We start from the raw sequence: 58471 nt of genomic DNA, 5'->3' as shown, positions 1-58471 counted from the left end.
TACTTTAGCATAATCAACCTAAGCCTTAAAACATTCAATAATTTTGACACTTGTCATAGGACTATATTTTTATTTAAAAGTAGTTGATTTATTTGATGTTTATTAAACTCATGTTTTATGATTTGATTCTATTGTGAACCTGTAAAAGGCAATACTTTACAAAATTCTTTCATTCTTTGATAAAGGAATGAGAAAAACATTTTCAAACAGGACAGTCTCAATGAGGAAAGTCCTTGAAGCAAGTTGTTGTCTACCTCTATTGAAGAAAAAATGAGCAAGGCCAGAATGATGAACCATTCTTGAAAGCAAGGTCCAAGAAGCCAGAAAGTCTGGAGAATTGAACTTGTAATGTCCTCTCTGACATTATCAGCAACTCATCAAGAATGATTACCTTGTTCTAAAGGGACATACTGAAAGCCCATTTCAACTAAACCTTTCCATGGTTCGGGAAGAGTGGGATATGGAGGTGCCTATCTTGAAGCAGCAGAAGAGCCAGTCACTGTAGCAGTCATTGCAAGAAAATGCACCAAAAAAAATCTCCTAGTTCATCCCGATGATGTTTATTTCTTTCGGTAAGGTTGTTACACAGGATGCCACTGACAACAAAGTTGAATTCGCCAAATCTACTCATCACTTGCTCAAACCGATCACCATTCAGTTCTTGCACATTTGTTTTCAAAGGTATGCCAAGAAAGTAGAAGGCAACCTCTGCATCACTGATCTCAGAGAAAAGAGATAGGACATTGGTACCACCAGGGAACTCTAGCAGATCCTCCTCCTCGTGTATGGTTTTTAGGGAAACCTAGAAGCATTTCTACCTCATCAGGTTCAAGTGGAACAACTTTATTCCTTCCAACCCATACCATATTCCATTTTTGGCACTCATCGAGAACATACTTCTAGACACTTGAAGGTGGCTCATCGTCATAAGCTTCAAGAGCCTTACGGATCATTTCTGTCAATTCGGCACTTCTTGCACATATTTGTAAACAGTTCAACTTTGTTCGTGGATTCCAGGAAGGCCACCATTTTTTCAATGGAAAAGCATCATGTATGGTGCGTGGAGGAAGCATAAAAAGGAAATGTTCTCAATTGGCAAATTATGAATATAGCCCTTTTTTGTGCAGTAGCACAAAAATATTTCGAATCTACAAATTCTGGCTCTACATCGTATAAGTACCGTGACATTTCAGTCTAAACACCAACTGGAGCGAATGTCACGTTCTCGTAGTAGAAATAAGGAGGCCCAATAGCATCTTCTGGAAGTTTTCTTTGAGTTATCTGATCTGGTTCGGTAGGAACCCCAAAACCAATCATTGGATTTAGAATATGAACTGCATCCTCTTCATTAAAAGCTTCTTCTCAAGCTTCCTCTGCTTCTTCCTTTTCAAAACAAATCATAGCCTGAGTTTTGCCTTTTCTTGTAATTAGGGTCATTGCATAATGACTTCCTATCTTCTACCGGAAAAAGTGCATCAACAGCCTTAGCCATTTGAGCAGCACATATAAAATCTGTCAACTCTGCAATTAATGATTCCGAACCATACCTCTTCATGTCTATTGAAGCCTCAGCCTCTAAGTACCCTATTTTCATCAAGTATAACAGTTTTCTCCTCATCAGATCAGAATTTGGGATTTCCTCGATATCAGAAGAACTATCAATATCTGTGAAATCATCCTGAAGAATCACTTCATAATTAGATGAGTAGTTATCAGAATCAACATGTTGCATGGGTGCGGACTTTTCAAGAGCTTGTACCACTGTATATGTAGTCTTGCTATTGCATCAAAATAAGATTACTGTTCACATAAATGGTTTCTCTCCCACATAAAAGTATATTCCAGAACTAGCCTTCACTGAAAACAAGGTTCACTGTGTCAGCCTGGAATGAATTACCAAGCGATTTATATCACTCTGTCCGACTAGATCCCTCCATATCCAGAAGATCATAACCTCATTCAACAGAGGCACATATCTCAAACATTTCTGTTAGAATGATTGATTACTTCCTAAGTTTGTGACAACATAAAGAGAATTTCTCAAATTACTTGACAACATTATTGTTTTGTAACACCAAAATAAGCATTCAAGATTAACAAATTGGGGCACGAATAAAGTCAAAGTACCCAACAATACATTGTCAAAATTGGACCTCGTGGGGATCATGATATTGAAATCAAACAAATATTGAAAGTAAACCTTACAGTTTAAAAGGTTGGGGGCATTTTGAAGGCCCAATTCAGATAGATCTATGCGGGACATCTTGAAAGCCCATTTCAACTAGAAATAGAATGGTGGAGTATTTGAAGGCTCATAGTAATATGAATATTTGGGCATTCTTGGAGGCTCATCTCAACAAGAAGTAATGTTGAGCACACTTTTAACATCTGTATCAGCAAATGTTGGGGCATTTTAAAGGTTACTTCAGACAGATCCATGTGGGGCATTTTGAAGGCTCAGATTAACAAGAAGCAAATGATGGGGCATGTTGAAAGCCCATTTCAATCATAATCAGGAATATTGACACATTTTGAACATTTGTATTAGCCAATGCTGGGGCATGCTGAAAGCCCCTTTCAATAAGAATCAGAAATGTTGATGTATTTTGAACTTGTATCAGCATATGTTGGGGCATACGAAACCATATCTTATGAAAAGATCATTGACTTGAGCAAATATTTCCAATGAACAGAAAGAATGAAGAATGAAAATGGTAAAGCATGACAGTCGAGCTGGCTATAATAATTGCTTCGTCATCAGGCTTGCATTAAGATCATGTTGTTGAACAAATATTTACTCAGCAAGTATGGTTTCAAATACCCAATCTTCTTAACCATGTGTCACATGACAACGTGTTCTTTGTTAAGCTACATCATGATTGCATGAATCAAGATGGTACCCAGGCAGACTACTCGATCCAGGGTTCAGTTCCTCAAAATCTCGGCTTTGAATTTTGTATTCTGTGTGTTGGTGATGATTGGAAATATTTCTTTGAGATTCCTGGCAATTAGTTTCAATCATGTTGAGGCTACAAAATCGTTTTTCACATCAGTTTTGCTTACTTGATGACATTGAAGAGGGAGGCTTGACTTATGTATATTACCCTTATTCTCGTTGTTATTGGGGTTATCATTGCCAGTCAGGGTGAACTGAGCTTTCATCTATTTTGGTTTATCAGCAAAATTCCATGAACTCCCTTTAGTACATGGCTCTATAGCTGATGTGTTTATACTTCTTACAACATCATTATGGAAGAAAACGTGTTTGATATCACACTTATTCTTGCCAGAGTTGGTATCTCTTATTCAATTCAGCATTAACATCTCGTGAATTTGACAAACGTTTTGGTCATACCAGCATCTCACTCATATTCCCATTGAGTTTGTTCTCAAGCGGTCTTGTGACATCATACAAAGTTCTGAATACTATGAAAGAGCTTCCCTGACCAGAAATCTGTGCAAAAGCTACAGGAAATGATAAATGTGTTGTCAAATGTTTTACGAACATCTGAGAAAAACCACAGGAAAAGATGAATTTGTCAAATGTTTTACGAACAGTTATTCTGGTACTGAACCAAGATTGCAACCATATGGTATTTCCATTATGGATGCAAGATAAAGCTATCTTCTTCAACCCCAAGGTTAAGTGAGATATGATGAAGATTTCTTTCCATAGAGGGGAGCTAGAATTTTAGCAACAAGAACTAGTGAAGCCAACTATGGTTGAACGACAGGTTGTTGTTAAGCATCTCGACATGATATGGTCCAAGTGCCTTATTCGAGATTTGATTAGATATGGAGACATGAAAAGAATTAGAAATCTCCTTATGATGTGTTTCAAGAGTCAAATCAGAACAAACATGTTCTCCTATAATCTACTGAGTTTGACATATCTACATCTACATTCTTCAAAGATGATAGATTCTCTTTTCAAAGATGAAAACTTTATTGGATTTCTGCACAAGTCCAAGCAAAGAAAGTTGGTTTTATCCAAAACAAAATGGGGCATCAAGGTCATAATTCTAATTACGGCAAGATTTCCATAAATGAAACATTTCTTCTGAGACTTTCATGAAACAAAAGACATAAAGATACAAGTGATCATATGGTTCTTCAGAAATATAGCATAAGTTGCATGATATCCGAAGGTAACCTAGAAATAAATGATCAAGGAAGGAAGAGAGTTCGGCACTTTGAAGTCAATGAAAGGCTCAACATTGTATTCATAAGAACCTCATTTGCACAATAGACAATTCATTACATCGCTACATTGATTGCATTCAAATATGAAGTTTTACAGATCTTCGTATGAAAAAGAAGATTCATGATGCAAATACCTTACAAGAAGAAGGTAGAATTCAAAATCTAGAATGCAGAAATCACGCAAACATCTGAGGAATAGATGAACGCAATCCACAAGAAACATTATTTTAAAATGGGCTGTACCCAATCAACAAGTTATTTCAATGAGAAAACAATTTCCAAAGTTTCTCATTTAATCTTTTCTAAAAATGAAATTGTTGAATAGTAAGAAAACGATTTCCATAGTTTCTTACTTAGTAAACTATTTCCCACATCTGTAAGACCTACAGTGCATGATGTTTTCAAAAAGCCTTCGGAGCTTTTTGATATTTCAAAGCCTCCGTGTCATCCATAAGACCTACAGTGTAGGATGTTTTCTAAAAGCCTTCGGGAGCTTTTTGATATTTAAAGCCTCAGGGTCACTGTAAGACCTACAGTGCAAGATGATAAGACCTCGGGGCCATCCATAAGACCTACAGTGCCATTCATAAGACCTACAGTGCATGATGTTTTCTAAACGCCTTCGGAAGTTTTTTTATATTTAAGCCTCAGGGTTATCTGTAAGACTACAGTGCAAGATGATAAGACCTCAGGGCCATCCATAAAACCTACAGTGCAGGATGTTTTCAAAAGCCTTTGGGAGCTTTTTGATATTTTAAAGCCCCAGGGTCGTCTGTAAGACCTACAGTGCAAGATGATAGACCTCAGGGCCATCCTTAAGACCTACAGTACATGATGTTTTCAAATGAGATTTAAGAAATGATTTTCACAGGTTTCTTGATCTTAAATCCTCTGGGTCATCTATAAACCTACAGTGCAAGATGATAAGACCTCAGGGCATTCATAAGACCTCTGGCAGAATGTTTTCAACATTTCCATCATACTCAAAAGAAGCCAAATAAAAAATTATTTTTTTTTTCGTCTTGCTTTTCTTGTTAACACAAAAATGAGCAAAGAGGGGCAGCTATAAATTAATTTTTTCATATTTTTTATTAAAATTATTATTATTATTATTATTATTATACTATTATTATTATTATTAAAAAAAATACAAGCCCAAAATCATAGCCCATTTACAACTAGACCAGGAGGCCCGTTTTACAAATCCTGAGGCCCAATCCAGTCCAGGCCAGCAGAACCTTCTAGGGTTTTCATCATCTCAGCAACCGCCTCAGCTCACAGCCATTGGATCTGGCTTGATCCAACGGCCAGATGGTTTCAGGTGAACCCTAGGGTTATGATACCCTAGGGACCACGCGGCGTCGTACGTCCACACTCCACTGCCGACGCCTCGCCAGAATGCTCCAGAAACGCCACGACGCCCTCCACACGTCAAGTTCTATGGTGAGTCACCATCACAGCTATGGTGACTCACCGAACGATCTTCTTTTAACCGATCCGCCGGCAGCTTTGTGGTGGCCTATAAATATGGCCACCAAACCTACAAAAGAAAAGAGAGCAAGAACCCGAGAGCAAAACAACACCAACAACCAAGAAAACATAAACGGGGAAACAGAGAGCAACCAATAAGCACCCACATCAAGCAGTAAGCCAAAACAGAAAATAAAGAGAGAAAAGCTGAGCGACTTACCTCATCGGAGCCTCCCTACGCCGTTGAAGCCGAAACGTCGGATGTAACCACTTCAGATATACGCATTTTGGTAGTGATCTAGGCTAAAATACCTTCGGATTTGGCTTTAGGGAAACCCGGGCTTTAATTTGGGGTAGATATGTAATTTTTCGGCCACCATTGACGTTGGCAGTGGTCAGTGTCGGAGTACGGCGGCCAGCCGGAGTCTGGTTTCCCACCGGCGAGGGAAACTTAGAGAGAGGAGAGAGCATTTTGAATCTCTCTCTTTTAGAGATAGAAGAGGAAAAGGAAAATGAGGGCTTAGGCATTGTTAGGGCCAGATTAAAGGGTATTTAAACCCCTCCCTGAACGACGTCGTTTTGGGGAGGGGGTATTTATGTAATTTCTCACAAAGGTCAAACCCTACGCGCAGGCCCTCTATGTTTGTATGTTTGCAATTTGGTCATTAAAATCAATTTTCATATATAATTATATTTTTATTTTATTTATATAATTTAGTCATTGTACCATAGTTATATATATTTAGGGTAAATACAATATTTAATCCCTAAAATTTTAATTATTATTATTATAACCCCGAATATTTTATTATGGTTAATTTACACTCTTAATGACTATATTACATGATAATTCTAATTATGTACATTAATTATTTATATTTTATAATTTAATCCTTAATTTTTATATATTTTTCATAAGGTTTATTATTTTTATATTTTAAATTTATATATTTATGAAAATGATCCTATAGTTTTTAATTTCTTTTATTTATTTGCAATATTATTTTATTATTACTTTTGATATATTTTAAATTATTACTTTCATTATTATTTTAGTATTATTTTAGTCATATAAATATATATATATAATTAAATATTAATGTTTATTTATTTTTAATATCAAAGAAAAGAGCAGTCTTAAAGCAACTAGATGTCCTATTCTTATATTTTAAAAATAAATAAATATCCTACTTATAAAAACCAGAAAATACATATTGTTTTATTTAAATTATTTTCTTATAAAAATAATCATATTTTAATATTTATTTATTTTTTAATATTAAGAAATGGGCTGTCTTAAAGCGCCTAGAAGTCATTTTCTGATTTTCTTAAATAAATAAATATCTTATTTTTATAAATTATATATATTAATTTATTTTAATTATTTTTAGAGAATGTTTTATTATATTATTTATTTTTTAATAATAAAAATGGGTTGTCTTAAAGCACCTAGAAGTTCTTTTATGATATTTATAAGTAAATAAATATCTTATTTATAAAAAAATAAATATATATAATATATATAATATATTTTCTTAAAATTATATTAATAAATTTGAAATAACATGATTATAAATTAAATATATTTTTGAATTTTTAAATTTCCAATAATAGAGATAATTTATAATTAATGAGTATCAATTTTGGACATTATAGGGGTGCTAATCATTCCCTAAACGTAATCGACCGCGAATCTTTTTTTATTTCTAAAAAGAATAAATTTTTGGTTAAACGCATATCAGTTTATCTTTTAAATGATGTTTTCTTAAAAACTCTTTTAAAAGATAATTTTTAGGTATTCGACCTACCTAACCCAAAAAGGTCGATGACGACTCTCAAAACATTTTTTAAATCAAAATCATTTATTTATTCATTTTAGTTTTCCCGTCAAGTAAAAGTTTCTTGCCCGGGCGAAAACCGGTTACGACATACGCGGCTCCAGGTATGTTTACTATTCTTTTATTCTTCTACATTTCAAGCTACGATTGTTGAACACAAGCTAAAGCAATGATCAAGCACTTGAGATTGCATATTCTTTGTCAGAGCTTTCTTACACCATGCAAGTAGATGAAAAATGCGATGTGTTTAGCTTTGGAGTGGTGACATTGGAAATACTTGTGGGAAGGCATCCTGGGGATCTGGTATCTTTCATGTCATCAGCATCATGCTTATCAGCAGAAGCAAACTCAAGTCATTTACTACTGAAAGATCTGTTAGACGAGCGTCTTCCATCTCCAAGGAGCCGAACAGCAACGGAAGTCATATCCATTATAAAACTAGCATCTCAATGCTAACACGCCGATCCACAATCCCGGCCAAGTATGCAACAGGTTTCTCAGGTGCTGTCAACTCGGAATCGACCCTTACTGATGCAGTTTAGCACAGTAACATTAAATCAACTGCTTGATTCCAACAGTTAATACATCCTGAAGGCTACCATTGAAATACTTTATTTTTTTTTCTTCCGATTTTACTGTTCTGATTCCGCATTTCCTTGATTTCCCATGTTTCTATCACTTGTTCCTGATCTCTGAAACTCAACATTATATACAAAAGAAAATTATCTTCTCCGTCCACATTGTATTTCACTAGAGAACTAGTTTATTTGTTCACGACGTTGCACTGGAAACAATCCGGAAGCAATTTGTTATTGCACCGATGGAGGAAATACTTGCACCAGTTTAAAAGTATTTTATACTTTTTTTTATAAAAATATTAAATATAAAACCGTTACTATTTTTTTAGAAAAAATATTAGCACCACGTCAAAAATATTTGAAAACATAATCTGAATTTTCTCCTTCCACCACTTTAATAACTCACAATTTCATTTATCAATATTTTATATTCTATGGCTTCTGAGGAAGAGAAAAAAAATATTTAGAAGTTAAATGAAAACAATCATAAACACGAGTTAAAATGGTACAAGATTTAAGCACAAAGGGCTCAGTGTTTATATCAAAGAGATTTCATGCACCTCAGCTCTTTTTCTTTCAAATATCAACCCCCCCCCCCCCCACCCTCTTCTCTCTCTCCCTCTCTCTTGGAGTAGGGGTTAAAATCCCCATTTGTCCCAAATCAAGTAACATTGTCATTGCCATTAGTTGTAGGGGTAAATCATATCATATTTTCTTCCACGTAAACAAAATCGGAGATGCAAATAGCACCGTCTCTATCCCTATATCGGATATTAAATAAACGGGCATGAACTGATCGATTTACCTCGACCACAAACCAACACCAGCGAGGTTGAACTCCAGTGTTGGAGATTGAAAGACATTAGAGATGTTAATAAACTAGCACAAGTATAAAAAAGGGATCACTAAAACCAAATTATTATTATTCAAGCCCACACCCTTTTATTGCAATGGTTAAATTTTCATACATCTATTATTCAAAACGATGTTTGATTGATTGTAATAAACTGATATGGGGCTTGGATAATTATTTAATTTTAGTCGAAGGGTGTTTTTCTATACTTAGGCCTAGAAACTTTCAATAACTCACCAAGGTAAGATAAACTACTGCAGCTTCGGCATCGTTAATTAGGGACGAAGGCCAAGTGATCTCTTGAGACGCAACAAGAACTCTGCCCTGAAAAAAAAAAAGCCATCTCGAGCTTCATTGATCATTGTCATGCATAATACATGTATAGACTGTTTGATGCGGCGCATGCGAGAGAGTTTTCGGTTGGATGCCATGCTAGATGTAGCAGCTTTGTAGCGAAATCAAAAGTATTTCCATTGAGTCGAGTGCTGCATTATCTGCTCCTTTCCCTAAAAAGGAGAGGAGATGCATAGAATAGATAAAAAAAGATGTAAACAAATCTCGAGCATACATACAAGTAAACAACAATTGTTTGCAAAAAAAAGTTATATAATCTTATGCACTAAGAATCGAGCGAAATCACAGATAGATGATAAAAATGGTTTATTATGCAGACATAAGGTATAATTAAACTAATGGAATATAGACAAAGACATCTCAACTTTTCGAACTCGATAAGAACCATGTGAAACACATACCTCGTCTAACAACACCCGATGGACTACCAAGGGATCTTAAAGGCCTTGATGATGTCAGACCTTGTCTCCTGTAAAATTCATTACATAATTAAAAAGGGAATTTCTGACAATCAGATTTCTTTGGACTTTCCAAACCAAGAAAGGTTAACAGTTCCCTTCAACAGCAAGTCATCATTATATTTACAATTGCCAAGTAGCCAAGAAATCGAACATACCGCATCGGGCTCTTGCTAGCTAGCTTCCAGTGTGGTTGCTTCCTTACTACCTTCAGAACAACCAAACACTCGAAACAGATTGCTGGAATAATAGAAACCACAAGGTTATATCATCCAGGTTCTGGCATATTTGGACGTTAATCTAAGATGACACCAAGAACCATTAAAATAAAACCTGCACCTGTAAGAACCAGTAGCCACTCGAAGTCCATCTCCACTTAGACAACACTCAAATTTGTCAAAGATGGAATCATTTTCATACAAATCACAAAGCTGCTCAAGGTCCCCAAGAAACAAAAGAAAAAACATCCATCGTATAGGGTAAATACGACATTTTTTTAAATTGAATCCAAACAAAACAGAAGAATCTCAGAAGAACACATTACCTTAGGTCTAAGGTATTCATGAACCTGGAAAGTTTTAACTGAACCAGCGTCCATATTTATGTCCCACAACTGACGGCCAAGAAATGAAAACCTTGTTACAGAACAATAGGAGGAAGGCGTAAACAAATATTGGAACTTAGCTATTATAATAGCATCAGATGCCATAGGTACACGAGGGCGATGTGTCGTTCAAAAGGAGAATTAATTCCATAAAAACATATCAACCTTAAGGGTCAGGTAATCACGACTTAGCATATGTCTTCCATCCTTGGAAAACTTGACGTCTGAGATCGATCCTATATCTGTGAAAAAAGACCTAGAGCCTGGAGCTTCTTGTTCCACAAACCTGTGCCATCAAGAAACTTCAAAAACCAGAAAAGAGAACATCTACAGCTAGAGATGACTTCTCAACAACCATAATGAATCAACCAAGATAAAACAAAAATACCACAAGTCACTTACAATTTACTGTGTCTATCACACAAGGCAGATTGTCGCATATCAATAAGACGAATTGAACCCTTTGAACTACTGTAAGCTAACATATTGCAGTGTGTAGGATGAAATTCTGCTGAAGTTATCACCTCTGCAAGTATATACTCAAAGAAAATGAATCATGCCAACATGAAAAGCATATAGAATTGTATTTTACAGAGAAACGTCATAAATTGATAATAGTGATGTTTGCAGAACCAGAGATGATATGAAGAAGACAAATAAGAAAAGAGGGTGTAGAAAAAAGGAAAAAATATTTGCAGCTACATAACCAAAAACTGAAGGGAAAGAAAGAGGGGTGAGATTCGGGGCACCAGAAAGAACACAATCTTTTACCTATTGAACCATAAGCAATAAAATATATATAAAAAAAAAAGCAAAAAAGCAAATAGATCCCATATGTCCATGTCAAAATGGTTTCGCACCAGTCAAGTCCTCCATGTTTGCAGGTTTCACATCAACGATGTTAAAACTTTGGCTGCTAATTTCCAGGTTCCAAAGATTAATTCGCAGATCATCAGCCGAAATAAAAGTTTCACCGTCACTACAAACCAATAAGAAAGGAAAAATAAGTATTTCATCAAATCATGAGCAAGCTTTGAAGAACATATATTTCAGGTCATAAGTGAAGCAACAACTCTCTCAATGCATGATCTTCTAAATGCACTCCCAATCCCCACCACCCCAACCAACAGACAGAAAATGTAAACAATTCAACCCAGGAAAATGAGATGTGCATCATAGTCCATATATGAGGGGAGGGGGGAGAGATTGGGGCTAAAACCAATGAAATAAAAACACAAACCTGTTATTGGATATGGAATTAATATGATAGTCATGCGCATGACCATATATTCTTCGACATTTGGCCATAAGGTTTGTCTCATGACTAGTTACCTAATTATAACAAAACTATTATGCATTAGTTCAACAGACTGCATAGACAACAATTTTGACATATCAAACACAGCCTAAAAATAGAAAGATGACAAAAATATCATAAAAGATTCTGAAGTATCTCATAAAGTAAGCATTCTGGATAAACAACTACCACAGGTAAACGCAAAGATGGGAAGCCGCCTGTTGGGAATGAAAAGTTATTGCTTGTGCATCCTCCATTTGCAATGTATTGTTTGGAGCTCGTTGATATACTTGAACCAACAATAGGACCATTTCCCCTGGCTTTGGTGGAGTCCACATTCATGTTACATACTTTTTTGACCTTCTTCTCTTGTACCTGTCCAAGTTGAAATGACATTAGAAAGACCAACCAGATAACAAGGTTAGATTTGTAGATTAGTCATACTGCCACTTTTGGAAAATTGATGTTCCTTAGAAATCTAAATAAATAATAATCTGTGTGTAACTTCATAATTATAAAATCTCAGACATAAAGATGCCTTTGCCTACCTTCCAAAACTTAATTGTCTTATCATTAGTCGACAAAAGAGAAAGATTGCCATTAGCTGACTGGCACCACCTGATTTTGTTAATTTTCTCCTCAATTTCCAAGCTTGAGATAGTCAAACTGTATTAAACCAATACAGTAGACATTTCAATGAAAGTCAAGTCTAGAAATGTTTTAGTATGTCAATCCAAATATCATTTTTTTGTGTCTGACAATATCAAAACATAAATACCTCAGGTTCATGACTTTGAAACTCTGTTTTATAGCGAAACATGGGGTGCCTATTGATTAGATAATCCATCTTCTCTAGATCTCTCCGATGCCCAGCATGCTACATTATACAGTTTTTTGAAAGAATGTATCACAAACAAGAGAACAACTGAGGTGAGTGAAACAACACAGCTTCAGAAATATAAACAAGGAAGCAGTAAGCAACATACATCTCGAGTGTCTGTCCTTTCAAATAAAACCACTCGACCTCCTCGGTCCCCGGTAGCAAGGTGATCGCCAGTTCTATTAAAATCAATGGCGGATATGATATCAACTGAAAAGAAAAAAAATGTCACGTAAATGAAGTTAGCAGAGGAATCAGAAATGTATGAAAGAACAAGTACCAACTACAACACACTCATAACTGTTTACTTCACACAAGCAGAATCATCAATAAAAGAGCATCATGGAGAACAGTATCTCCAAAATTTCAATTTAATCCCTCTTAACATTGAGGAGGATGAAAGGAAGGCATCCAAAAGAGCAATCTTACTGACGGCACAGCTTAAAATGTTTCACTTAAAGAACTTAAATGGTTCCCACAGGCCAGCAACAACATTAACTAATAGGCCTGGTCACTCACGTGACTAGATTCTAAGTCGGACAATTGATTAAGTCATTTGGACCTTTTCCATTTTCTACAACTCCAATGTGAAATATCAAGCTGCAAGAAACGCACACATGAAGCTAGTGCACTTAGACATTGAACATGTTAGTCCAGAAATCACAGCCTAAGTCAAGTGCATCAATCACACATACAAACTCAGTCACTTACCAGCTAAGGCTTGTTTGATACCATTTTCTTTGTGGTGCAACAGTCTCCAAGAACAAGACCCTACTAAGTAGAACAACTTGCGGCAAACAATGGGCAACCATGTATGAAATCATATTTTGTTGATTAATTATTTCAATCTTTTAGTGAATAACAACTAATCTCAGCTGAAAGTCAAGCGATAATTATGTAACAGAAAGAAATTGATAAACAACAATTCACACACCATTGTTTCACATCACACCTTGAAAAGCTACACTGATTAAGCTAGACCTGCATCTTAAAATTACAAAGAAATCCAACCGAATGTATATCAAACCGAACTAATGTAAACAATCGAGAAAAGATATAGAAATGATGAAAATGATTTTAAAATAAAAGGTTGAGCTATTAAGAAAAATAAAATTCAATAATTCATAGCCCTAGGACAAACTGGACGAATAGTGAATAGATTCAATAATTGCACCTTCCTGTATTTCCTCTCCAGCAGTTCGCTCTCCGAACACCTGCGAGAATTTCCACTCCAACGGTTGTGGTCCTCCCACCGGAGCCACTTCTTCTTCTGCACCGCCGTTATTCATTGCCTCTTAGCTCGGAAAAACAATATTCCACCTCACGAAATAAAATAAAATCAAGCTCAATACATCAACGATCCGATCTGCCACTCAGATTCAAAAAGAAAAAGATTGAAATATTTCATTGATTCGAAGCAATCTCAATTTCAAAAATGCAAGCTTCTCGATCGATCATCTATATATTCTACACAGTGAAAAAATCATCGGTGATCATTTATCACTCTTTTTTCTCTCATAGACAATGGACACCGATTTGATATATTTGTTAACAAAAATAAACCAAAAATTAACATCGTAGAGATTTTTCACTCTGTCCCTTTCAATTGAAACTTTCACAGTTACTCTCTTATTTTTCTCTTTTAATGTGGGAGAAATTAGAAAAGGGATAAAAAAAAATTGGAAATGCGACGAAGCTTTTTGGCTGATTATTGGATCCTCTCTCCGAGGGATGGAAAACGGACGGGTCGGGTGTGAATACTATCTCCTCATCTTTATATTTTTTTAATATTTTTCAATCCATCACCTGTTCGTCATTTATGATGGGTATAAATTTTTAAATCTACACTGCCTACGCGGGTACATTTTCAAATCCATCCCTACACTCACTACTCACTAGCGACATACCCATCTAGTCCCGCCTGACAGCAAACTAATGGGATGTTGGAGTTGATTCTCAGACAGTTTGTGATGGGGTAACAGCGCATGTTTCAATTTATCAGAGGAGTAGCTCTACGAATGTTATGAAGACAGATTGTAGGAAGCATGTAGTCACAGAGCTAGATTATTGTGTTGTTTTCGATGTTAATGCTCATAGTGCGCCTAATATGAGTTTTGAGGGACTAAAGAACATGGAAACTGCTGCTTTTGATGTTAATGCTTATAGTACGGCTAATTTGTGTTTGGATGGCAGCATGGACTAAAAAACATGGAAATTGACGTGGTTAGTGAGATTATGGGTTTAATCAAAGAACCAAATATTTCTCTAATTAAAGACCAGATTAAAGATTAAATATCCTTAATATTTGGATAAATTATATGTTATATATTATACAATATTAAAATTTATAAATTAATCTCTAAAATTATACATAAATTCATAATGGTCCAAAATTTAATAGATATTTAGCTGGGTGGGCGGGCGGATGCAGGGCGGGTAATGTCTCAAACCCATTACCCGCCCACCACCCACGACGGGTATCACTTTAAAAATCCACACCGCCCACTACCCGCTAAAATTATACCCATCCCCGCTCGAATTGGAGCGGATGCGAACGAAATCCACGAAACTGTACCGTTTGCCATCCCTACAATCTCTCCTCTCCCTCTTTCTCTTTCTATCTCTTCAGTTTTTTCTTTTGGTCAAATGTTTTTAGTTGCTCCCTTTACTATGCATTTAGCAAAATTAGTCCCTGGCTATAAATTTTATCATTTCAATGTCCCTAATTTTTCGAAATGCGTATAACCAACTGAGTCTTAAATGCTATTTTTTTGTTAATTCGATTAAATATTTTGACGAGATACATTTTAATATATATATATATAATATTTAAGATAAATTAGGTATTTAGTATCAAATTAGTCTTTTTTTAGTACTTAGTTTTCAATTTTGTTAAGATCATATTTAAAGTTTAATTTTTGTTTCATTTTAGTATCTCAGTAATTTAGTTTTTGTTTTATTTAGTATCTCAATTCAAAATTTAACATTAAGTTTTGAATTTTTTTAATATTTATGTATTAAAATAGACTGAAATTGAGAATTTATGTACTAAATACATTAAATATTTAATGACAGATATTAAAATGAAATAAAAATTAAATATTAGACATTTTTTTAAAAAAATGGTAAAGTATATAAATAGTCTATGAACTCTTAGGATGCTTGCATTTTGATTATTTAACTTTTTAAACTTACAATTCAATCATTGAACTTTAAATTTATTTTCAGCAAAATCCTACAATTACTTATCATTAGTTTTTACTTACTGACACTTAACTCTCATTAACCTCCTCCTACTCTTCAATCTCTCTAAACTAAAACCATACTATGCAGTCCACAATCCAATTGAAATCTCAATTTCTTTAATCCAGAACGGATTTTTTTCTTAAACCCATATCTCGAATCAATTGAAATCTCCCGTTTTCGTTGTTTCTCCTTTGTTTTCAAGCAAAACCCAGGTCCAAAAATCGATTCTTTGTGCAAGAAAAAGCAAAAGAATATATGGGCCCAAAAGATCAACAGATTTAGCGTTTTGAATTGATCTCAATTATGCTTCAAATCTCAAGGTTTTACCTCCACCGTTGGATATGGTCGTTCAACATTTAGTTGCTGCATATGGTGAAGGCCTCGGATTCTTGAATGGCTTCAATGGAGGAAGATTTTATCATTAGGAAAGACGAAGAGTGAGAAAAAGAAATGGAGATACAAGTGATTTTTCGTGTCCTATAAATGGGATTGAACGTTTTGTTTAACCCAAGCTTGTGCATTATCCGGATCTCGCATCTTCACGAAATCCTCGTTGCCTAAACCGATGATGAATTCGACGGCGGTGTTCGCGAACGAGCACAGTACTCTGAGATTGGCATAGCAGAGTTTAATTTTGGTGGCTTCAATAGATCTCACGAGCGGCACTACGTTTTCCGACGATGGAAGATTATCTGCTATTTGTCCATAATTGATCCCAATCGAATCAACCATGACATCAAACAAATAAACTGCAAAATTAAAAAAAAAAAAAAACCAATAATCAGTTAATTGCCATATCCATGCAATTTAATTGAAAACCCAAGTAAATAAAACAACCCAATACCTGAAAACGAAAGAATAACTGAAACAAAATTGAAGAATTTAGAAATGGGGAAAATTTTAGGGTTCTTAATGATTTTAAGGTTCTTAGAAATGGGGGAAAACGAAAGAAAAATTGAAGTAAATAAAATCCAAGTAAAAATTTTAGGGTTCTTAGTGATTTTAGGGTATTGTATGGTTTGTTTGCTGATTAGATTTAGTTTAGAGAGGAGAAGAAAAAGAAAATGTAATTGCATCGATCTTACTGAAAATGAACTAAAAATTTGATGATTGTATCACAAGTTTCAAAAGTTGGGTGACCAAATTGTAAACACCCCAAAAATTTGGGTACTAGTTTTTTACTTTATCCTTAAAAAATTTAAAAGTTTATGAACTAAAATAAATCAAAATAAACAAAAACTGATAATTTATACAATAAATACATAATTTTGTATAACAATATCAATATATATAATCACATATTTATAGTAGTAATTCGTATATATTATATTTTCTATGATGACTTTCGAAAGTTATTCCATCCAATAGAATTGTTTAGGCTTAAATATACAACAGGTGTCTAATGTATGTCTATTTTTTCAGTTCAATGCCTAATTTTTTTTCGTTTCAATTTGGTGCCTAACGTTTCATTCCATAACTCAAAATGGGTCATGCCATGAAGGACCGTTAATTTTGGCCGTTAATCCATTAAAAATACCACGTGACATATTTTTTAATATTAAAAAATAATTTTTGCAAATAAAAAATAAATTAAAATGAAACAAAATAATCTATTGGAAACGACACGTCGGGCAAGGTTCTCTTCAAAACTTTAATTGCTCAGTCTCGGTGAATGACGCAACCAATCGGCGAGTGATCGGTTGGGTTGCGATCGGAGCGAGGTTGGGTTACAATCGGAGCGAGGTTGCGGTCTGACTAGGGTGGGCGGTGTACTTCAATGGTGATCGAATGGGTGGATCGACGATTGGCAGCCGAAAGCACTCCTTGTGATTAAGACTAGACGATGGCCAAATCAAGCGATTGAAGTGTCGGGGTTAGGTCGCCAGTCGTTGCTGAGGCTGTTAGCGGCTACAAGGCACCACCACGGCGGTCAAAGATGCCTGATCGGAGGGTGAAGAGCTTGGGGGAGGGGGTTATGGTTCCTTCGACTAGCCTGGGTAATTGGTTTTCCCCTAAATTCCCCAAAGAAACTTCCATTGCCAGCAAGGCACACCCTCTTCAACACCTCAGCAATGACAACACATACAAGGAATATGGAGATAGGATTATTATATGATTTTGTAACAAAATACAGAAGAAAAAGTTATGAATTTTTTTAGGGTTTTTATTATAATTTTGGGTTATAAAAACCCAAATCTCATTCGATGTAAGGGCTCCCTCTTCGTTTTTCTTTTTACACAGAGAGCAATACCAAGAATACACAATCTTTCCCATATTCGGTTTTTTTGAAAATAAGCAAACAACATACAAAATCAGAGCATCACATTTATTCTAGTAATCTCATGTTAGTAGTCTCGTTGCCGAAGTTAGAGAACCCAGGAGTCGTCGGAAGAAGAATGATCGAAGGCCATTTCAACAGTTTGGGGAAGGGTTATCCTAGATCTAGGTTTTGTTTGGGTTTATAAATAATAAAAAATTGGAGTGTTGGTTCAACCCTAGCTCGAGTTTTGTTGGGAAATAAACCAAGTACAAGTAATTTCCCTATAACCAGATTAGTGAGAATGCAAAATAAAAGCGGAAAAATAATACCCGAAATTGATAACGGAGTTCAGCCAATTGTGCTTACGTCTCCGGACTGCTGCAGATCTTTTACTAAGAGAGAAAATTTACAGGTGTTTACAAAACACTCACTACTCACAAGAAAACTCTCTAGTATTGGGAGAAAGAAATGATTTTTGGGATGGTTTTGAAGCTAAATGAGCTAGGGTATTTATAGTTGAAACTTAAGGACTTAATCTTGTAAATACCCTAAAACCTAGGGATTAATTATGATTATCCCATTATCATTTTTCAACAAACATCTACCAAACTTTGAAAAACTATTTTTCAAAGAAACATTTACCAAACTTTGAAAACCATTTTCAAAGAAACATTTACCAAACTTTGAAAACAATTTTTTCAAAGTTGGTTACCAAACTTGAAAACCATTTTAATACTTTCAACAATCTCCCACTTGAAGACTGATTTTAATCTGTCTTCACACCTCGATCAATGCAACAGCTTTTCTAGTCTTGTTACTCTAGCATGCCAACTGAAGTTGAACACAACTTCAGTTTGTCTGTAGTCACCGTCTTTGTCAACATATCTGCCGGATTTTGAGCTCCACTGATCTTTTCAAGTTTCAAAATCTCATCTTCCAGAAGAGACCGGATAAAATGATATCGTAATTGTATGTGCTTTGTCCTGGAATGAAAAGACGGATTCTTTGCTAGATGTATAGCACTTTGACTGTCGCAATACAAGACATTGTTTTCTTGTTTCTTGCCTAACTCTTCCAAGAAACTTTGGAGTCAAACCATCTCCTTGCTAGCTTCCGTAACAGCGACATATTCTGCTTCAGTTGTGAAGAGAGCAACTATCTTCTGTAGTTGAGAAACCCAACTCACTGCGGTTCCTCCTAGAGTATAGACATACCCTGTAGTGCTCCTTCTGATGTCAACATTTCCGGCTAAGTCAGCATCTACATAGCCTGTCAGTATCGTATCTCCACCTTTGAAACAAAGTGCTTTGTTTGTGGTATACCGTAGATATCTGAGGATCCATTTGACTGCTTCCCAGTGTACCTTGCCCGGATTATTCATGTACCTGCTAACAGCTCCCACTGCTTGAGCAATATCTGGTCTGGTACAAACCATGGCATACATCAGACTTCCAATCGCTGAGGCGTACGGCACCTTCACCATGTGTGCACGTTCTTCCTCCGTCTTTGGTGATTGTTCTTTGGAGAGTCTGAAATGAACACCTAAAGGTGTACTTACTGGTTTAGCATATTGCATGTTGAACCTGGAGAGTACTTTGTTGATGTACTCAGCCTGTGATAATATCAAAGTCCTTGACTTTGTGTCTCTCTTGATCCTCATCCCAAGAATCTGCTTTGCAGCGCCCAGATCCTTCATAGCAAACTGCTTTGACAATTTTTGCTTCAAGTTTATAATCTCTTGCATGTCTGAGCCTGCAACGAGCATGTCATCAACGTACAACAATAAAATAATGAAGATATTGTCGAACCTCTTGATGTAGCAACAATGATCTGCTTGGCATCTGGTAAAACCACTGCTACTCATGAAACTATCGAACTTCTTATACCACTGTCTAGGAGCTTGTTTTAAACCATACAAGCTCTTCTTCAACCTGCATACCAGGTTTTTCTTGTCTGCCTCTATGAAGCCTTCTGGCTCCCTCATATAGATTTCTTCTTCCAAATCACCATGAAGGAAATCTGTCTTTACATCTAACTGCTCAAGATGTAAATTCTCTGCAGCTACAATTTTCAACACCAGTCTGATTGTAGACAGTTTCACGACTGGAGAGAAAATTTCATTGTATTCAATACCTTTTTTTTGCTGAAAACCTTTGACAACCAATCTCGCTTTGTAGCGTTTGCTCCCATCGTGCTCTTCTTTGATCCTGTAAATCCACTTGTTGTGAAGCACTTTCTTGCCTGCCTGGTGGTAATTCAGCTAATTCCCACGTTTGATTTGACAAAAGCGAGTCCATCTCATCTTTCATGGAAGACTCCCACTTGACTGAATCCTCCACTTGCATTGCTTCATCATAGCACTCTGGTTCACCATTTTCAGTCAGCAACAAGTAGTGCAAAGAAGGAGAATACCGTTGGGTTGGTTTAGGAATTCTGGAGGAGCGTCTTAGTTCCGGTGTGCCTGGTTCTTCTTGAACTGCTTCAGGACTGATCTGAACATCATTTCCAGAAATCTCCTCAAACTCAGCAAATTCCTTTGTTTCAGCTTTGGTATTGGAGCTGCTTGATTCTACAGTTGACCTGTCTTTGGAAAATGACATCTCTGCTTCTAATGATCTTCCGATTTTCATAGTCCCAAAACCGGTAACCGAACTCATCACCGCCGTAACCAACAAAGGCATATTTGTTGGACTTAGCATCAAGTTTACTTCTTTTCAGCAGAGTCTATGTGTACATAAGAAATACAACCAAACACTCTTAAGTGTGAAAGGTTTATTTCTTTCTTGCTCCAAACTTCCTCTGGTATTATGCCATCCAAAGGAACTGAGGGCCCACGGTTTATCAGGTAAGCTGCAGTGTTAATAGCTTCAGCCCATAGAAATTTGGGCAATTCGGCATGTATCCTCATGCTTCTGGCACGTTCATTCAGAGTTCTGTTCATGCGCTCTGCTACGCCATTCTGCTGCGGTGTCATGAGAACTGTTGTCTCCATCTTGATCCCATTGTTTGCGCAAAAATCTCTGAATCTCCTATTTCTGTACTCTCCTCCATTGTCAGACCTCAACCTCTTGACTTTCATACCATTCTCATTTTCCACCATGGCCTTCCATTTTCTGAAGGTATCAAAGACTTCTGATTTTTTCTTCAGAAAATAAACCCACACCTTCCTTGTAGAATCATCGATGAAGGTGACATAATATAATGAGCCTGCAAGAGATGGAACTGGAGATGGTCCCCATACATCAGTATGAACTAACTCTAACTTTTCAGCCTTGGGTGTCTTACCAATCTTTGCAAAGCTGACTTTCTTTTGTTTGCCAAAGATGCAATCCTCGCATAGTCCGACATCTACATTCTTTAGATCCGGCAGCTTCCCCTTTTACAAAAAGTGTCTTCATTCCTTTCTCGCTCATATGGCCAAGCCTTTGGTGCTATAGGTTTGATTTTCCATCAGCATCTGCTACTGCAATGATATTCTCTAAATTTGAGGTTACATAGAGAGTACCAATCTTCTTACCACGAGCAATGACGAGTGCTCCTTTGGTAATCTTCCATTCACAACCTAAAAAGGTTGTACTGTATCCTTCTCCATCAAGCTATCCTACAGAAATCAAATTTCTTTTGAGACCAGGAATATGTCTCACTCCTGTCAGCTTCCAGGTGGTCTGGTTTGGCAGCTTTAGTCGGATGTCTCCTTTTCCGACGATCTTCAAGGTTTCATCATCAACAAGATGAACCTTCCCAAAATCACCACTGACATAGTTCTCCATGATTTCTTGGCATGGCGTGGAGTGGAAAGATGCCCCTGAATCCAAAATCCATGATTCAATCGGACTGTTGACGCTTAAAATCATGGCATCACCTGTCTCCTCCGTCATGTTGGTAGATTCCTGTGCGCCGGTATTTTTTTTCGGTGCTTGGCAATCTCTTTTGAAGTGGCCCTTCTTGCCGTAATTATAACAGGTAAAATCTTTATTTCCTGTTCTTGATTTTCCCCTTCTGGATTTTAATCTGCCACGATTTGAATTTCTTTCTGAAGTTCTCCTTCTGGACTCCGTGTGCAAGGCTGAGGAGGTTGATGCTTCACCCGATTCTCTCCGTCGAATTTCTTCGCTCAGTACCAGATCCCGAACATCGTCGAATTTTAATTTACTGTTTCCCGACGAAGTGCTGACTGCTGTAACAGTAGCATTCCATCTGTCTGGTAAAGATGATAAGAGAATTAAAGCTCGAACTTCATCATCAAATTCAATTTCCACTGAACTCAACTGGGTTGTGATTGTGTTGAGTTCATTTAGGTGTTGTGCCACCGATGCCCCTTCCGTCATCCGTAAATTGAATAATCGCCTCATCAAATGAACTTTGTTTGAGGCCGATGGGTTCTCATACATATTGGAGAGAGCCGTCATAGACCCGTCGTGGTCTTTTCCTTTGCTATGTTGAAAGCAACATTGCGGGATAACGTCAGTCGGATAACTCCGAGGGCTTATCTGTCGAGAAGAGCCCAGTCTTCATTCTTCATGCCCTCTGGTTGTTTTTCTGAGAGGGGTTGATATATATTTTTCTGGTATAGAAAATCTTCAATTTGCATCTTCCAAAATCCAAAGTCCGCACCATCAAACTTTTCAATTTTCACCTTCCCTTCGTCTGCAGCCATCGCTCCCACTCGAATCTGGCTTCGTTTGGATCATTTCTGACAATTTTTGTGAACCGCCGTGTATTAGAACACCTTCGTCGACAAACTCGTATCGCCGACCGAATTTCACTATTCACGAAATTTACTATTCACGTGAATAGTAACCCGAATAGTAACCTCGTAAAAAATTGACAAAATTCACAACCCAAAAGCTCTGATTACCAGTTGTTGGGAAATAAACCAAGTACAAGTAATTTCCCTATAACCAAATTAGTGAGAATGCAAAATAAAAGCGGAAAAATAATACCCGAAATTGATAACGGAGTTCAGCCAATTGTGCTTACGTCTCCGGACTGCTGCAGATCTTTTACTAAGAGAGAAAATTTACAGGTGTTTACAAAACACTCACTACTCACAAGAAAACTCTCTAGTATTGGGAGAAAGAAATGATTTTTGGGATGGTTTTGAAGCTAAATGAGCTAGGGTATTTATAGTTGAAACTTAAGGACTTAATCTTGTAAATACCCTAAAACCTAGGGATTAATTATGATTATCCCATTATCATTTTTCAACAAACATCTACTAAACTTTGAAAAACTATTTTTCAAAGAAACATTTACCAAACTTTGAAAACCATTTTCAAAGAAACATTTACCAAACTTTGAAAACCATTTTTTCAAAATTGGTTACCAAACTTGAAAACCATTTTAATACTTTCAACAAGTTTATGTTCGATGGCCATCTTTGGTGGTGGCCAATGAGTGTTAGGCACCGACTTACGGTGTCGTCGATCTTTAAGGTCTTGGTAAATAGGAAATAGAGGAGCTAGGGTCATTTAGGGTTTAAAAGCTCCAGTTCAGAGGTCTCGAGGGAATAAGAGGGGTTTTTCAGTTGTGGTCAGAGTTAATAGGAGTCAGAAGAACCACCAAGGCGGCGGCTGAAACTCGTTTGGTTGGTTGGTCTTGTTGAGTGAGGTTGCCCTTGTGAGGAACAAGAGGGAGATGAGAGAGTTGAGAGAGGAGACGGCTGAAGGGACTAAAATGGGTTTAGGTTAAGAATAAACACGTTTATTTTTTCATTTTAATTAATTTATTTTATTTGTAAAAATTATTTTTTAATATTAAAAATATGTAACGTGGCATTTTTAATTTTAACGGTCAAACTTAACAGTCTGTCACGACGTGATCCATTTTGAGTTAAGGAATGAAACGTTAAGCATCAAGCTTGAACGAAAAAAACGTTAGACACTGAACTAGAAAAACGGACATACGTTGAACACATTTTGTATATTTAAGCCAATTTTTTACTAGCATACAATTTTAAAATATAATTTTTTGTTAAACTACAATGCATAATCAATATCGACACAAAATCTTTTATAAATTAATGTAATATGTAAGAATAAAATTTAAAATTCAATTTATTTAGTTTATCAACTAATAAATAATCATAATAATCTTATGATTGAGTAATTTATTGTTAATTAATTAACTATTTTATAAATATTCGATGGGAAACTATTTGGTGAAAAAACCGCGTCGACTTTTGATTCTCAACTTTGTGGATGAGGATGAGGCCATGGCCGTGTTTAGCGTAGATTACAAGGTTCTTTCCTTTCCATTCTATTTTTTTTTTACCTATTTTTTTGTGCTTGTTTTGTTTAATCGATAGCCCAAAATTTCCTTTTAAAATAAATAAATAAAAGATCAAAATATCATCAACACGAATCTAATTTGTTTTAGAATGGAAAAAAGGTATAATGGGTTATTTAAAATAAACAAAATATGATAAGAATAACAATTTTATGTTTTTAATAGTATAAATACAAGGTAATATATGTTCATAATTTTTTAGCTATTAACAATAACAATGCATATATATTTTATAAATATATCTATTTGAATTTAATCTTTTTTTGGTAAATTGAATTTATTCTTTTTAGAAAATAATATTTCTTTTATTATCGAAATTATTACGTAGATTGACTACGTAAACCCTATTTACCTTACATATATAACCAAACTTGCATATTTCACCATGCAAGACCATTGCTACATATCGATCACACACATCCTATACTTGAACTCACTCTATCATGTTGTAGACCTACATAGAAATGACTCATGAGGGCATTATATATGTAGGATAATTCACTTATAAAACATCTTATTAATCATAATTTAGATGATACATGAGATCTCAACATTTTAAAAAAATTCTTACTAAATATTCCATCAAAACATACATAACTCTTATTAAATTCTCAATTATTAATCAAAAGCTTTTTTTAAAATCTCAATATTTTCAAACTTTTTTTTTAAATTTAAATTATAGTACATTTTTTATTCATAAGGTGAATCATTATAATTTTTTTCATATTAGTTTCGAACATAAAAAAAATTAAAAATAAATAAATACTCTACATAGTACATATGCTGTATAATATTTTTTTAACATAATATATGGTTTATAATTTACTCATATTATATACAACTTCGTAGGTAGCTCGATGGATACAAAGCTGAACACGAGCACTTTTTAAAGCATAATCTTGCTTTTTTTTTGTTTTACCAAAAATATCAAAATGCAACATTTTCTTCCCATTACACTGTAATACAATATTATTGGTATTGGTGGCCTCGGTAACTTTCCTTTGTAACATATAAACATAATTAAAATTAAATTTTAGATGTAATTAAATTATTTTACATTAAAATAATAATAATTTATTAAGTATTTAGTTTAAAAATAAAAAATATTTAAAGTTAAAATAATTTTTATTATGATAAATAATTAACTGATTAATATAGAATTATAAAAATAATTGAATGAATAAATATGTAATTTATCTTAAATTTTAATAATACATATTAATGTACTTAAAAATTCAATTTAAAAAAATTAAATCCGATCTATCAACTACAAACATTCAATTATATAGCATCACCAAAATACCCTTTATCTTCCCTCATTTTTCCATTTCCAACATCGTTTTCCTCCCGCGTAAGTTTCGGTGTCACTGCAGTTCGGCTGAACTCACGTAATAATACTGTGAAAAAAATTTATTCACAGCATAATACTCTCCAAGAATTAATTCTTGAGATGGTGCGAATGCTACAGGGGTGAGATTGGTCGTCATGCAGTCGGGGCAAAGCAGGTATTGGTCGCCATGCAGTCGGGGCGAAGAAGTAGGTCGCCATGCAGTCTGTTGAAGGTCGCCATGCACGCTCGGCGTTGTTCTGCATGCACGGTTGGAGGTAGCTGGAAAATAATCATTTATTGGAAACACCCATGGATGATGATTCATATTATACTATTCCCTCAATTTTATATGTTCTCATAATGCACATATTTTAAGAAAGTCAACCTTCTTAAACTTTATCATATCATTATAATTATTTTAACCCATTATATTAAAGTTGTGTGGTTGTAAGAGTATTATATTAAAGTGGGATTGTAAGAGTATTATATTAAAGTATATAAATATTTATTAAACCCATTAATAATAAAATATTATTATTGTTATTAATAGTTTAACACTTGGGCCACATGTGATATACTGGCTAACGGAAATATTGTTCATTAAACAATCTAAATGGTTCAACGAAAATATTGTTCATTCTAGAGGTCTTAGGTTCGAACAACTGGATCTGTAAGCTGTGTGTACGTTATTAATTATTAAGAAAAATTCTAAATCGATGATATATTGTAATTATCCTATACTATTTATAAAAAAAATAATATTTTAAAATATATTATTAAAATACAATATACAACACATAATATAAGTAACTATTGATTTTACAAACCCTAAATCCTAAAATATTTTGGTTGTTGCTGAAAACCTTTATAAATTCATGGTATGTTGAGGGAAATGAAAGTGGTAGAGGATGGTGATATCTACCATGATGGTGGTTACAAATTTATTTTTTATAAGAAGAAATTGTTTGGATGGAGAATTGTTAGGGTTCAGGGTTTAAAGTCTAGGGTTTAGGGGTTTTAGCAACAACTAAAAAATTTAAAGGTTTAGGGTTTATGGTTCACAAAATCAATAGTTACTTATATTATTTGTTGTATACTGATTTTATGAACCTTAAACCCTAAATATTTTTAGTTGTTATTGAAAACCTTTATATATCTATAGTATGTTGAGGGCAATGAAAGGGGTAGAGGATGGTGATATCTACCATAATGGTGGTTACATATTTGTTTTTACAAAGAGGTAGAGGATGGTGATATCTACCATGATGATGGTTACATATTTGATTTTACAAGAAGAAATTGATTGGTAGATAAAGGTTTTCAATAACAACCAAAAATATTTAGGGTTTAAGGTTCATAAAATCAGTACACAACAAATAATATAAGTAACTATTGATTTTGTGAACTATAAACCCTAAACCCTAAAATATTTTAGTTATTGCTAAAAACCTTAAACCCTAAACCCTAACCATTCTCCCTCCAATCAATTTCTTCTTATAAAAACAAATTTGTAACCACCATCATGGTAGATATCACCATCCTCTACCCCTTTCATTGCCCTCAACATACCATGAATTTATATAGGTTCTCAGTAATAACCAAAATATTTTAGGATTTAGGGTTCACAAAATCAATATACAACAAATAATATAAGTAACTATTGATTTTGTGAACCATAAACCCTAAACCCTAAAATATTTTAGTTCTTGCTAAAAACTCTAAACCCTGGACTTTAAACCCTGAACCCTAACAATTCTACATCCAAACAATTTCTTCTTATAAAAAACAAATTTGTAACCACCATCATGGTAGATATCACCATCCTCTACCACTTTCATTTCCCTCAACATACCATGAATTTATAAAGGTTTTCAGCAACAACCAAAATATTTTAGGGTTTAAGGTTCGTAAAATCAATAGTTACTTATATTATTTGTTGTATATTGTATTTTAATAATATATTTTAAAATATTATTTTTTTATAAATAGTATAGGATAATTACAATATATCATCGATTTAGAATTTTTCTTAATAATTAATAACGTACACACAGCTTACAGATCCAGTTGTTCGAACCTAAGACCTCTAGAATGAACAATATTTTCGTTGAACCATTTAGATTGTTTAATGAACAATATTTCCGTTAGCCAGTATATCACATGTGGCCCAAGTGTTAAACTATTAATAACAATAATAATATTTTATTATTAATGGGTTTAATAAATATTTATATACTTTAATATAATACTCTTACAATCCCACTTTAATATAATACTCTTACAACCACATAACTTTAATATAATGGGTTAAAATAATGAGAAAATCGCCTCAGTGACCAAAAATGCCTTATAATATACGATTTTAACCAACTTTTTTTGGATTTGCCAAAATGACCAACAAAATCGCAACGCGAAATAAAAATCGCAACGCGATCCCCAGAATCGCAAATCAGTTTCCAAAATCGCAACGCGATTCTTGAAAATCGCAATGCGATAGTACAAATTCGCATTGCGATTTTCCAGAATCGCAACGCGAATATGAAAATCGCAACGCGAACACATAAATCGCAACGCGTATCCGTAAATCGCAACGTGTATCCGTAAATCGCAACGCGTATCCGTAAATCGCAATGCGTATCCGTATATCGCAACGCGTATCCGTAAATCGCAACGACAATATGTAAAATCGCTACGCGTATCCGTAAATCGCAACGCGATTTTTAAAGCACCATTATAATCGCTACGCGTATTTTATTTTCAAATTACAAAAACGAATATTAAGACAAAATCCCGTAATCGCAACTCATAACCTAAAACCTAAAATCACAACTCAGTCCCATCTCCATCTCTCACTCTCTACGGCGAAATCCGTCCCCATCTCCGAAGATTTTCGTCCCCATCTCCGGTGAAATCCCTCACAACCATTCACGGTCAGAAATCCCTCACAATATTCAGAAATGGAAAATCAACTCCGAGGGTTAGTTTTTTTAATTATTTTTATTTTGAAATTTTTGCATTATTGTAGGTTTTTCATATTGAAACTGATGATAAGTTTACTGGTCATTTCAATAATAGATTAACCATTTCACTTAGATTTCATTTCGCGTTACGATTCTCTCGTTGCGATTTCATTTCGCGTTGCTATTCTCTCGTTGCGATTTTCAAGTTAGTATTTGTCTTTGTCTTTGTTCTGTCTTTTGGTTGAAGTAATGCAATCCATTCAAGTTTCAATTTGCAGAAGAGTCGCAACGAGATAAATGAAAATCGCAACGTGAAAATGACTATCTGCAACGAGAAAATGAAAATTGCAACGAGAGAATCGCAACGCGAAATGAAAATCGCAACGAGAGAATCGCAACGCGAAACCAAAATCGCATTGCGATTTTCATTTCGCGTTGCGATTCTCTCGTTGCGATTTTCATTTCGCGTTGCGATTCTCTCGTTGCGATTTTCATTTCTCTCGTTGCGACAGTCATTCTCTCGTTGCGATTTTCATTTCAACCAAAAGACAAAACAGTGTTGCAAATTTTAGTTTCAAGAATAAACTACTACTTTTTATGTTTATTGTTTTTGGTATATCTTCACAGTGTAGTTTTTGGTATATCTAACTTGGTATGTTTATTGTTTTTGTAGAAATTTTTTTCGGCTTCATTGACATTAAGGAATAAAGTTAGCCTAGCCACTACAATTGCTTCGAAGCTTTCACCTGCACAAAGACAATTGTTTGAGGAAACCTGCTTCGGGCCATGGCTGAGAGTACAGCATCCGTGTGGAGATGCTAATTTGACCCATTTGTGGCTTCAGACCATGACATCAAATCTACCCGACAGTATACAACGTGGTGAGGAAGAGATATGGTTTCATTTTCCACCAGCGTATACTTGTTTTGGGCGGAAGGAGTTCTGCTTAATCACTGGTCTACGATTCGGACACGATGATGTAGGTCGGTACACTCGTCATATCGCCCGCCCATCATGGTTATCCCGGGTTTTTCCGGATGAGTCAATGGAGAAGCCGAACCTACACGTCGACAACCTGATGAAATTGTTTAATAAGAAAGCTGGTTTCACTCGGATGGATGACGTCGATGTTGTCCGAGTATGCCTTCTACTACTTGTGTATGCCGGCTTTTTAGGCAGAGAGGCCAGACAACCTATTCCTCGGGAGCTAATAATATTGGTAGAGGACCTGAATGCATGGAATCTGTTTCCGTGGGGTTCGTATATATGGAAAGCTACCTGGACTAAGTTGTCTACTGCCTTTGATGACCGCAAAAGTTTACGTGGCGATGGGTCGAAATACACTTTGTCAGGCTTTGTTTGGGCCTTTAAGGTAAGAATTTCTATATAATGTTTCTAAAATTATAATTAATTATTTAACAATTACTAATTTTGTTATTATATTGTTTGTAGATTTGGATATTCGAGGCTTTCCCCAGCATGCGTACATATGCAATAAAAACGTCAAATGATATTCCCAGGGCTATTTCCTGGAAGAGGAAAAATCTGTTGGATTGGGAAGACTTAATACCATATGCGACAATAATAATGTAAGTTAACACAAATACTTTCATATAATATATAAACAAGTTATTAATAGTAGACGTTTCACTTTGTTTGAGTTTTTATATTGTTAGGAGGCCAACATTCCATTACAAAGACTGACACCCACGGAGGAAGAGCTTGCCACTGATTGGTGGCAAGCTAGTCAGAGTTTTTTTGATGGCACGGATGATGAGCAGCATCCACTTCCTCCAATTCGAGAGCCATCACCTCACCCAGAGCCATCACCCGATCGACCCGACTATACACCTCTAGAACGAGAGCCATCACCTATCCCGTCACATCATCGAGCCTCTTCTCCACCATCACCTCATGATAGGCGACCGGTAAAGAGGCCACGACATTTATCTCCTTGTTCTCCACCTCCACGGGATGAGTTACGTGATGAGGTCAATGCCTTGCGTGAGGAGATCGGTACTCTACGCGATAACGATGGTGCATGGCGTGTGGAGGTGTCAACTTTACGTGGTGAGGTTGCCGCTCTACGTGAGATGATAGTATCGTTGCAGAATGAGGTTCATACTCTACGCAACGAGGTAAGTTTAATATTTTCCATATTTAACTTAATGATAAATTTACTCGTAATTTCACTTAGATTAGCCATTTCACTTAGATTGCTTAGTAAATTTATTCGGTTGCTGCCAATTCTGCTAAACTGTGTATTCTTTAACACTGTGAAATAGTATTGTCTTTGTTTTGTCTTTTGGTTGAAAGTAAATTTGTTCGGTTGCTGCCAATTCTGCTAAACTGTGTATTCTTTAACAATGTGAAATAGTATTTGTCTTTGTTTTGTCTTTTGGTTGAAAGTAAATTTGTTCGGTTGCTGCCAATTCTGCTAAACTGTGTATTCTTTAACACTGTGAAATAGTATTTGTCTTTGTTTTGTCTTTTGGTTGAAAGTAAATTTGTTCGGTTGCTGCCAATTCTGCTAAACTAATACCCTGAAGTCAGTATTTGTCTTTGTTTTGTCTATTGGTTGAAGTAATGCAGTCCATTCAAGTTTCAATTTGCAGAAGAAGAAATAGTTTACTTTCGCAACACGAAACTTAAAATCGCAACGAGAGAATCGCAACGCGAAATGAAAATCGCAACGACAGAATCGCAACGCGAAACCAAAATCGCAACGACAAAATCGCAACGCGAAACCAAAATCGCATTGCGATTTTCATTTCGCTTGCGATTCTCTCGTTGCGATTTTCATTTCGCATTGCGATTCTGTCGTTGCGATTTTCATTTCGCGTTGCGATTTTAAGTTTCGTGTTGCGAAAGTAAACTATTTCTTCTTCTGCAAATTGAAACTTGAATGGATTGCATTACTTCAACCAATAGACAAAACAAAGACAAATACTAACTTCAGGGTATTAGTTTGAAACATATTTTTCTTTGTTATCTGATGCATTTTGTGAACTATGATAGAATAATGACTTGGGTGAATACAATGCAAGTTTGAAACATATTTGTCTTTGTTTTCACTGTTTAAATATCATGTCTGTTTATTTACTGATTTTTGTATTTAATTATTTAGCGGCCCGATAGAGTGGATGCTTTACGTCGGGTTATGCTTGCACGACGAAGTTCATGCATCAGACAGCGTGCACGTGTTATTAAGTCTCCGTACACCCCAATAGTGCGAAGACACCGCAAGAAGAAGCCCGACTCGCCTGTCATCCCTCAAGAGTCCACTCCTATCGTTAAAGAGGCCCCCCTATCATTCCTCGAGAGTCCCCTCCCACCGTTCAAGAGGCCACTGTCATTATTGAAGAGGTCCCTCCCACCATTCAAGAGCCCGATTCACATGGTGTCATATGTAGGCTTCTTGAGAAACCCTCTGACGTGCCGGACATAATGGATGAGAGTTGGCTCTCGTATAAGTTACCGGCCAGTACCATTCCGGCAGATGAAGTGGAGAGGAGACAACTACCAGACACAATTCTGGATAACACCCTTTGGGCTAAGACCGCAGTTGATTTTTATCTACATGAGCGGAGCCAGGGGTGTTTCACTGACATATGCCAACTCACCGATGATATCTTTTTGTTGCTTGATCGGTCTTGGTGGGGCGTATTATTAGGGGTCGAAGACAATGGCTATTTCGATGGGGGGTAAGTCTTATATTTTTCTTATATTTCAATTTGATTAATTTTTTTTTTAAATTTATGTAAGTTACTAATATATGTCTTTTTTTGTAAAACAGCATATCGATGCGTGGGTGACACGTCTTCTAATAATAAGAAAACTTAAGAAAAATAAAAATATACGATATACAATTATGCCGACGTCTTTTAACGCCGTTCACTTGAAGAATGCACGAGATGAATCATTTGATTTGGGCAATGGACAAGCTAAACTTTATCCTGCATGGTGGGAGGTCGATAAGGTTAGTATTTATTTTAGATTGAGTTTAAAGGTTTTAAGAAATAAGTGCGCAAATGAATGAATTATTACTTATGATTGCAGGTTTATCCCTGTTTTGGAACGTAAACATTGGATTCTCGTCGAGCTTCAGCTCCATCCCTTAAGACAATAGTGTATGACAGCATGATAAATTACATATCATTGGCTGATTTAAGAGATATTATTAAGGGATGGAGCTCTCATTTGGCTAAATTCTTGGATGCGATCAATTATTGGACTCGTTCTGGAAACAAGAAGCCAAAGAAGCTCAATATTACAGTTATTAGATACGAGACCGCGCCACAACAAACGGAAGGAGCCAGAGGAGATTGTGGTCCTCTCGTATGCTTGGCGTTGGAGCGTTTGACGACGGGAAGCATCAAGTATCTACCTCCCACCGATAGAGATAGAGCTGCAGTAGGCTTGTGGTTTCGGCATTATATTGCTAAATCGATATATACGAGACGCTGCCTACCTGCATCCGCGTTATAAAAATGTCCATAAACAATTGGTAAGTTTATAGACTTTTGGTTTGAAAATGTTTGGTTAAGTACCTAGAATTCAATAATTTGCTGTTTGTAGGTTTTAGATGTGTAGAAAGTGTTGTTTGAGCAAATGTTTGGTTTTGCAGGTTAATCTCAGAAGTGAACTGCGTGAAAATGATGTATGGCTGCAAAAGTTGATTCAATAGTTTAATTGATTGTTTTTTGATTGTTTAATTGATTTGTAAAAGTTGATTCAATAGTAGATGATTGGAAATAAGAATTATTACTTATTTTTTGATTGTTTAATTGATTTGTAAAAGATGATTTGTAAAAATTGATTTGTGTAATTGATGCGAACATAATTCTTATTTGTGCTTGTTAATTGATTGAAATGTAATGGTTGATTTTGTTGATTTCAATCTGCATTATGTTGAAGGCAAAAATGACTATCGCAATGCGAAATGAAAATCGCAATGCGAAATGAAAATCGCAACGAGAGAATCGCAATGCGAAATGAAAATCGCAATGCGGATATGAAAATCGCAACGAGAGAATCGCAATGCGATTTTCATTTCCGCATTGCGATTCTCTCGTTGCGATTTCATTTCGCATTGCGATTTTCATTTCGCATTGCGATTCTCTCGTTGCGATTTCATTTCGCATTGCGATTTTCATTTCGCATTGCGATTCTCTCGTTGCGATTTTCATTTCGCATTGCGATTTCATTTCCGCATTGCGATTCTCTCGTTGCGATTTTCATTTCGCATTGCGATTTTCATTTCCGCATTGCGATTTTCATGTTGGGATTTTCATTTCGCATTGCGATTCTCTCGTTGCGATTGTAATTTCCGTGTTGCGATAGTCAAATGCATGCCTAATAAGTGATAACAACTGAATAACAAGAGTTGGTTAAGTCAAAATGGTTGGCCTGAGTCATTAATTCAACTGAAAATGTTAAAAGTTCACACATAAAATCCACATAATACAACGTTTGCATTTAAAAATCACCTAAGTTAACAGTCCCAAAAGGTGAAGCCAATTGTGATTGGGATTTTAAAGATGATTGCCTTTTGCTTGACACCATATGAACTTTGGATTTTGATGAGGATCCATATTTTGGTAGAGGAAAAGATGATTTTGATGGCACTTGTGATCCACATGTCAACCTTGTATGACCACTTTCCTTGCACCGACTACATGTCGATCTCTTCTTCTCTTCACCCTTAGACGGTATACGATCGTGACTTTTTGGTCGGCCAGGTAGCCTTCTGTCCATGGCTGGTGGCAAAACCGTTTGTAAGTCATCTGGTATGTCCCACTCAGAAGGATGTGGAATAGGGTAGACAATCTCGGCATAAGTCTGTCGATAAACTTCTGTAGTGTAGCAATCCATAGCGTATGCGCTTGAATCATCTTGGTTTAAATGAAGAGCAACTTTTATAACATGGCCACACAGATAACCAGATGTTTGTCATTTCATACAACTACACGTCTTTGCATTCAGATCGACTAGCCCATTTAAGTTATTATCCAGAACTTGAAACAAAGTGTTTGAACATGGTTCAACTCTCCATAACGTTGACTTCACAACACGTTTCGTTATCTTTTTTTTCAGTCCATGGTGTAACACGATGTTCCAATGTTCCTGTAAATTTAAATAAACAATACTTAGTAAAATATATAAATATGATAAGTTACGAATTCAAAGAAATAATACCTGCATGGTTTCTTTTTCTTGTAGTATCACTGTTGAATAGAGGCTTGAAAAAACTCCATTAACATAGTAATGGGTAATTTCCGGGAATGACGACTTAGAGCGTTGATTGATTCTGCACTATTAGACGTCATGAAACCATATCTTGCTCCAAGTTGATGTACTCTTGACCATCTTTCAAACCCGACATCTTCTAGTGTTTGAGCAAACTGAGGCAAAACACGTCTTAAACAATTTATATGCTTATTGAAATCCACTTCCCGATAAGCTTTTACAGCCTTCCAGTATGTCCATTTGTGCTTTTTTATACCAGCAGACATTGATTTTAGATTTCTATACAAATGAACACCACAAAGTCCATGAAAAGCATCTGGGAAACACCTTCTAACAGCGTTGTCAATTGAGTTTGCCCTATCGGATATGATTGTCAGATTGCTAATAGGACCTATGCAATCCCTAAGATGCCCCATAAACCATGTCCATGAATCAGAGGTTTCAGATTTACCAACCCCGTAAGCTATTGGCAATATCCCATTGTTAGCATCCATGGCTACTGCTAATAAGTTACTCCAAGGTATCGACCTTTCAAATGTGCTCCGTCAACTATAATAACTGGGCGCATGCAAGTAATAAACGAACGAATCTACAAAATAATATACACAAGAAATATAATCATTTAAATGTGAAATGCATGTAACTAACAAAAATGAGTCAACAAAATTATATTGATTTACTAACCGTAGCACCAATGGCGATAAACAGCACTCAAAGTGTCAATCTCTATCTGTTTTGATATGAGTTACCGACCCAGGATTTTCAGCTTTAAATGTGACAATAAGCCGGCAGTTGGGCAACGATGCTTCTGGCAACCCCCTCAACAATTCCAAGGCATAACATTTGGCTCTCCAAGCTTGAGAATATGATATACTAATCTTGAACCGAGCATTCATGTCAGTCATAATTTCATGTCCCCGATATACCTGCCATTCAAAAACATTAACTTAGCCAGAAAACACCCAACACCTTTTTGTTTGCCTGTCTATGGTGAGGAAAAACTTGGGTTCTTGAACATGTATGTTTATCAATAAAAGTCCTAACTTGAAACATTTCGCAATCTTTTATTCTCTTTGCAATCATACGCCACGTACAGTTTTTGTCAATCATACACCTTGTTTCGAAACGATCTTTGCTTGATTTGTTAACTTTTAGTTGATAGCCATCTTCCACACATTTCGTATACAAAGCTATCTTCAAGTCTTCCTTTGTATCAAAACAATCATATTTCTTGATACGAATAACTTTTGTGTAACAATCAACTGCTTTCTTTACCAACTCTTCTTCCGGTATCTGAAGTAATTCTGGCATATTCCAGTTATACGCCCGTGGCATTTTCTTTTCTTCGGGGACTTTTTCTTCTTCTTTTTCTTCTTCAGGATTATATGAATTACAGAATGGATGTTCAACATATTCATTCACAGTCGTAACTTCCTCCTCATTATCATCAACAATACATTCTTCGGCAACGGCTGTTTCATCATCAAAATACGGGTATTGACCAATATCAAAATCATTACACGCAGGGTCTGTTTCTTCTTCTGAAACATCATCAAAATCCGTGTATTGACCAATATCAAAGTCCGGATATTGACCAAGACCAAATTTCGAATACTGACTAGTACTCACAATTTTTTCTGTTGGCTCATCATCGTCTAACTGGTCAATACGAAAACCGGAATTTGGTGCTGAAAGTTGATTGGGATTTGGATTAGAGAAAGGTTGTGGGTTTTGAGAAAAACTTAGTTGATTACTACCCGCTACTGACCCAACAATACTACTTCTAAGTTCAACAACATACAATGTAACATCATCTTGTGAAACACTAATGTAAGCAATGAATCGTTCAACATCTTCATTGTCGGTTAACAAATAAACTTTACCATTTCTCTGATAAGATAGCCTAAATCCACTTAGGGCTCTAAATTCAATTTATTTGAAACACGTAGCATTAGAGTTTCATAAGTTAACTTTTGTAAAGACAATTTTAGTTGAAGATTCATGGGTAAAGGCTATATTGTAAAACACCATGAACATTATCCCATGACCCTCCAAAACACAAATCTATCCAAACATGATCAACATTAGATGATTTCATGGTTGTAAATTAATTTACTAAACAGACGAGCTGCGAAACTAAAACCTGTTGCCGGATTGGGAATGATGTCGTTGGATATAGGAACGGATGTCGCCGGAGAGAGTGATAGATGGAGATGGAATGAGTTGCGATTTAGGGATTTAGTTTATGATTTGCTGTTGTTGCGTAGTTATATACCCAAAATTTCAGTGTTGTGATTTACAGATTCTCGTTGCGATTTACGGATTATCGTTGCGATTTACAGATTCTCGTTGCGATTTACGGATTATCGTTGCGATTTACGGATACGCGTTGCGATATACGAATACGCATTGCGATTTACGGATACGCGTTGCTATTTACGGATACACGTTGCGGTTTACGGATACGCGTTGCGATTTATGTGTTCGCGTTGCGATTTTCATATTCGCGTTGCGATTCTTGAAAATCGCAATGCGAATTTGTACTATCGCATTGCGATTTTCAAGAATCGCGTTGCGATTTTGGAAACTGATTTGCGATTCTGGGGATCGCGTTGCGATTTTTATTTCGCGTTGCGATTTTGTTGGTCATTTTGGCAAATCCAAAAAAAGTTGGTTAAAATCGTATATTATAAGGCATTTTTGGTCACTGAGGCGATTTTCTCTAAAATAATTATAATGATATGATAAAACTTAAGAAGTTTGACTTTCTTAAAATATGTGCATTATGAGAACAAATATAAAATTGAGGGAATAGTATAATATGAATCATCATCCATGGGTGTTTCCAGTAAATGATTATTTTCCAGCTACCTCCAACCGTGCATTCAGAACAACGCCGAGCGTGCATGGCGACCTTCAACAGACTGCATGGCGACCTACTTCTTCGCCCCGACTGCATGGCGACAAATACCTGCTTCGCCCCGACTGCATGGCGACAAATACCTGCTTCGCCCCAACTGCATGGCGACCAATCTCACTCCTGTAGCATTCGCACCATCTCAAGAATTAATTCTTGGAGAGTATTATGCTGTGAATAAATTTTTTTTCACAATATTATTACGTGAGTTCAGCCCTGCAGTTCCCTCCAAAAATTTACTCGCTTCCAAATTTTCAATTTTCTCACTAAAAAACACGGAAACTATGAAACAATTCGATTATTACCAAATTCCGTCGCCACCGCCCTCCCAAAACCGCCGGCCACTTTTCAACAAACGTTAACAGTATCCGAATACCGATCTCGTTCATCCGATTACACCAATTTTACCTCCAATTTCTCTCGTTTGTTCATATTTTACCCGATCTACCCCTCGGATTCTGCCGGTTTTACTCCGTCGTAACTTTCCAATCCACTAAAAAATTAAACTCTTCAAATTCTTTCTTTTTCAGAGGGGTAGATTTTGTTAGAAGGAATGATGAGATTTATACTTTCTAGGTAAGTTTTTTTCCCTCTCTTCTTGTCATTTTCAGTTGATGTGTTGTTTGTAATTTGTATCGTTGAAGCCCTTTATTCACGGCTTCCTTTCGTTGTGCTAGAATAGTATAAACTTTATTAGTTAGTGCTGCTTTTGCTATTTTGATTGAGATGAACTGGCTTGCTTTTCCGATATCATTGATATCAACTAATAGTATGATTAGTGGGCGCTGAATCATCAATGCCAAGTATAGTTTCTTAACGACTCGGACTTTTGCTACTTGGCTATTTGCTTTTTCCAATAACGTAGCAAATAGAAAAATCACTCACCAAGCATGGTGATCTCATGTCAAGGGTTAATACAAGTTGTTGAAATTCAAAAATTTGAACTTGTTTTAAATCAATTGTATTTTAAAAAATTTCGATTATTTAATTAACTCCAAATTTGAATAATTTTTCATCCTTGGTGTGATTTCAGGTTGGAAGTCGGAACATAATGAAATCAGATGATTTAGAGTTTGAATTCTTGTTCAAATTATTTCAAGTTCTGATTAATTTATATTTTATTGTTAATTCTTTGTGATCAAACAAAGTTGTTCTAAATTAAGATTGATGGAGTATGATTTTCATTTTCGGGGTAAGAAAATTGATGCATGCATGTTTGTACATTGCACCCATCCTAGGAAAAAGTGAGCAACCAAGGGAAAATTGTCAGCAATTATTTGATTGAATTGTTGTACATAAAACCACTAATAGGAATCTGTCTTACTCTGCTTGGAAAAGCTTGTTATTCCTAGTTTAGTGAAAGCAAGTGACATGATATTCCATTTTGTAATAAGGTTTCTGATTTTATCCTTCTTTTTAGTTGTTGATGCCGTTAGTTCTAAGTCATTATTGTTGTGTAACATATATCATTTCCTTGGATGCTGTCGGAACCAAGTTTATTTAAGGATATCGATTTGATCTAGATTTAACGAGTTTTGATTTAACTTGATAAAATTATTTTTTTTTAAATCAGGTTCGAGTCGGATGCTATAAAGGGTGAAATTAGATCAATTTAAGGTGAAAAATTTCTTACTCAACCTGATCTGACTCGATATAATAATATAATTTTTATTATATATTTAGGTATAATTGGATGTGAATTTTTACCCCATAATTTAGATCATATTTTGGATCAAATGAGACATTCCTAAACTCAAATCAGATGAAAAGGATACACTTTTTGGATCAAATGAAAACCCATCCAATCCGACTGGTTACCATGTAGATTTATATGTCAATTCTCTACATAATTAACTTTTCATTAAATTATTGCTGTTTTTTTATTTTAACCTTTAAATTATTTTTTTATGTAATTTTTATCATTAGCGTTATATGTTTTTTTTCTAATTTTGATCAACGGTTGTTAAAAAATTATTAAAATTTTTGAAGTATAATATAATAGTTTTAGTCCTAAAAGCTTGTTCTTTTATTAGTTTAGTTTTAATTTTAAATATATAATATTTACAAATGAAGACCAAAATAATGATAAAACTTACAGAAAAAAAACAAGAATTATCGATACGATGAGACAGATGGAGTCCGGGAAGTACTATGAGGTGGTTTGTGATTTGGTACGTATAATTGAGCAGACAGAGGAAGAAAGCGAGGATCGAGGTCTGGCGTTTGATTTAATGAGAAAGGTTGTGTTCCTACCGGGAAATTTGTCACGAGCTTAGATGAGAATTTAGGGTTCTTGGAAGAGGAATTAGGGTTCGTGGTGGAGACGAGAAATTGGGGATTTAGGTCAGTAGATGAGCGAAAAGGTTGAGGCTGATTTAATTAAAGGTCAAAACGACAGTGTATGGGTAACGAAGGACGACGTCGTTTCGGGATATACAGGAACGGGTTTAAAGTAAGTCTATGAGAATGAAGGCTTGGGACTTGGGCCGATAGAAACCACGAAGCAGCGGACTGCTGGTGGAGTGTCATACTCCAAATGTGAAAATGGTTACCTGAGCCCACCAGTATAACAACTCTATTAGAGCACAACTGGCAAAATCAACTTAGTACATTTGTATAGCATAAATAGATAAATTTGTTAATGTACCGGGATATCTATGAATTTCAATGGGAATCTGAGTTTCTTTTCACCCTTTCTTCTAAATCCTTAGTCTCTTTCTATTTCCAAACATTACAATTGGTATCGAGAGCTAGGTTTTTTGGATCCAAAATAGTAAAAAAAATGAGTGTTAATGCCCAAGAAAAATCAAAGATGGTTGAAACAAATCCACCGGAAATGTCTGACCAGTCGACTGAAGAAATTCCTGACGGAATACCTAAATGGTGGCTCGATTAGAAAGCCAGTTGGGAAAAACGTTATACAAACTTGGAAGCTCAATCTGCTGAGACTCGAGGCTTTTTGCAACGAATCCTTCAGTTGGTTGCTAAGACTGCGGCTGAAGGAGAGCATCAAACACCAACAGTCAGAAAGCACAAAAAAAACTCTCTCCCAAAGTTGAAGGTAAAGCTCCTATCCAAGTCACTGTTATTGATGCACATGAAAAGTATTCATTAAATCCCCTAGAACCAGGCATTCTAGCTTTTAAACCTATATTCTTTCCGTCTTCTTCTGGGCATTTTGACAAGGATAAAGCGGGTGCAACCTTGAAAGATTTAAGTGATTCTTTGAATCTTGCACAAGTAGATAATCACAATAGATCTGATCTGAAACAAACACAAATGTTTATGTTCCAACACCGAGAATAGAACTACAATTTTTTGATGGCACAAATCTACGAAGTTGGGTTCAAAAATGTCAGAAATATTTTAATATTTTTGCGATTTTTGACCATCAGAAGTTGGAGGTTGCTACATTGTATTTATCAGGTCATGCCAATACATGGTTTGATGCTTATGTGATACAGAAAAACAGGGTTACATGTCATGAAATTGTGGCCGATTTGTGCTATAGGTTCTGTGATAAGGAGCAGGTCGATGTGATTGAAGAATTTAATAACTGGTCCAACGATCTTTTGGGTGGGAATATCAGGCCAAGTTTGAAGAACTTCCATCATGATTTGAGCAAAGGCTACTTTGTTTCAAGTTTTATTAGTGGGCTCCGGATGATCTCAATACAAAGTCAAAGTGCTAGAACCAAAGACTGTTGCTGAAGCTTGTCAAAAAGCTAAATTATATGAACTTTCGATGGAGGTTGATGTATTCGATCCAAGTCTGCCTTTGACAAAATACTTTTGCTTCTTCCAACCTCCTTCCTAAAGCTACTTCTACACCAGTGCCTAGTAGCCAAATACAAACACTATTCCAAGTAATTCGAAACAAACCTTGATTGAGTATCAACAACATCACAACATTTGCTTTAAATACGGGGGGAAATTCCAACCTGGGCACCAATGCAAACAGAAACATTTGAATTCTATGGAAGAAGATGATACTGGAGAGTTGGGAGATGACAATGTCATAGAAACGGTAGAGCATCAATTGCCAGTTGCTGAAGATGAAGTAGGGCCAGAAAACCCATTCGAAATCTCTATCAATGCTTTACAGGGAATCACCGGGCATAATATTATTCGAATATAAGACAACATTGGCAATGAAACTTTGAACATATTGGTTGACAGTGGTAGCACTCACAGCTTTGTTACACCTGCTTGGGCTAAATAAGGCACAGAGCTGGTTCAAACTACACCATTGGCGATTACAGTAGCTAATGGAGAACGGTTGATAAGTATTTCCAAGAGTAATAATTTGACATGTTGTATGCAAGGTCACTATTTTGCCTATGACTTTCATGTATTGCCTATAGGAGGGAGTGATATGGTCCTCGGCGTTGATTGGATGACTCATTATAATCCAATCCTTATGGATTTTCGAAATAGGATGATGACCTTTAGTAAATAGGATAAGGATATCACATTGCATAGAGGAAACAGGACTGTTCCAATAAAATGATTTTAGGTGAAAAATTACAAAAGCTCGCTGCTAAACAGCCTGATATTGTTGGCAAATATTATTGGTTGAGTGCTGAAAATTCTAATTTAGATACACCTCTAGTTGTACAGCCTCTTTTGCATGAGTTTCAGCAGTTTTCGATGAACCCCAAGGCTTACCTCCTGTGCGATCTCATGATCATGCCATAGTACTGAAACAGGATACTCCCCCTATTAATCTGAGGCCATAACATTTTTTGTATCAGCAGAAATCAGAGATTGAAAGACAAATCAAGGAATTATTGGCTGCTTCAGTGATACAAACAAACAAAAACTCGTTTTTTCATCTTGTTTATTGGTTAAGAAGGATTGAACTTGTTGATTTTGTGTTGATTATGGATAGTTAAATCAACGGACTGTCAAAAATAAATTTTAATTCCGGTCGTCGACGACTTGTTTGATGAGCTGGTTGGGTCGACTTATTTCTTTAAATAGATCTCCATTCTAGGTATTGGCAGATTCGAATCAAGGAAGAAGACATTCCCAAGACCATTTCGCACTCACCGTGGGCATTATGAGTTTAAGGTCATGCCATTTGGCCTAACAAATGCCCCCAGCGACTTTCCGAGCACTGATGAATGATCTGTTTGGTCCATTCCTTAGGAAGTTGTCTTGGTATTCTTCGATGACATTTTAATTTATAGTCCATCCTTGTCAGACCACTTGACTCATTTGAGAACTGTTTTAGAGATTTTGAAGAGAATTCAACTGTTTGCGAGAAGGAAGAAGTGTTTCTTTTCTCAACAACAAGCGGAGTACCTTGGCCATGTTATTTCTCCTTTTGGGGTAGCGACTGACCCTAGTAAAATTGAAGCCATGCGCAACTGGAAACAACCTAAGTCTCTCAAATACTTGCGTGGTTTTTTGGGCCTCACGGGTTACCACAGGAAGTTCATCAGAAATTATGGTGAAATAAGTCACCCACTTACAAACATGCTTAAAAAGAACGCCTTCAAGTGGTCCGAGGAAGCTATGACTACTTTTGAGAATATGAAATTGGCTATCTGTAGTGCCTCAGTACTAACACTTCTGGAAGTTAATAAACCCTTTTGTTTGGAGACTGACGCGAGTTTTCAAGGCTTTGGAGCTGTCCTATCTCAAGGTGGCAGTTCAGTTTCTTATCTTAGTAAAGCTTTGGGTTCACACCATGCTGATAAGAGCGTTTACGAAAAGGAATATTTGGCTATATAAATGGTTGTGACTAAATGACATCATTAACTTAAAGGTCGACCCTTTGTTATTAAGACGGATCACGAACCTCTTAAGCACTTGTTAGATACAAAACTTCTCGGGTTGGATTATACTATCCACTATAGAAAGGGCAAAACGAACTTGGTTGCTGATGCTCTTTCACGCATTTATGAAGATAATTTGGAGTTGAACCTACGTTCTGCTACTAGTTTTATTCCTACTTGGGTTGAGGAGATTGAGACTACTTATGTTGAAGATGAGTTAGCTAGGAAGATCATTACTGCTTTGACAGTAAAGAATGGTTCTATACCCGATTGGACGTTTGTGAAGGGTGTTTTGCGTTTTAAAGGAAAATTTTATATTGGGCCTGCTGAAAATTTGACACATGACTTGGTTGTAACTATGCACGACTCTCCTTTGGGTGAATATTCGGGGGACATGCAACCTACCAACGCCTGCACTCTTATTTTTATTGGCCTGGACAGAAGGCTATAGTTTTGCTATGTGTCTGAAATTGTGATATATGTCAACATATTAAATCTAAACATGTTGCTAAGCCCGAGTTACTCCAACCATTGCCTATTCCATCTAACGCCTGGGAGATCATAGCCATTGACCTTATTGAAGGTTTGCCTACTTCTCTAAGGTTCAATTGTGTTTTGGTGGTCGTGTATAAGTTCACAAAATACAAGCACTTTATTTGTCTTGCTCATCCTTACATTGTATTCGAAGTAGTTAGAAAATATCTTGACAGTGTTTACAAGTTACATGGGCAGCCACAGGTGGTTATTTCTGATCGTGATAGGACTTTCACTAGCGTGTTTTGGAAGGAATTTATGAAGCAGCTTGGTATATCTACCCTATTCAGTACAACATACCACCCGGAAACGGATGGTCAAACTGAGAGGTGAATCAATGTTTAGAACAATATCTCAGGGCTTTGTGTTTTCTAAAGCCTAAAGATTGGGCAAAATGGCTGCCAGAGGTCGAATGGTGATATAACACAAATTTTCATACTGCTATTAGCATCACTCCGTTCGAAGCTTTGTATGGTTACAAAGCCCCATTATCAGCTCCTATTCAACAATCACCAGTTCAAGCAGTAAAAAAAGTAATGCAACAGAGGGAACAAATCAATCAAGTGCTTAAAGAAAATCTACTTAAGGCTCAGCATCATATGAAGTAAAATGCAGACAAGCAACACACAGATAGACAATTTCAAGTAGGAGATATGGTGTACCTCAAGCTCCAGCCATATCGTCAGACTTCCGTCGCCCTTCGCAAGAATTTGAAACTTTCTGCTTGATTTTTTGGGCCTTACGAAGTTATTGAAAATATTGGCTCAGTGGCATTTCGCTTACTGTTACCACCTTCTTCAAAGATTCACACGGTTTTTCACGTGAGTTTGCTTAAAAATAAAATCGGGGAGAAGAGTGTTACCTCGATTGATCCGCCCGAGGTCGGGACTGATGGTCAACTGAAGGTATACCCGGCGGCAGTGTTGGACAAACGAGTTATCAAGGGGCAAAATCGTGAAGTCACTCAATTATTGATTCACTGGTTCAATCTGGCGAAGGAACATGCTACGTGGGAAGACCTTTCTGTCTTGAAGTCGCAGTTCCCAGACTTTGATCCTTGGGGACAAGGATCCAGTGCAGGAGGGGGTATTTTCACGAGCTCAGATGTGAATTTAGGGTTTATGGAAGAGGAATTAGGGTTCGTGTTAGAGGCGGCAGAATTGAGGATTAGAATAATTCGGGATTTAGGTCAGTAGATAAGGAACGAAGAGGTTGAGGCTGATTTAATTGAGGAAGTTCAAAACGACAATGTATGGGTAATGAAGGACAACGTTGTTTCGAGAGATGCAGGAATGGGCTGGAAGGAAATCTATGAGAATGGAGGCTTGGGACTTAGGCCGGTTGAACCCACGAATCAGCAGGCTGGTGAAGGAGTGTCATACTCCAAATGTGAAAATGATTACCTGGGCCCACCAGCATAACGACAACTCTGTTAAAATACAACTGACAAAATCAACTTAGTACATTTGTATAGTATAAATAAAGAAATCTGTTAATGTACTAGGATATCTATGAATTTCAATGAGAATCTGAATTTCTTTTTACCCTTTCTTCTAAATCCCTAGTCTTTTTCTATTTCCAAATATTACAACCTTGATGACTCGACCAAGTGGCTTGAAATTATTTGTGGGATTCTCGACAAGAAAGAAAGCCAGAGCTTTTCCATTTGAAGTTTATAATAATGTAATATGAGAAGCTGAAGCTACATGAGAATATCAATGAGTCTGCTGTGGCTCCACCTCCATTGCAGCACAGGGGAAGTTCTTTATTGGCCATCATCGATCTTCGAACACAACTTAATCTAATCTATATGGACTATATCACAAGTAAGTTGTAATCTGGCCGCTGTTTGGTTTACCACTATATCACAGGTAAACTGTATCTATTTATAGATCTTATATCTATTTATAGATCTTATTGGGAGGTTTTGCTATGAGATACCTAAAATAAGGCTAATAAACGACGTGACTGATAAAAAAGTTATAGGTTAAAAGTGTTACCTACAATGTTATAAGTTGAAACCGAAAAAATTATCAGTCGGAGTAACATAACAGGTTGTATTAAAATGTTATACAGGGTAATAAAATGAGTTATAAACGGTAGATGTTATAAATACTAATAACATTTTAAGTTTAAAAGGTTACCAGAGTTTAAACTGATGAGACCTTAGATATTCCAACAATAAAAAAATAAATTAAAAGTTGAAATGTTACGAATATATAAGAAATATGGTTTCACTCAATAATGTCATAGTTCACTAAGAAATAGGTTGCAATTTGTAATGTTAATATTTTTATTAATAAAATAGGTTGCACCCAAGAATATCATAGTTCATTAAGAAAGCAGTTGCAATATGAAATCTTAACATTTTAATAATAAAATAGTTGAATCTAAAATGTTACCAAAGTTTAAATTGATGTAATCTTGAATTTTCCTACGATAAGAAATAAGTTAAAAGCTGAAAATGTTATGAATATATAAAAAATATGGTTGTGCTCAATAATATCATGATTCACTAAGAAATAGACTGCGATCTATAATGTTAATAATTTTATTAATAAAATATATTGCTCTCAAGAATGTTATGATTCACTAAGAAAATAGGTTGTGATATATAGTGTGATGTTAATATTTGAAAGATAAAAACGAGAATATTCGAACACTAGCACCCAAAACTTATGATACAACAAAGGCAAACAAGTTAAATGTTGTGACAAAAAAAATGAATGATTACAATGCATTGGCTCAACAGTTAGAGTTACCTCATGCTGTTGGCTTGCTTAAGAGGCTCTATTCAATTCGTTAATGAAATATAATAGGGTTAGTAAACCAAAAATGGTAAATAAAAAGCAAACTCGTTTCACGGGATCATTCGGTAGACTTCATTTGCAACATGACAAAACGGCCGATCAAGTTCGTTATGGAGTTTTTTCTCTCAATTAGTTTAATTACACGTTAATAATCATGAATCATGGGGTTCTTGGGCCATCAATGTAATGCGATGCTTTCCGCTGTCTGAACGGAGGTTCTCTCCTTTAATTCCAAGCTGGAAAATAAAATTTATATGAATTTAGCAGTGGCAGTTGGACATGATCCTTCGCACGTATGAGACTAGTAATTACCTCGATCGAACTTTCTCTCTCGGGGAGACCACCGTAAGAGCACCCCAAGGTGAAGTATGGCAGGGATTAGCTTAACAATAGAGGATTCACCTGAGGATATGGAGTTGAAACCATCAATATTTTACTATAAAAGAACCAGCATTTTCGGATTTCTTTCTGTTGTTTTCGTAAGTTTGAATTTGTTATAGTCAATGAGAGTATCGAATCGAGCCAGGAATAAATTATACCAGGCTAAGTGCTGTTGTGCCAAGAAGTAGCAGGTACAGTTTACCCTGGAAAGCTCAAGGTTTCAGTTATGGAGAAGATCATAACGCCCACAAAGTATTAGCCATCTTCTCAAATCAACAGTACAATGAACTCGGATAGTAGCACTGACCTCAACGAGATGGATATTTGTAGCACGGCTGAGAAGAACGAAAGCGAATTCTCCTATCTGTGCCAGGGACATTCCAACCTGTACAAGTAAAAGAACTCGAGTTACTTAAAACTCCAAAGGCAATACATATCGGGCGTGCATCAAATATAGCTTACAAGCAGTGAAGTCTTGTTGTTGTATCCGAAACCCTTGACAACCAAAGCAATTATTATTTTTTACGGATAACCAGTATAACAGCAAGTAAGATATCAACATGGTTCCAGAGAAACTGAACATTGATCAGCATCCCTATGCTAGCCAGGAACAGTGCGGCGAAAAAATTCCGAATGGGTTCGATCTGCACACACAGACTAAATTCAATCGAGGATGACTAGAAGGAAGAGCTGATAATAGCATCCAATATAAATGAATGCACTATCATTATATGACAGTTTGTAAAGCATAATCTTAACTTGTTCAAGTGTGTTGGGCAAGATCAGTTGTTGATATCATCAATCCAGCAGCAAATGAACCCAATTCTAAGCTCAGCCCCAGCTTGTCACTACACTGAAAATTAAACAATCAATTAACTATAAGTTCCAAAAAAATGTGCAGATATCTGACTGGCTTAATTTATTGCAACAATGTAAAAAACAAACTGATCAGAAACTGCAAGATTTCTTTCTATGTTTGTATACCTTAAACTAATGATTTTAGCAGTTGAGCATGTATCGTTATGTACTTCAACTCTCTGAATCTCAAGCAGATATCAAAAACGATTAATGCACCTCATTAATATTACATAGAAGCTTATATATTTTTAGATCTGTAAGGCTGATCACCGGTATTTTAAAACCATAAGTTTAGGCTTCATCACAAACCCTGCTTGTCAGTTGTTCATGTGCCACTAAAAGAATGGACAGTGTATGGAAAATGGTATAATAGTAATTTCTTCACAGATAAAAAAACACAAGATTTGGAAGAAAGGGTGTGTAGATGTGGATATTGCATACAAAATCCAGATGCTTAACAAAGTGAAAGTAAAAAGAAGACAAACCAAAAAGAAACGCAAAACATACCCAGGCCACAAGTAAGCAGAACGCCACAGATGCCAGTTGATAGAGTTCATCCGTCTGCACATATAACAATAATTAAACAAATCATAACAGATAACAAAGTGGAAAAAAAAATCAGTATGCAATTCTATCTGCAGATAACATATATACCTGTGATGAAAGGCTTATCATCAGTTTAAGCAACCAAGGCAGGCAAGTACGAGACAATATTGACAAAACAGCCAAAAAGGCAGCCAATGTGACCAACCTGGTTAATATATATAGTGTTAACTGTTAACTTATCTCAATACTGAAAACACCATGAATAGAGAAAAATATATCACGGGAAAACAAGAAGTTATAGTCTTAATCCTAATCCAAAGCCAAGTGTCTATTCTTATACCATTACAAGCACAAAATCAAAACAATAATTGTCTATGACTCCTGATCTGATCGAAGAAAAGTTAGTCTAAGTGGCTAATATTTGAATCTAAGGCTCTAAGCATGATCTATATTTCAAGTTTTAGGAAAAAATGCACACTAACAAATAGTGAGGAGCGGGAACCATGCCCTCACTTAAAAGCTAAGCCTAGTCCTTAGTCGCATATTTTCAACTTATGTGGCATCTAAAAAACATGAAGAGGAGTGCTATTTATCCAGTAATCCAGATCCAAATTGGAATATGATAGTTCTTCAAGTTTTCCTCGTACAATTTAGTCATGGACATTACTCCTTGAAGAATACCGGAAGTTCCAACAAGAACCGGAAGCAACGCAAATAGTAATCCCACAGCACAATCCTGCAAATTTAAAAACTGCTAAGGACACAGGGAATGATAAAAGTACATGTCATTGACAAAATCTGTAAAGCAAAACAGAACTTAACAATGGAGTGAAGAATCAATACTTGCAGAATAAGTGTGCCAATGATGACTTGGCCGTGAAGCATATTGTTAGAATTCTTTTCCATCAAAAATTTAAGCACCTGCCATTGAAAAGAGAAAAGCAACTTTAGAAACCGAAATATAGTAAACAAAGATAAAGATCTCTACAAGTACTGTGTGGGTGTCTAAACTCGTTTGATGTGCATAAATTTGTTTGCTCAATTAGTGAGGGAAAGTATGAATGTGCGTAGATTCTGTAAGCATCTCTAAAAGATTTCCACGAAATTTTACCACAGCTGTGAAGACATTGAAAGGAATACACCAACAAATACACCCTCTGGAAGTCTACCGCCACATAACTGCAAACAGCACCCAATTAATACTGTGCGATTCAGAATTACAATTGTGGTATACAATGGTCCATAAGTATAAGAAAATTAAGAAAGATAACATGTTTGCATGAATCATGTACCTTAATCATTTTCAGATAATGCATATCGTTTTTTTCCCCAAAAAAAAAAAGGCAAACCCAAAATTGGATTTGAAGTCAAGAAACAGGAAAAAATTTGAACAACACAACAGCAAGAAGCCTCTTTATGACCCAGATATACAAGAAACCTCAATAACTAGATAAAATTATGCAACCTCAGTGCACTCAGATTCAGGTGAAGGTGGTAACATCAATTAATAAAGATTAATGAAACTGAACCAACAGAGACTTTGTGTCAAAATTAATAGACTGAGGCTGTAATTCCACAGAGGCACATAAATAGAACTATCTGGAGTAGCCCACCTACGACGGCAACTGCTCGAACAACTCGAAGCTTAAAATAAAAAGGATGAAGTTAGAGAAATGATATGAATTGATGTAAAGAGTATGATACAAATAGAAAAGAAAAGATTCAGAGGCACAATGCAACCTTCGCAACAGAGAACTCCAGGCCCAATGCAAAAGAAGAAAAATCACACCAAACTGAGCTACTGTTTCAACCTGCATGATTCAAATGAGAGAAAATAAATAAATTATTAAATCTATAATAGATGAATAACCAACAAACATTTCAAATGGAACAGCCTCTAATGGAATGAGATCACCCTGGCCATTCTCAAGAACACTACACAATTCAATTGCAGTTGCTAGCAACAGTATAACAGAGTCTAATCAGACCATAATATTACTTACTGGAACTTAAAACCTCGTCTATGTTTGCTTCTATTTATTGCCCTAGTTTGATAGAGGCACCCAAACGACCGACTAACAATCGTAATGAAATGCTCATATAAAATTAAAGAAATTAATGGGAAAAAAGACATAGACAGGTTTCACAAGAACAGACCAATAAGAGCAGTGGATTGTTAGGGAGGCTTCAGATGAACTCTAAGAGAATCATAATAACTAATATTAAATAAGATGAAGAATGCAATTTAAAAAAAAAAAAACTCCTTTTTCATAATAAGGCTCCATGCAAGAGAGTGAATAATGGCATTATGATCAAGAAGCCATCACTCAACTCAGTTACAAAGGGTTTAATAAATAAGATGTCAGTGTTGATAGCAAAATTTTAATGAAATGTAAAACATACTTGCACCATTTCACCGACAAAGTTAAAACCTCCAGGTCCAATAAGAGATCCTGCCAACAATATCCAGTAATCACCTGTAAAATGTAACAATAAAATATATGGGAAATTAGAAATCCAAGGCACTCTGGAGGGACCAAAAACTCAAATCAAAGACTAAATAGGCTTATATCAATAAAATCAGACCGGTTGTCCAGCACAAGCAAATGCAATGCCACCACAAGTTGCAGATACGATGACAACTACCAAATCTGATATCAGTCTATGGACCATAAGCAAGAAGTTTAAATCAGCTTATTAGTTAAATGTAAAAAAAAAAACAGCTGTGGTGAAACGAATATGATAAAACATTTACCTCAAGTCCAGTTGTAACACTGGATATTTTGATTTAAATTAGATATGATGAAGACATTGTCCTGAAATAAATCAACCCTCAGATTTCTAAGTACAAAAAAAATCTCAACATAAGTTTTAACCAATCTAACCTTTCGATCTATCAATGTCGGTGTATCTTCAGCTCTATTATCATTCTCTAGATTGAAAACGTCATGGAGTTGAAATGATCTAAAAGGAGGATGCAAAAGGTGTGAGGGAACTACTACATGTCTCAAGTAATTAAGAAGAAGATATGGTATAAAATTCCTTAAAAAAATTATCAAAATAGGAAATTAAGCTCTTCTATTAACAACTTATCAGAAATCAAAATCACAAAATAAGTCTAATCATTGATGAGGAGAAGCACATACTTTTCCTCTTTCGTATCATTTTTCTTCGTCTTAACTCTAGCAACGGTTTCCAAAACAGCCTGATAACAAACACATATGAAAGAGAGTAAGTAAGCAAGTTATCCGAGCTGAAAAGTTCTCAAAAGAATGAGTACTACCAACCTGCTGTTCCGCTACACTGTTGTTGAAACTTGCAGCATCGTCACTTACTGCAAATCGGGATGAATTTAGACTATATTCGACAATTATAATTTAATAAAAATTAGCAACTCTTTTCCCCAGAAGTTATGCAAATACACACTCACTAATTACCCTCTATAGACCTACATTGACAATGATAACCTAAAAGTAGATCGAGCTCAAAAACCTTCGATAAGCAATAGAAATAGCAATAATTAATTGCTACAGTATATAAAGAACTAGCAAGTTTGAAGTAAACAGCAATACGTAAGCTGAACACTTTATTAGTGCGGATTTGAAATCTAATCCCTAATCTAAGCAAAATCAGCGGGGGAAAAAAAGGAAATGAACCTTCGTTTTTTTCGTTCTCATCGAACTCCTTCTCCAGAGCACGATCGATGATAGCAGCAAATGAACCTTCCATCGGTTTAGTTACCGAAGAAACATTTGAAAAGGTGCCGTTTCCGGCGTCTGCGTCTGCATCGAACCGATCCGACTCAGAGAGTTGTACTTGATGTTGTGCGAGTGAAAACGAAGCCAAACAAAAAGTGGCAACGAAGAAAAAGATTGTAATAAGCTCATAGGAGGAGTTTGATTTTCCCCAACATCTGGAAACCACGAGCCGGCGAAGAGGTTAAGAACTTAACAGAGACCTCTCCTTTGTGCTGATAAATTATTGCAAATTGAGAAATTTAAGAGATTGAAATTGAAAACAGCAGGGAATTAAATTTAAGAGAGAAAGACGGAGTGCCGAAACGGAGTTGTGTAGCAGACGTAGAAGAGGTAAAAGAAAATGGGAAAGACCGGAAAGAAACGGTAAACGGAGAGAATGGGTAAGTACAAAGCAACATAGAGTCTGGGGGTCAACTTGTCGTCATTAATTAAGGTAGCCCGTAATTAAAAGGGTATCTACGTCAAATACTATTTATCTTTATGTTTGGGATCGAAAATGTTACTGACGTTTTAATTTTGTCAATTTTAACACGGACGTTTATGTTTCACTTCAATTTTATCACTCCGTCGTTAATCCATTAACGGCACGATGACATGTGCCAATGCCGTGACAGCGATGACATGGACGGTTTTTTAAAGTTATTTAGTCAACGTAACATCTGTATTACCTGAGAAAAGTTGGAGATTCGTCACTACAAAACTCCCATTTCTTCACCACCACAAAACTCCCTCACTGCCGTCCACATGCACGTATCATCTGTTGCAAGAAGCTCGACAACCTCGCTGGCGATTCGCTCTCTGATGACGAAAATCTTATAGCGTACCTTCTTGTCTTCTTAATTTTCTTAGGTTTCTTCTTGCTTTTCCTCGTAGGCTTTGTTTCCAGTATAATTTTTAAGTTGGTGTTGAACATCTCTTAGGGGGAATCAGTAGAGAAGCTCCTCGAAGATGAAACAAGGGTTTTTGTTTCACTGTCGTTAATACCATAGTCTTCAAAGCTTCCGCTGGTAAAGAATCTGCTCTCGGCCGACGAGGTGTTCATCCGGGTTTTCGACGTCGTTTTCCTTTTTCTGCATCGTCGTTTTTTCTTTACCGTGTTGGGAGGCACTGGAGGTGGAGTTAAATCGTCATCGTTTTCAAAGGTATTGTAGAATTTGCGATAGGGGCATTTGTTATCGTCGTAAATTTGCTATAACATGACACATGTCTTCTTTTTCCTAGTGGAACTCCAATGTCGATGGCGGTGATGATTCAATACGGTCACTCTAGTGGAAAGTACCTAAGTAGCAACAGAGACCATCGGATTTGCCAGACCGAAGAGATCAGCGGCGAAAATAGCATAACCCCAAGTGGAAAACTGATGCAAATCTTCTAGAGAGCCAGCCGGTGTCGGAGCCGTAGCCGTGGGTCATGTAAACGGAGGCCTTCACTTTTTTATCCAAAGGGAGGAAGCTCTGAGTGAAGAGTTTGTCGTTGGGCGTCTCGAAGTAAGACTTAGTGTTACGAACGCCCTGCGACGTGTAATACTCTTCCTCTGACATATCTCCCCAGAAATTTGCTTCCATTTTTAACGATGCTTGAAAAAAACTAATGATATTGCACCGTATAAGATGTTGTGACTGAGATCTAGAATTGTAAGAACCTAATATTGTCGATGTTGTCTAGGATATTGTTCATCACCGAGAGCTCGACGAGAGATACTGGAAACGTTGATGGACATGGTCGGATACGTTGTTATCGCTAGCGTCGAGAAGTAAAGCTTTCCGAGTGAACCCAGATCAAGAAACTCACCGGAATGTAGTTTCGTTGGATTTTCGAGTCGTTTGAAGCGTGTTAGGTTGTTAAGCTTGAAGGAATTGGTCCATGGAGATGGTTGTCAATGGTAGAGTTTCTTTAGGTGAGGGAGTGAGCCAAGAACATCGGGTATTTCAACGGTGACTGAGTTCCTGGAGAGACATAGTCGACCCAAACGTGTTAAATTGGAGAATGAGTCAGGAACTCAAGGCAAACCAGAGACGAGTGTATCACACCTGACGCCGCAAATGAAGTGGTCATGAAGATGTTGTCGCATGGGTCAATGGAGAAATCCCTGAGCTCTATCAAGATCCGAAGCAATGGAAGGAGGTCTACACCATTTTTCAGATCTTGAGAACTTGTACATCTGCTGGGTGTGTTTCTTGAATTTACTAAAAGCAACAACTTTGAGAATATGGTGATGAAAACAAGAGAATGTAGATGGAGATAAGGGGTACTAGATATCGATGCCAGGGGTTAAGTAATAATTTTATTTGGGGTTCAAACATATTAATTGGAGTTTTAAAATTTAAAACTTTATAGAAAACATAATAGAAAAATTTAATGTAGTTCAATGGTTAAGAATTCAATTTAATTTTAAGGTGTTTGGGGTTCAAATCCCTCTAGTTGCATAATATTTCAATAATTTTTTCAAGCAAAACGTGCCGTTTTGTCTTTATTGAGCATCAAAATAGTTGAATTGAAACGACGTCGTTTTGGTAAGGCATCCACGTCATCATTGTCACAGCCCTCCATGCCATGTCATCATCATTCCGTTAGCGGATTAATGGTGGAGTAGCAAAATTGAAGTGAAACATAAACGTCCGTGCTAAATTGGAAAAAATTGAAACGTCAGTGGCATTTTCGATCCGAGTATAAAGATGAGTGGTATTTGACATAGATTACCCTAATTAAAATGATAACCCCACACATTTTTTTTTTGAAAAGTAACTGCAACCAGATTTTAGAAAAATATCCCAAACGAGAGGTTCCGAGATATTAAAACGTTCCGAGAAATTTATCGCGAGTGGTATTTGTTATATCTCGAATTTTCCAATACGCGAGGTATGGTTATTCCTTTTCGAATTAAAATCTAAGCATTTTATTTTATTGGATAGTATCGATAAAATAACATAAAAACTAGATCTTTATAAGTAGACAATACTAATTAAAAAAAATTCAATATATATGTAAAATGTTACAAAACAAAATCGCTTCATAAGGTTCCAAAACAACAGTATAACAATATATAGTTTGTCTATAGTCCATTTTTGATGGTATGAATTATGCAATTGGTAGGACAATTTCAGGCTTCAATTTGTTCTTGAAAGGTAATGTTGTGACGACGCCATAACTTAAACGATAAAAACATATTCATCTCCGTTCGAATAACTTGTAAATTTATTTTCTAGAATTCGAAGACCAGGAGCTCTCACTTGAAGTCTTTATCCCTTAATTCACCCCCAAAACAAATTAGAATACGACCACATACATATATGGCATTGATATTACCTTGATCGACTGCTTTCTTCAAACAATGTAGACCAAACTCTGAATTTCTTTCATTAAATAATTACATGTCTTCTCTATATAAGCTTCATGATTGTAGCAGTAAGGCATCTTTCGTGAAATGTCTTCTCGGCTTGATTTCACGGCATGATGTGGAATTTTTTCATTAAATGTTCTGAAAAATGTAATTATGATTGTAGCTTCATGAAAACTCTTGTAACTTAACTGTATGTTGACGAAATTGACGATAAAATTAAAAGCAACACGCACAAGAATTTTTATAACACTTCTCTCGGGAATAATTCGACAATATTAAAACATATTTTCTTTGACATTTGCTTGAAATAGATTTAGGAATTTTCAAAGATGGCTCGTATTTATAACAATCCTCACATCAGCCTGAAGCTAGGTATTAATGGAACTTGCGTATCCTAAGATACGAGGTATGTTGAAAAGGCGACGCTTTAAATCAAATAATATCCAACATTTAAGAAAGGAACTCGAGTTACTTAGAATGCGAGATACATTGAATCTGACTTGAATAAAATCCAACATGACATAATTGACCTCACTAGTTGCAAAACGCGAGGTTATACTTCGTGAAATAACGTATTATTATTTTAAAAAACCCTGTTAAATTAATTTGTAAATTACGTTATTATTTTAAAACCCTCAAGCTAAAATGGCTTGATAGACTTGTTCATTGAGTATTTTCGGGAAGTTAAATAAAACATTTGTGAATATTGAGCTTAGAGGCGTATTGCAACTTATCTTTCAATTGAAACTGATATTGACACATATGAGAAATTGTAAGCGAAGTACAAATTTATGTAAATAACTTATAGTGGCTTAAACACTCCAAAAAATATCTCAAGTTGTGATATGTACATTTTATTTTAGCACATGGGACAAGTAGATGGTGCCTTCTATAATAAATATACAACACATCAAGAAACCCAAAGAGAAATTCGTCTTAAACTTATGTCTCTTCGTACAGTCAGTATAGAACGCAAAAAACAAAAGCTCAAAAGTGTTCTCAAAGGGTGTTTTTCTTAGAACTAATTGATGGAGCAAGAAGTTTCTCGAGAGGTCCAAACGAAATCTAGATACCACCAGAAGATGAGCCTTGTTCTTGGTACCGTTGGTAAAAAAATACAAATGAAAAAGCTTAGTAACATTTCGAGAAGTATGCAAAGAAATCTAGACGTCACCAGGATGATGCCTTTTTAACTAGAAGTTTTCCAGAGGGATAAATCATTTATGAAGAAATATAAAGGTTTCACGGAAATGGTTAGTTCGTGGAATAAGAGTGTTGAAACATTTTGATATTTCGATATAACAAATATATTTGTTAATGAATTTTAAGATTTTATATTCGATTTCAAATATAATATCGATTTAATTATTCAAATATTACAATATTACTCCAAGTTTTAAATGTCATATTTTAGTCCTTACTTAAATGAAAAATTGAGTTTCACTCTTAAATTATTGTTGAAAACATTTTGATGTTTCGATATAACAAATTAAGTGTATTGAAATTTTAAGATTTTATAATCATTTTTAAAGTATATTCGATTAAATTATTCGAATATCAAAATTACTCCAAGTTTTTCAAAGGTCAATTTCAATCCTTACTAAAGTGTAAAATTGTGTTTTAAACTTAAAATATTTTCGAAACAATTTTTAAGAAGTTTTGAGCCAAAAATCAATTTATAAAGGGATGTACGATGCACTATTGGATGTATCGATGCATACCCTAATTCGACATGCATTTTGTATTGATGCACAGCCATACATCGATGCACTCCAGATTTTATTGAAACATCGAATGCATTTTGTACCGATGTATAGACCATGCATCAATAAAGTCCTGGCCCTTTTGAAACATCGAATGTAATTAGTGTACCGATGCACCCCAATGTACCGATGCACTAGGTCTTATAAAGGTCGAAATATTTTAATTTTACACATAGTGTACTGATGCACCCTTGAGAGTATACCGATGCACCTACGCTCCCAACCAGATTTTAAATGATAATTACACAATAACGACTCTATTAACTTCACCAATGATCCCCAACTTCAAAAGTGATCCAAGGTGTATTTAAACAGCTTAGAACAATTGATGAATAAGAATTAAGAAGAAGCTAGAGAATCAATGAGAAAACATCAAACCTCAAGTTTGAGCATTTCAGCCAAATTTTCATTTAATATTCATTTTTGCTTTCAAGAACACTTATTGTGTTCAATTGTATCCATTTTTAAGTGTTCTTCTTTGTGCAAACATCTTTCCTTGTGAGTTTTTCTGTAAGTTGCGAAATTTGTATTGTTCTCTTTGGGAGAGAGTGTTCTCAAGAATTTGGGGTATAATTCTTGAGGGATTTGTAAGGTTACTCTTTGTCCTCAAAAGAAAGACAAATTAGAATTTGTGGAAAATCCTTAGTGTGGATAGCTAAGGTAGTAGACGTAGACTTTGGTTGAGAAAGTCGAACCACTCTAAATCGTTGTCAATTATTTTCTATTTTCTGCAAAAGCTTCCACCAAAATTTTTATTGCCAATTCACCCCCTCTTGGTTATTTCGTCCGATCGATTAACTCAATAATTGTATCATACCATCACTCATTTGAAGGTTTTACCACCTCTTGAGTCATTCGGGAAGAGTTAAATCGATAAAGATGGCGTCCACTTCCGGTTCATTCTCTATGGAAGA

The 58471-nt window shown here is 35.8% G+C and overlaps 2 pseudogenes; both read right to left on the bottom strand.

The window, feature by feature from the left end:
- Positions 1 to 9023: 9023 nt before the first annotated feature.
- LOC120148010 lies at positions 9024 to 14216 on the bottom strand (annotated as a pseudogene).
- A 33228-nt stretch (positions 14217 to 47444) lies between these two features.
- LOC120147994 lies at positions 47445 to 54019 on the bottom strand (annotated as a pseudogene).
- Between the last annotated feature and the right edge of the window lie 4452 nt (positions 54020 to 58471).

This window comes from Hibiscus syriacus, unplaced genomic scaffold (assembly GCF_006381635.1).
Source record: "Hibiscus syriacus cultivar Baekdansim isolate YM2019G1 unplaced genomic scaffold, ASM638163v2 tig00110945_pilon, whole genome shotgun sequence".
NCBI classification, from domain to species: Eukaryota; Viridiplantae; Streptophyta; class Magnoliopsida; order Malvales; family Malvaceae; genus Hibiscus; species Hibiscus syriacus.
The sequence above is the reverse complement of the archived record's forward strand: the minus strand, read 5'-3'. Positions and strand labels throughout refer to the sequence as shown.